Here is a 72089-nt window from a genome sequence, read left to right as displayed (position 1 = left end):
GCTTGTCGAGGATAATGAAAACTATTGGAAGCGTCTATATAGAATGATATCCTCTGTTATTTTTGATAAAGATAATATTAGGGGACTTCTTATTTCACCCCATACTTTTCTAGCGCACTACGCAAAATTTCAAAAAATCCCTTAAAAACAAAAAATATATTTCCGATTCGCACCCATAAACATAAACTTTATTCTTTTTTGAGAGTTGACGTCTAATTGTAAACAGAAAATACACTTCCGGTATAAATCGGAAATGCACTTCCGGATTAATTTGAAAATGCACCATTCGTTTTCAAAACCGAGTTCCTTGTTTACTACTCCTTTTTGTTTTTATTTAAGTAAAACTTTTAATCTCATAAGCCATAAATTCACTGTCTTTATGCCACATATATAAATCAAGTAGACATCTCTTCAATCATTTTATTATATAAGGATCATAATAAAGTAATGGCAAGTCCAAGGCTCTATATAGGATTCAAGTTCTTCATTACAAGATGTACCAGTCAAAAACACTAATATTGTATTTTCTTCGAAGAGTTCAAGTGTAATGAGGACTTGGGGTGGTTAAGGGTAGTCTATGTGCTGAAACAATTTTCACATATTGTTATTCTCACGTTGTCATTTGATAATGGTCGTGGTTTTTTCTCTGATTTTGGAGTTTCTACGTTAGTCTCTTGTGTTGTTATTGTGTTCCTCTTTTTTCTCTATTCTTTGTTTTTTTTCCAACAAGTGGTATAAAGACCCTTGATTTGTTGGGGTATAAATGTTTTAGTATGCTTTGGGGTTGTAGTTTTGTCTGATCTTCCACATCAGAAAACAAATTGTATACTATGTGTTGGTTGAAAAAAATTTGATGTAGAAATAATTTAGATTTAGTTTTCGATTTGTATTTGATGTTGTGCAGGATGATTAAAAAAATTTCTGACACTCATATGTTCTTATGCTTTCTATTTTCTGATTTTTAGTAGGTTGTTACATCAAATGTGTGATGTAAAACTAGTTTAGTTTTTGTTTTCTATTTCATGTCGTGCATGATGATTAGAAAGAGTTTCTGATTCACTCATATGTTATAATGTTTTCTATTTTTGTATTTTTAGTAGGTTGTTACATTCAAAATGTGATGTTGAAATAGTTTAGTTTTTGTTTTCGATTTCATGTTGTGCATGATAATTAATAAAATTTGTGACACTCATATGTTCTTATGTTACCTGTTTTCTAATTTTCAGTAGGTTGTTACATAAAAAATGTGACGTAAAACAAGTTTAGTTTTCGTTTTTGATTTCGATTTCATGCCGTGCATGATGATTAGTAAGGGTTTCCGACTCACTCATATGTTCTTATGCTTGTTATTTTCTTATTTTTAGTAGCTTCCTTACCAGAAAAATGGACAACCATGAAAACCACGTTGATGCCAACCCAGGGATCCTAAACCATGCTGATACAAACCCGGTTGTTCCCCCTGCTAACCCAAACCTTCCTGTTTGCCAACCCAGGGATGGCAACAAAGTTAGTTATTTTTTGTTTCTTAAGCTATAAAAATAATTGACATGAACTATATTATTAACTTTATTTAATATTATTTGAAGTCCTCCTCCTCCAACTGTTGAGGAGCTTGAGGAGAAGCTGCAATCTATACATGAAAAGCTTCGGAAGCTTGACGGAAAGGGAGGAAATACGATTACATCATTCACTGGTAATAGGAAGAGTTGCAGGACTTGTACCACCAGACTAATCTATACTATCTTGGCTTAGGTAATTTTTAAGTTATTGATAGGGTTATATAGTTAAAATAATTGAATGCATTTTAATAAAAATTTATTTTCTCTCTGGCTATCAAGGTGTTATTCTTATTGATTGTCACTTCCCAATGAATTTTTAATTTGGTCGGTCACATCAAGATCCAATTCATATTATTTTTGATGTCCTTTTTTCAAGATTTGGATAGAGATGATTTTAGTGTCCATAACTATGTCGCTCTTGATCCTATGCAACATGGTCCCGACGATGAAATTTTACTTGAATTTTTAGAGAGAGTTATTTGGCATGAAATTGAGTATTTGGATAAGATAAAAGACTTCCTTGAGGAGCTTGAGGGTTGCCTTTATGCTGTTGAAGAAGAAACCGTGAAACAGCTGTTACAGCTGGATGGGTTATTGGGGCTTTGAATATGGAATTTAGTTTCATAAAGTTTTGTTGGATATGTTTTAGAATTGAACATGATTTATTTTGTTCGCAATGCTACTTTGATTGAATTTTTCGTTTTGCTTTCTTGGATATGTCTTATAATTGAACAGGATTCACATAATATGAACTCCTATTGATTGTAAATTTTGTTTGCAGTGGCATGCCAAATTTGGATTTCAGTTCAATATTAATGTTTCATTTTAGGTTTTGTAATGGGTTAAGTATAATAGGTTGGATATAATTGCTTGTCGAGGATAATGAAAACTATTGGAAGCGTCTATATAGAATGATATCCTCTGTTATTTTTGATAAAGATAATATTAGGGGACTTCTTATTTCACCCCATACTTTTCTAGCGCACTACGCAAAATTTCAAAAAATCCCTTAAAAACAAAAAATATATTTCCGATTCGCACCCATAAACATAAACTTTATTCTTTTTTGAGAGTTGACGTCTAATTGTAAACAGAAAATACACTTCCGGTATAAATCGGAAATGCACTTCCGGATTAATTTGAAAATGCACCATTCGTTTTCAAAACCGAGTTCCTTGTTTACTACTCCTTTTTGTTTTTATTTAAGTAAAACTTTTAATCTCATAAGCCATAAATTCACTGTCTTTATGCCACATATATAAATCAAGTAGACATCTCTTCAATCATTTTATTATATAAGGATCATAATAAAGTAATGGCAAGTCCAAGGCTCTATATAGGATTCAAGTTCTTCATTACAAGATGTACCAGTCAAAAACACTAATATTGTATTTTCTTCGAAGAGTTCAAGTGTAATGAGGACTTGGGGTGGTTAAGGGTAGTCTATGTGCTGAAACAATTTTCACATATTGTTATTCTCACGTTGTCATTTGATAATGGTCGTGGTTTTTTCTCTGATTTTGGAGTTTCTACGTTAGTCTCTTGTGTTGTTATTGTGTTCCTCTTTTTTCTCTATTCTTTGTTTTTTTTCCAACAAGTGGTATAAAGACCCTTGATTTGTTGGGGTATAAATGTTTTAGTATGCTTTGGGGTTGTAGTTTTGTCTGATCTTCCACATCAGAAAACAAATTGTATACTATGTGTTGGTTGAAAAAAATTTGATGTAGAAATAATTTAGATTTAGTTTTCGATTTGTATTTGATGTTGTGCAGGATGATTAAAAAAATTTCTGACACTCATATGTTCTTATGCTTTCTATTTTCTGATTTTTAGTAGGTTGTTACATCAAATGTGTGATGTAAAACTAGTTTAGTTTTTGTTTTCTATTTCATGTCGTGCATGATGATTAGAAAGAGTTTCTGATTCACTCATATGTTATAATGTTTTCTATTTTTGTATTTTTAGTAGGTTGTTACATTCAAAATGTGATGTTGAAATAGTTTAGTTTTTGTTTTCGATTTCATGTTGTGCATGATAATTAATAAAATTTGTGACACTCATATGTTCTTATGTTACCTGTTTTCTAATTTTCAGTAGGTTGTTACATAAAAAATGTGACGTAAAACAAGTTTAGTTTTCGTTTTTGATTTCGATTTCATGCCGTGCATGATGATTAGTAAGGGTTTCCGACTCACTCATATGTTCTTATGCTTGTTATTTTCTTATTTTTAGTAGCTTCCTTACCAGAAAAATGGACAACCATGAAAACCACGTTGATGCCAACCAGGGATCCTAAACCATGCTGATACAAACCCGGTTGTTCCCCCTGCTAACCCAAACCTTCCTGTTTGCCAACCCAGGGATGGCAACAAAGTTAGTTATTTTTTGTTTCTTAAGCTATAAAAATAATTGACATGAACTATATTATTAACTTTATTTAATATTATTTGAAGTCCTCCTCCTCCAACTGTTGAGGAGCTTGAGGAGAAGCTGCAATCTATACATGAAAAGCTTCGGAAGCTTGACGGAAAGGGAGGAAATACGATTACATCATTCACTGGTAATAGGAAGAGTTGCAGGACTTGTACCACCAGACTAATCTATACTATCTTGGCTTAGGTAATTTTTAAGTTATTGATAGGGTTATATAGTTAAAATAATTGAATGCATTTTAATAAAAATTTATTTTCTCTCTGGCTATCAAGGTGTTATTCTTATTGATTGTCACTTCCCAATGAATTTTTAATTTGGTCGGTCACATCAAGATCCAATTCATATTATTTTTGATGTCCTTTTTTCAAGATTTGGATAGAGATGATTTTAGTGTCCATAACTATGTCGCTCTTGATCCTATGCAACATGGTCCCGACGATGAAATTTTACTTGAATTTTTAGAGAGAGTTATTTGGCATGAAATTGAGTATTTGGATAAGATAAAAGACTTCCTTGAGGAGCTTGAGGGTTGCCTTTATGCTGTTGAAGAAGAAACCGTGAAACAGCTGTTACAGCTGGATGGGTTATTGGGGCTTTGAATATGGAATTTAGTTTCATAAAGTTTTGTTGGATATGTTTTAGAATTGAACATGATTTATTTTGTTCGCAATGCTACTTTGATTGAATTTTTCGTTTTGCTTTCTTGGATATGTCTTATAATTGAACAGGATTCACATAATATGAACTCCTATTGATTGTAAATTTTGTTTGCAGTGGCATGCCAAATTTGGATTTCAGTTCAATATTAATGTTTCATTTTAGGTTTTGTAATGGGTTAAGTATAATAGGTTGGATATAATTGCTTGTCGAGGATAATGAAAACTATTGGAAGCGTCTATATAGAATGATATCCTCTGTTATTTTTGATAAAGATAATATTAGGGGACTTCTTATTTCACCCCATACTTTTCTAGCGCACTACGCAAAATTTCAAAAAATCCCTTAAAAACAAAAAATATATTTCCGATTCGCACCCATAAACATAAACTTTATTCTTTTTTGAGAGTTGACGTCTAATTGTAAACAGAAAATACACTTCCGGTATAAATCGGAAATGCACTTCCGGATTAATTTGAAAATGCACCATTCGTTTTCAAAACCGAGTTCCTTGTTTACTACTCCTTTTTGTTTTTATTTAAGTAAAACTTTTAATCTCATAAGCCATAAATTCACTGTCTTTATGCCACATATATAAATCAAGTAGACATCTCTTCAATCATTTTATTATATAAGGATCATAATAAAGTAATGGCAAGTCCAAGGCTCTATATAGGATTCAAGTTCTTCATTACAAGATGTACCAGTCAAAAACACTAATATTGTATTTTCTTCGAAGAGTTCAAGTGTAATGAGGACTTGGGGTGGTTAAGGGTAGTCTATGTGCTGAAACAATTTTCACATATTGTTATTCTCACGTTGTCATTTGATAATGGTCGTGGTTTTTTCTCTGATTTTGGAGTTTCTACGTTAGTCTCTTGTGTTGTTATTGTGTTCCTCTTTTTTCTCTATTCTTTGTTTTTTTTCCAACAAGTGGTATAAAGACCCTTGATTTGTTGGGGTATAAATGTTTTAGTATGCTTTGGGGTTGTAGTTTTGTCTGATCTTCCACATCAGAAAACAAATTGTATACTATGTGTTGGTTGAAAAAAATTTGATGTAGAAATAATTTAGATTTAGTTTTCGATTTGTATTTGATGTTGTGCAGGATGATTAAAAAAATTTCTGACACTCATATGTTCTTATGCTTTCTATTTTCTGATTTTTAGTAGGTTGTTACATCAAATGTGTGATGTAAAACTAGTTTAGTTTTTGTTTTCTATTTCATGTCGTGCATGATGATTAGAAAGAGTTTCTGATTCACTCATATGTTATAATGTTTTCTATTTTTGTATTTTTAGTAGGTTGTTACATTCAAAATGTGATGTTGAAATAGTTTAGTTTTTGTTTTCGATTTCATGTTGTGCATGATAATTAATAAAATTTGTGACACTCATATGTTCTTATGTTACCTGTTTTCTAATTTTCAGTAGGTTGTTACATAAAAAATGTGACGTAAAACAAGTTTAGTTTTCGTTTTTGATTTCGATTTCATGCCGTGCATGATGATTAGTAAGGGTTTCCGACTCACTCATATGTTCTTATGCTTGTTATTTTCTTATTTTTAGTAGCTTCCTTACCAGAAAAATGGACAACCATGAAAACCACGTTGATGCCAACCCAGGGATCCTAAACCATGCTGATACAAACCCGGTTGTTCCCCCTGCTAACCCAAACCTTCCTGTTTGCCAACCCAGGGATGGCAACAAAGTTAGTTATTTTTTGTTTCTTAAGCTATAAAAATAATTGACATGAACTATATTATTAACTTTATTTAATATTATTTGAAGTCCTCCTCCTCCAACTGTTGAGGAGCTTGAGGAGAAGCTGCAATCTATACATGAAAAGCTTCGGAAGCTTGACGGAAAGGGAGGAAATACGATTACATCATTCACTGGTAATAGGAAGAGTTGCAGGACTTGTACCACCAGACTAATCTATACTATCTTGGCTTAGGTAATTTTTAAGTTATTGATAGGGTTATATAGTTAAAATAATTGAATGCATTTTAATAAAAATTTATTTTCTCTCTGGCTATCAAGGTGTTATTCTTATTGATTGTCACTTCCCAATGAATTTTTAATTTGGTCGGTCACATCAAGATCCAATTCATATTATTTTTGATGTCCTTTTTTCAAGATTTGGATAGAGATGATTTTAGTGTCCATAACTATGTCGCTCTTGATCCTATGCAACATGGTCCCGACGATGAAATTTTACTTGAATTTTTAGAGAGAGTTATTTGGCATGAAATTGAGTATTTGGATAAGATAAAAGACTTCCTTGAGGAGCTTGAGGGTTGCCTTTATGCTGTTGAAGAAGAAACCGTGAAACAGCTGTTACAGCTGGATGGGTTATTGGGGCTTTGAATATGGAATTTAGTTTCATAAAGTTTTGTTGGATATGTTTTAGAATTGAACATGATTTATTTTGTTCGCAATGCTACTTTGATTGAATTTTTCGTTTTGCTTTCTTGGATATGTCTTATAATTGAACAGGATTCACATAATATGAACTCCTATTGATTGTAAATTTTGTTTGCAGTGGCATGCCAAATTTGGATTTCAGTTCAATATTAATGTTTCATTTTAGGTTTTGTAATGGGTTAAGTATAATAGGTTGGATATAATTGCTTGTCGAGGATAATGAAAACTATTGGAAGCGTCTATATAGAATGATATCCTCTGTTATTTTTGATAAAGATAATATTAGGGGACTTCTTATTTCACCCCATACTTTTCTAGCGCACTACGCAAAATTTCAAAAAATCCCTTAAAAACAAAAAATATATTTCCGATTCGCACCCATAAACATAAACTTTATTCTTTTTTGAGAGTTGACGTCTAATTGTAAACAGAAAATACACTTCCGGTATAAATCGGAAATGCACTTCCGGATTAATTTGAAAATGCACCATTCGTTTTCAAAACCGAGTTCCTTGTTTACTACTCCTTTTTGTTTTTATTTAAGTAAAACTTTTAATCTCATAAGCCATAAATTCACTGTCTTTATGCCACATATATAAATCAAGTAGACATCTCTTCAATCATTTTATTATATAAGGATCATAATAAAGTAATGGCAAGTCCAAGGCTCTATATAGGATTCAAGTTCTTCATTACAAGATGTACCAGTCAAAAACACTAATATTGTATTTTCTTCGAAGAGTTCAAGTGTAATGAGGACTTGGGGTGGTTAAGGGTAGTCTATGTGCTGAAACAATTTTCACATATTGTTATTCTCACGTTGTCATTTGATAATGGTCGTGGTTTTTTCTCTGATTTTGGAGTTTCTACGTTAGTCTCTTGTGTTGTTATTGTGTTCCTCTTTTTTCTCTATTCTTTGTTTTTTTTCCAACAAGTGGTATAAAGACCCTTGATTTGTTGGGGTATAAATGTTTTAGTATGCTTTGGGGTTGTAGTTTTGTCTGATCTTCCACATCAGAAAACAAATTGTATACTATGTGTTGGTTGAAAAAAATTTGATGTAGAAATAATTTAGATTTAGTTTTCGATTTGTATTTGATGTTGTGCAGGATGATTAAAAAAATTTCTGACACTCATATGTTCTTATGCTTTCTATTTTCTGATTTTTAGTAGGTTGTTACATCAAATGTGTGATGTAAAACTAGTTTAGTTTTTGTTTTCTATTTCATGTCGTGCATGATGATTAGAAAGAGTTTCTGATTCACTCATATGTTATAATGTTTTCTATTTTTGTATTTTTAGTAGGTTGTTACATTCAAAATGTGATGTTGAAATAGTTTAGTTTTTGTTTTCGATTTCATGTTGTGCATGATAATTAATAAAATTTGTGACACTCATATGTTCTTATGTTACCTGTTTTCTAATTTTCAGTAGGTTGTTACATAAAAAATGTGACGTAAAACAAGTTTAGTTTTCGTTTTTGATTTCGATTTCATGCCGTGCATGATGATTAGTAAGGGTTTCCGACTCACTCATATGTTCTTATGCTTGTTATTTTCTTATTTTTAGTAGCTTCCTTACCAGAAAAATGGACAACCATGAAAACCACGTTGATGCCAACCCAGGGATCCTAAACCATGCTGATACAAACCCGGTTGTTCCCCCTGCTAACCCAAACCTTCCTGTTTGCCAACCCAGGGATGGCAACAAAGTTAGTTATTTTTTGTTTCTTAAGCTATAAAAATAATTGACATGAACTATATTATTAACTTTATTTAATATTATTTGAAGTCCTCCTCCTCCAACTGTTGAGGAGCTTGAGGAGAAGCTGCAATCTATACATGAAAAGCTTCGGAAGCTTGACGGAAAGGGAGGAAATACGATTACATCATTCACTGGTAATAGGAAGAGTTGCAGGACTTGTACCACCAGACTAATCTATACTATCTTGGCTTAGGTAATTTTTAAGTTATTGATAGGGTTATATAGTTAAAATAATTGAATGCATTTTAATAAAAATTTATTTTCTCTCTGGCTATCAAGGTGTTATTCTTATTGATTGTCACTTCCCAATGAATTTTTAATTTGGTCGGTCACATCAAGATCCAATTCATATTATTTTTGATGTCCTTTTTTCAAGATTTGGATAGAGATGATTTTAGTGTCCATAACTATGTCGCTCTTGATCCTATGCAACATGGTCCCGACGATGAAATTTTACTTGAATTTTTAGAGAGAGTTATTTGGCATGAAATTGAGTATTTGGATAAGATAAAAGACTTCCTTGAGGAGCTTGAGGGTTGCCTTTATGCTGTTGAAGAAGAAACCGTGAAACAGCTGTTACAGCTGGATGGGTTATTGGGGCTTTGAATATGGAATTTAGTTTCATAAAGTTTTGTTGGATATGTTTTAGAATTGAACATGATTTATTTTGTTCGCAATGCTACTTTGATTGAATTTTTCGTTTTGCTTTCTTGGATATGTCTTATAATTGAACAGGATTCACATAATATGAACTCCTATTGATTGTAAATTTTGTTTGCAGTGGCATGCCAAATTTGGATTTCAGTTCAATATTAATGTTTCATTTTAGGTTTTGTAATGGGTTAAGTATAATAGGTTGGATATAATTGCTTGTCGAGGATAATGAAAACTATTGGAAGCGTCTATATAGAATGATATCCTCTGTTATTTTTGATAAAGATAATATTAGGGGACTTCTTATTTCACCCCATACTTTTCTAGCGCACTACGCAAAATTTCAAAAAATCCCTTAAAAACAAAAAATATATTTCCGATTCGCACCCATAAACATAAACTTTATTCTTTTTTGAGAGTTGACGTCTAATTGTAAACAGAAAATACACTTCCGGTATAAATCGGAAATGCACTTCCGGATTAATTTGAAAATGCACCATTCGTTTTCAAAACCGAGTTCCTTGTTTACTACTCCTTTTTGTTTTTATTTAAGTAAAACTTTTAATCTCATAAGCCATAAATTCACTGTCTTTATGCCACATATATAAATCAAGTAGACATCTCTTCAATCATTTTATTATATAAGGATCATAATAAAGTAATGGCAAGTCCAAGGCTCTATATAGGATTCAAGTTCTTCATTACAAGATGTACCAGTCAAAAACACTAATATTGTATTTTCTTCGAAGAGTTCAAGTGTAATGAGGACTTGGGGTGGTTAAGGGTAGTCTATGTGCTGAAACAATTTTCACATATTGTTATTCTCACGTTGTCATTTGATAATGGTCGTGGTTTTTTCTCTGATTTTGGAGTTTCTACGTTAGTCTCTTGTGTTGTTATTGTGTTCCTCTTTTTTCTCTATTCTTTGTTTTTTTTCCAACAAGTGGTATAAAGACCCTTGATTTGTTGGGGTATAAATGTTTTAGTATGCTTTGGGGTTGTAGTTTTGTCTGATCTTCCACATCAGAAAACAAATTGTATACTATGTGTTGGTTGAAAAAAATTTGATGTAGAAATAATTTAGATTTAGTTTTCGATTTGTATTTGATGTTGTGCAGGATGATTAAAAAAATTTCTGACACTCATATGTTCTTATGCTTTCTATTTTCTGATTTTTAGTAGGTTGTTACATCAAATGTGTGATGTAAAACTAGTTTAGTTTTTGTTTTCTATTTCATGTCGTGCATGATGATTAGAAAGAGTTTCTGATTCACTCATATGTTATAATGTTTTCTATTTTTGTATTTTTAGTAGGTTGTTACATTCAAAATGTGATGTTGAAATAGTTTAGTTTTCGTTTTCGATTTCATGTTGTGCATGATAATTAATAAAATTTGTGACACTCATATGTTCTTATGTTACCTGTTTTCTAATTTTCAGTAGGTTGTTACATAAAAAATGTGACGTAAAACAAGTTTAGTTTTCGTTTTTGATTTCGATTTCATGCCGTGCATGATGATTAGTAAGGGTTTCCGACTCACTCATATGTTCTTATGCTTGTTATTTTCTTATTTTTAGTAGCTTCCTTACCAGAAAAATGGACAACCATGAAAACCACGTTGATGCCAACCCAGGGATCCTAAACCATGCTGATACAAACCCGGTTGTTCCCCCTGCTAACCCAAACCTTCCTGTTTGCCAACCCAGGGATGGCAACAAAGTTAGTTATTTTTTGTTTCTTAAGCTATAAAAATAATTGACATGAACTATATTATTAACTTTATTTAATATTATTTGAAGTCCTCCTCCTCCAACTGTTGAGGAGCTTGAGGAGAAGCTGCAATCTATACATGAAAAGCTTCGGAAGCTTGACGGAAAGGGAGGAAATACGATTACATCATTCACTGGTAATAGGAAGAGTTGCAGGACTTGTACCACCAGACTAATCTATACTATCTTGGCTTAGGTAATTTTTAAGTTATTGATAGGGTTATATAGTTAAAATAATTGAATGCATTTTAATAAAAATTTATTTTCTCTCTGGCTATCAAGGTGTTATTCTTATTGATTGTCACTTCCCAATGAATTTTTAATTTGGTCGGTCACATCAAGATCCAATTCATATTATTTTTGATGTCCTTTTTTCAAGATTTGGATAGAGATGATTTTAGTGTCCATAACTATGTCGCTCTTGATCCTATGCAACATGGTCCCGACGATGAAATTTTACTTGAATTTTTAGAGAGAGTTATTTGGCATGAAATTGAGTATTTGGATAAGATAAAAGACTTCCTTGAGGAGCTTGAGGGTTGCCTTTATGCTGTTGAAGAAGAAACCGTGAAACAGCTGTTACAGCTGGATGGGTTATTGGGGCTTTGAATATGGAATTTAGTTTCATAAAGTTTTGTTGGATATGTTTTAGAATTGAACATGATTTATTTTGTTCGCAATGCTACTTTGATTGAATTTTTCGTTTTGCTTTCTTGGATATGTCTTATAATTGAACAGGATTCACATAATATGAACTCCTATTGATTGTAAATTTCCGTTTGCAGTGGCATGCCAAATTTGGATTTCAGTTCAATATTAATGTTTCATTTTAGGTTTTGTAATGGGTTAAGTATAATAGGTTGGATATAATTGCTTGTCGAGGATAATGAAAACTATTGGAAGCGTCTATATAGAATGATATCCTCTGTTATTTTTGATAAAGATAATATTAGGGGACTTCTTATTTCACCCCATACTTTTCTAGCGCACTACGCAAAATTTCAAAAAATCCCTTAAAAACAAAAAATATATTTCCGATTCGCACCCATAAACATAAAATTTATTCTTTTTTGAGAGTTGACGTCTAATTGTAAACAGAAAATACACTTCCGGTATAAATCGGAAATGCACTTCCGGATTAATTTGAAAATGCACCATTCGTTTTCAAAACCGAGTTCCTTGTTTACTACTCCTTTTTGTTTTTATTTAAGTAAAACTTTTAATCTCATAAGCCATAAATTCACTGTCTTTATGCCACATATATAAATCAAGTAGACATCTCTTCAATCATTTTATTATATAAGGATCATAATAAAGTAATGGCAAGTCCAAGGCTCTATATAGGATTCAAGTTCTTCATTACAAGATGTACCAGTCAAAAACACTAATATTGTATTTTCTTTGAAGAGTTCAAGTGTAATGAGGACTTGGGGTGGTTAAGGGTAGTCTATGTGCTGAAACAATTTTCACATATTGTTATTCTCACGTTGTCATTTGATAATGGTCGTGGTTTTTTCTCTGATTTTGGAGTTTCTACGTTAGTCTCTTGTGTAGTTATTGTGTTCCTCTTTTTTCTCTATTCTTTGTTTTTTTCCAACAAGTGGTATAAAGACCCTTGATTTGTTGGGGTATAAATGCTTTAGTTTGTTTTAGGGTTGTAGTTTTGTCCGATCTTCCATATGTTCTTATGCTTTCTATTTTCCTTATTTTTAGTAGGTTGTTACATCAAATGTGTGATGTAAAACTAGTTTAGTTTTCGTTTTCAATTTCATGTCATGCACGATGATTAGAAAGAGTTTCTGATTCACTCATATGTTTTAACGTTTTCTATTTTTTTATTTTCATTAGGTTGTTACATTCAAAATGTGATGTAGAAATAGTTTAGTTTTCATTTTCGATTTCATGTTGTGCATGACAATTAATAAAACTTGTGACACTCATATGTTCTTATGTTACCTGTTTTCTAATATTTAGTAGGTTGTTACATAAAAAATGTGACGGAAAACTAGTTTAATTTTCATTTTTGATTTTGATTTCATGCCGTGCATGATGATTAGAAAGGGTTTCTGACTCACTCATATGTCTTATGCTTGCTGTTTTCTTATTTTTAGTAGCTTCCTTACCAGAAAAATGGACAACCATGAAAACCACGTTGATGCCAACCCGGGATTCCCAATCAATGCTGCTATAAACCCGGCTATTCCCCCTGCTAACCCAAACCTTCCTGTTTGCCAACCTAGGGATGGCAGCAAAGTTAGTTATTTTTTGTTTCTTAAGCTATAAAAATAATTGAGATGAACTATATTATTAACTTTATTTAATATTATTTGCAGTCCTCCTCCTCCAACTGTTGAGGAGCTTGAGGAGAAGCTGCAAGCTATACATGAAAAGCTTCGGAAGCTTGACGGAAAGGGAGGAAATACGATTACATCATTCATTGGTAATTGGAAGAGTTGCAAAACTTGTACCACCAGACTAATCTATACTATCTTGGCTTAGGTAATTTTTAAATTATTGATAGGGTTATATAGTTAAAATAATTGAATGCATTTTAATAAAAATTTATTTTCTCTCTGGATATCAAGGTGTTGTTCTTATTGATTGTCACTTCCCAATTAGTTTTTACTTTGGTCGGTCACATCAAGATACAATTCATATTATTATTGATGTCCTTTTTTCAAGATTTGGATAGAGATGATTTTAGTTTCCATATCTATGTCTCTCTTGATCCTATGCAACATGGTCCCGACGATAAAGTTTTACTTGAACTTGTAGAGAGAGTTATTTGGCATGAAATTGATCCTATGCAAAAGTCTTCTTCAATGCTCTTTGGGACTTGTACAAACAGACAAGTCCATTAATCCCTCTATCATATAGAACCAGTAATCCCCCTGAAAGGGAGATCCAAACATGAACTACCCAAGTTCACACATCAGAGGCATATGCAACAAAAGATAAAAAGGCCTCACATCAGGTAGGATGTCAGAACATCTTGCACACACTCTTCAGTCTTCACTCTTCAGTCTACACTATTCAGTTCCACCAGTAGTACAATCCTATCAGTATGCTAATCAATAAGTCAGAACATGTGTCTTAACATCAATACAAATGAAAACAACCTAACACTTTACTCCCCATTTTTATCCAAAAATTGACAAAAAATAGAGTAAATGTAAACAAATGTAAGCACACAAATAATGCAATCAAGCAACACACATAGATGGAAACACACATATCTGATGGAAACACAAAAACTAGAATCACTTTTAGGTGGTCTTCCACCCCTTTACCCATGTCAAAAATCCTTCTGCACTCCTTGTTGTTGTCTTGCAGAGACCTTCTATTCCATTCCTTATCCATAGAAATTTAATTAGGCTTCTCAAGCCTCCAAAAATAGAGGAAAGATGTAGTAACAATTGCATTCCTCTATGTTTGTAATTGTTGTAAGTCCTCAATAGTACAAGTTCCAACTCCACTGCTAAACAGTAAGATGTTCCTTGTTGTCCATATCCTCCAGACTAACAATCTTCCTTTCAACAAAACCTTTGATTGATTTGATATCAAGATTCTTGTTCAATCCATGTTGAATAAGATATATGATAATATTCAGATCAACATAGTGTAATATCAAGACATTATGTTTGACATTGAGATCCTTCAACACTTGTTTTATCAGTTCAGAGAAACTTCCTCTTGTTTCCCTAAATTCAGCTTCATCATTTAACCAAGAAGCACATGCTGGCTTCTCATTGATCTAGAAAAACTGTCTATTTCTCAAGGCAAAACATCTATCAACATTAGATACTTGTTTATTGAATTCAACGATGTCCCTTTTATTAGGGACTTTTAAAGTCACTTCCTACTGATTCAGTGCTTGTAAATTCATATATTTCATTTCTTACTACTTCATCAATCTGCACATGAGATGTTCCAACATTGTTTGTAACATCCATCTTTTCTTCAGTGACTGAGTCATCAAGGAATACACTTAGGAGTTCCATTACAATTTTATTTTTAGAGTAAAACACTCTATAAGCTCTGCTTCGTGTAGCATACCCCATAAATATTCCTTCATCTCTTATGGACTCTTTGTTAGTCAAGATATAACACTTATCTCCAAAGACATGAAAATGTTTAACTGTATGCTTCTTTCATTTCCATGACTCATAAGGAGTGGTTGAAGTTCCTCCACTCAAGGTCACCCTGTTATGAATATAGCATGCAGTATTCATAGCTTCAGTCCAAAATTCCTGTGGCAGTTGTTTAGCATGAAGTATGATCCCAACTGATTCTTGTATTACTCTAGTCTTTTGCTCAACATTTCCATCTTGCTGAGAAGAGAAATCACGACTCATACCTTATGAAACACAAAATTCATAGAATTTTGCATTCTCAAACTCCTTGTCATGATAACTTTTGAATTTTATAATCTCACCATTTTCATCCTCTTGAATCTTTTGGCATAAGTCTTCAAAGACTTCATGAAGGTATGAATTTTCTTTGAGAAATTTTATCCATGTAAAACAAGAAAAATCATCTATAACCACAAAGACGTACGTTACTCTATCCAATCCTCTTGTCGATATTGGTCCTATTAAGTCCATATGAAGAAGTTCCAACACTTTGGAAGTAGTCTAATGTCGTAACATTGGGTGTGACATTATGGTTTGCTTCTTTAATTCAAATTCATCACAAACTTGCTTTTCTTCTATTTTGAGCCCTAACATTCCTCTAATGACTCCTTTAAGTCTGATTTCCTTCATTCTTTTGAACATAAGGTGTCCAAGTTTCTAGTGTCATAGCTTCACTTCTTCCTCGTTTATTGGTAAACATATGGATGTTATTTGAATTTCCACAAGTAACATTTGTCTTTAGACCTTACACCTTTCATAAGAACAACATCTTTCTCATCTTTGACTAAGCATTCTGATTTGGAGAAATTTACCAACAAACCTTGATCACATAAATGACTAATGCTAATAAGATTATTTGATAGTTCTTTTACAAGAAGAGCATCTACTTACTTTGGAGATCCATCACACATCAACTTTCCTACTCCCTTGATTTTACCTTTAAAGCCACCACAAAATTTGATAGCAATTGTGGGGTGATACCTAATATCTACCAGTAATTTCTTAATGCCTGTCATGTGTCTAGTATAACACCCATCTAAACCCACATATAGTTCGCATGTATTTCACAAAAATAAAATCAAATAAAACCACTAACACGGGTGTCACATCTTCGTACAAATATCAAATAATAAGTGACACAAGGTATAAAATAGTAGATACACAACAATCATCAAAGGTTCTATACATATAAATCATATTACTACTCAATGTACTCGCACTTCTAGATCACTAAATTATTCCCAATATAAATCATGTAGACAATTGACAATCACCAACAACACCATTTATTCACATGTCATCCAATCCTCAATAAATCAATTAGTATGCAATGTCACAAAATATGCAATGCATCAGTATTGACCCACGCGTGTTGAAATTATAGTATTAAGATCTCAGATGTCTTAACAGATGTCGAGACACTGATCTCTGAACAACACATAGTGGTAGAGTATAAACAATTAAAACCAATACTGAAAGATAAATGAACACACAGAATTGTTCACCTAGTTTGGTGTATAATAACACCTATTCTGGGGGCTGCCAAGCCAGGGATAAGTCCACTATGATAGTATCAATTCAAAGTCCTATGTAAACAACCTCCGGTTTACTGCCTTCTCACTTAATCACTACACGTGCTATACTTCTACCTAAGACTCACCTAGGTATGAGACCCTTCTCAATCCCCCTTAATCACAACCGTGATAATTAATTTACAAACTTTAAAACACACACTTCAAAGACACACAATCACTCAATGCTTAAAAGCTTATAAATGATCAACAATAACTACAACTCAAAAGAGACAGTCCTACTCTTCTATCAAGATGATATTAGATAGGCTCACAATTAACAAGACTGCACAAAACCTAATATAAAACACACTCTAAGTTTCACACCATAATTAGATTTGTTGCTTACTATTTAAAACAATCTTCTAGACTGGATTGGGCTTTCAAATCGCAGCAGAGAACTACTGAAAATTCTCCAAAATCTTCTCCATAAAGATATGGCTTCAATCATTAGGTTCCTAAATATCCTCCATATTTAGAAACTAATCATACATCTTGAAAACGAAGAAAATCATTTATCCCTAAATAAAGCACCACATAGGATTGCACAATATTCCAAAATATTTTGCACCTGTAACAAAATAATAGATTTCAAAGATCCAACTGTACAATCAGTCATGATGTCGGATGATCCTGCATAGGACATCTTACTCGACATGTCTCTTCAGTTGAAGTTGATAGAACATCTTGTTTAACATGTTTCCATAAGTTAATTTTACCAAACATAATGCCACCCATAAAAATAGAGAATTAACATATATGGTACCAAAAATTCACTAATGACTCAGTCATCGTTCTCCAAAGATCCCCACCAATAGGATTGATTCTCGCTTGGAACTGGAGCACTTCACCATATTGCATTTATTCCGCACTATGGGATGGAAACCATCATGGGACCAATCATCCTGCAAACATCACTGGACTAAATGTCCTTAGGTATGCCATGAATGCATGATGCAAAAAAAAATAAATGTGACCATTTCTAGTCAAACGTACCACCATTCATATGACCATCCAAATCTTCATCACACAATTCACATTATACATGGCATTATTATCACACAACATAGTTTCATCATAGGAACATACATCATATTATATCAATGCATAATCACATTACTTCATCATAGTGCAATCATTGGAAAAACATATCATATGGTTCATTTTGTTTCACAAAAGTATAGTTCATCGCATTATCTCTCTATTGCTTCGAATGACGCATCAAACGGAGTCCAAAAACTCAAGTTACAGCATTTTAAGAAAATGGTACAGACTGGTCGCCTCAAGCTCACATGGTACCCTAGGAGCGTTCTGCTCGATTCCAGGCCACCTAGAGTTCTCTCGACGAATTGAGCGATTCTAGGAGTTTGCTTTGTTATTCTCCCGGTAGCCTAGAGGCAAATTCCCTGTGACTTTGTTTGCCTGGAGGTCTAGGGGCGATACTTTCCCCTAAACATTTTCCAAGGACTCGGTATTTCTTTCCTCGAGCTTGCCCAGCGGCCTAGGTGCAAAAGTTGTTTCTCCCGGCGCCTGAGGGGTTCGCCCGCCAAAATTGCGCGAACATAGATTCTCTGTTGCGGTTCCTGCACTAAACCAGTCCCAATTTCTTGCGTTTTCAATCCAATACCTGTCCAAAATACACATAAACCACCACGTTTTCACATTACACAAACAACACATCATCATAGGTATCATATGCATGAATTTGTTGTATTATCACATCAATTACCTCATAATTGTCATATAATCATAATCAAACAAAAACTCCAAAAACATAACCTACCATTATCTAAACCTTCTATCAATTATAATAATTATGAGAACTCCCCTTACCTTAGATTCCTAGCGAAAATTGACTTCTCTTCGCGTTCTACAAATTCTCTACGTTCCTCTAGATTCTCGTGCCCTAGCTCTCTTTCACCGTTCCTTCCAAATTCTCACGATCGCACTTAATGAGAAAACACTGACACTCTTTCCCTTGTGCCAAACTTACCCCTTGGACCCTTAATATGATATTTCCATCTTACCCTAACTTAACCTCTTACCTTGCCCTCAAAGCTTCTACACCATATTATTATATGTTATTTATTTAATTAAATAATAATTCTCATTAGAAATTCTAAGTAATTATATTATTCTAGTTAATGCCTTAATCCATACTACCCCAGATACATCACACATAGGCATCACACGTCACATTTATCAAAACATCGTATAAACTCGCAATTAAGTCACAATACTCATAATAACTCATGTATTCACACTAAATCAATTAAATACTTAATTAAATAATTGTTAGTTCTCTGCTTTTAGGATTGGCTTAATTTTTGTAAAAACAAATAATAATATCGATAGTGTAATGTTTAAGAAGAACATGTACAACAAAGAAATCCCACTTAAATGATAGAACATGTTATGTTGAAGTAATTCAACGTCTGGAATAACATGTCACATGGGATGTTACGACATCATGCCTGAACTGAAGTGAAGAGTTTTAATTAAATCTATGCGATTTAATTACTACAGACGAATGCAGAATATTCAGGGGTATTATGCAAATCAAACATAGGCATATATACGTAACAGGTCTGAAGAATCAATAAGAAGATTTGAGGAATCGATTAGAAGAATTAAGTCAAAATATTTGAAGATTATATAGTTCCTAAATATGGAGATATTCACGGAAACTAAAAGATTGAAGACCTTGTATGTAGCAGAAGTTACAACTTATTTGTAACAACAAATTTGCTGTGATTGAAGGCCTAAATCCAGTTGGGTATAGGTTATAAATAGAAGCATTGTAACCTAGAAAAAGTGAAGACAACCGAGTATTTTCAAGATGTAATCATTAGGGTTTGTCGAGGTAAACCTCCCGGATTGTGGGAAGGTTACCAAGTAATCCTCGAAGCCTGTAGGTAAGAGAAGTATTATTCTTGGAGGAAACTTTGAAGTAACTCCAAGTTATTGGTCATAGTCAAGAGCCTTGGCTAGGGATTGCCATGGAAGTGTGTCTTCCAAACTGTTTGTCTGTGTGATCAGAATGCGTTGGGTATTAGGTCGTTGCTATAGCTCCTGGGACTAGAGAACTGTACAACATCACTGCGGTGTTAGGAAGTGGTATAGGGATATTCCATATCTAGAGAGGATCTAGGTAGAAGGGTCATTGGGTAGGGATTAAGTGAGAGGTTGTAAACGGGGATGTTTAGCTCTGTGTTAATACTGCTGATAGTGGACTTCATTCCTGGCTTGGTATGCCTCTAGAGTACGTGTGTTTGTCACCGAAATGGGTCAACAAATACTGGTATCATTTATCTTTTAGTTTGGCATAAATCTGTGTATATACCTTGCTAATTTTCTTGACAGATCAAATATCTCAACATCTCTCAACACATCTGGATCTGTTACACCAGATTCTCAATTGGTATCAGAGCAGGCATCCTGTTTTGTCGCTGGACGAGATCCTAGGAGGATACTTTCTGGTTTGGAAAGGAAGGTATGTAGTGAAAAGATGTTTGAACGTCGATGTATACATGGTCCCTTGAAGTGGAGGATGGACTATGTTGAGCATTGAAAGCTGTGGTATGTTTTGGTGTTGGTTTGATTTATTTTCAAACCTAAGGTTGTACTGCTGGTTCGTGGGGTGTGGTGATAAGGTACAGAACGCTGTGCCTAGAAGATGATGAGGAGCTGTCAAGGTAATTGTACTGCAGGGTATCTATTTCAAACCAGGTTCTCTTAGCATTAGGGTTTGATCTCCTCAGAAACTGCGCGCATGGTAGGGTATGAACAAAGCTAGTTCAGTCAAAGTCGCCAACGATACTTGGGTTCTAGTTCTCAAGTCCACTCATAAAGGCACTTTAGTATGGCTGATAGGTTTCATCTTTAAGTAACATGAAGAAAGATTGAAACCATTCAGGTTGGTCTCAATTAGAGTCTTCATAGCTCTTGACTCCATTCGGGAAGTAACTCTGAATCTGGCTATTTGAGGTATAGTTGGGCCGTCTGAATTGGAGCTGGTCAAAGGATGGTGTAATATTCTCAGCACCAAGTTCAGCTATATAGAAGGAACTGATGTTCTATGGAATGTTATAACATTACTTCAGCAGGTATGCAGCTACCGGTTGAAGAACAGATGTTTTGGGTGCTAAACAAAATGTTGTGAATATTTTTGTTTGGAACCTACTCCTGACCTGGAAGAGGAGACATCTGATTTGTGCAAGTTGATCAGGACACAATCAACAGTATGTCTACCTCTGTGTCAATTTATTTATGATCAAGGTATATGGATGTAAAATAGTCGAGCTCTTGAGAAGAACTCATAAAGGAATTACCACCGGAGCCCTTATGAAGGATGAGCTCATGCCTGGAGGTTTCTTTAGATCAAAGGAATCAGTTTGATGAAACCTGGATTATAACGATGGAACAAATTCTCTTGTCTTGTGCTTACGGTTCCTAGGATATGAGATTTCTATTCTCATGTACTTCCTAGCAATTATGAAGGGGGGGTCCTTAATCTGAAGCTAGAAGAACTTGAAGACTATGTAAGACATAATGTCATATCATCAGTACACTAAGAATATATTTTTCTCGATATGTCTGGTAGAATTGTTCAAGAATAGTGTGGAGGTCGTGTGCTCATGCTTGGTTCATTGATCAAGCCTTTGAAAGGATGGAAATCTTAACCTATTGGCAAAGTTTTTCAAAGGATGCTAAGCATTGGAGACACATTAACCATCTCTATGTGTTTAATGTGTACCTGATCGTCTGAATGTCATCCAATTCATCTAGGATGGACATTTTAGCTAAAGCAATAATAATATTCTCCTTTGGGATCAAAGGATTGGGATCACTTATGTGGTGTCCTCACATAATGAATCAGTGGTGGTACAAGGAATAGTGTGGATCCTTGTGCTGTGAAGAAGTGAACTAAGTCTGAATAATTTACTCATAATGAGTAAAGACTAGTTAATGTCATATGCCTCAGATATCGAGTAGAGGGAATCTCTTCTATAGGTGCAGAAAAATGGCACCCAAGCATCTCATAGTCAGACAGGAGGTATGTACTTTGTGGATATGAGATATGGTCTTTGAAGGATTGATCAACTACCAATGGTTGATTCGTCTAAATCCCCTACAAGAGAGATAGGTTTCTATGAAAGTCATCTCCAGAACCATAGCAACACTATGAAAGTCAGGTTAATGTCAGAACTGATGATTGAACATCACTTCAGTTCTCTACTTCCCCAACTAAGGAAGGTTATTCAATTCAGGATGGGATCAAGAGTCAAGTAACTCACCAGAAAAGGAACGGCTAACGTGACTATGTGAAGAATTCACTCACTTCAAGTGGTGCATAACATTGTCATTTGTCGTCTTCTATGCAGTTTAGACACAGTCTTATCAGCAGATTGTATCTCTAAAGGAAGTATAACACCTCAACTGTTGGTTGTATGAAGATGAAAAGATAACTGATGAACAAGCTTGATAAGGTCAGGGTACAAATCTGAAGGGTGTGCAAGTCTACTTTCTGACTTAATAATGTCAGAAAATGAATGAGAGTTTATTTCTCTCACAAGCTGCAATGAGTTTTCTGGTTGAGCTTCCTAAAGGACTTCGGTGCACAATAAGTCCTTGGAATCATGGTTCAAGAACCAGAGCTAGGTTTTTGAAGCTAATGTCCCGAATGGTGTTGCAACATCATTGCGATAATAGTCTGTGGAAAAGACTTGGGATCGTGATTCTTAATATTCAAACACCATGTTCAGATGTGAGAGTTCAATATATGGTTTAGAATGATAATATTCTTATGTTAGTAATATGCTTAGGCAAGGCATATCTACTATGTTGAAGACTTCATTAGTGTTAGCAAATACTAGTGATTGTAAAGAGCAGAAGGTTGATTTGATCAGCATATCAGGTTAAGGTATTTCTTCTGTTGCTGTCAGAGAGTCTGAATCTTAGTAAAGCTTGTAAGCACACTAAGAAATGATTGGAGGTTGGTTTTCAGACTATGTATGCATGACTTCTTGCCTATTCGAAAGGCCATGATACGAATAAGTTGTGTCCATGTCGTGTGAAATGCTCATGGGAAGCCAGAACTTTAATTTTCCAAGACAAGGGGGACTCAATGGAATAATTGAGGTTGTTAGAACTTCAATGGTCAAGCTTATGGAGTTGTTACTCACTTATAAGGATAATGCAGAAGAACATGCTGATACATGTTGCTACAAGGCGTAGTCAGTCTTGTTCTTATGAGAAGGTATGGGACACTAATTCCAAGTGAGAAGAATATTTTTAGAGAATTCGTCTGAAGACATAATGGTCATATGGGCATATAAAGTATTCTGAGAAACGTCCTTGACTAATATTACTGAAGATATGGTGGAAGTCGAAGATAGTATGTGGTAGGGTGTTAGAACATTGCTCATGACATGCTCACTTGAGTACAATAAAGGATTACTCTAGACTGTGCAGTCAGCCTCGTGTAAAAAAAGAAAGTCTAGAAAGTGTTATTGACCATTCATGTGCATGTGTTGGCACGGAAGTGTCCAGAAGAAATAGTCCAAGCATAATAAAGGCGTTCAAAGCCTTGTTGGACGGTGCACGCAAATTTTAGGTGGTATCATCTCATCAAATACCGCTATCCTTGACCAATATGGGTCACATTCAAGGAATCAGTATTTCACAAGCAAAGGAACAACTATTTATAGGAGTTATCGGTACTCTTTCACACACTGTGAGAGTGTATGTCTGGTGGTTATGTATGGGGTTCTTTCGGATCTAGGTAATTTGCGCTTGGGTCTGGTTTTGTGAAGGCCTCATTTGTCAATTTTTGGCTAAAAAGGGGGAGAAAGGAGTTGCTACTCAGATGTTCAGTCAGGAGGCTGTACTTCCAGACACAACTCAAATGAAGTTTGGATTGGCTTTGTGACTTGTGATCTGAGTTATGAACACAATTGTGACTAGTGTTCTGAGTTACCAAGGGTGGTGGTTGATTGGTATGATGGACTCTTGGTTGTTAATTCAACTACGCGTGAAGGTTCTCTTATGCCACCATTGGTCTTCTGTGAGAAGAATTCGTTCCTGAGTTAAGGGGGAGTATTGGTCATCCTCTTCCTCGTATACATCAAATGATCTCAAGACCTTCTTACTTCTATCAGTGGTGAAAATGGTGTTAAGGTTTGTGCTGCAATGGAACTAATTCAGAAAGTTGAAGAAAGAAATCAATTTGAAGACGGTATTCTCGATCTACTGGACTAAAGATGCTGAATAAGATATCTTGACATCTTAACTGAAGACTGACTTTATTCAACTGCTAAGATATACTATTTCCAGTAGATGTTTTTTTAAGCAGTAATTTGTAATTTATTTGTAACCTAGAAGCATTGTAACCTAGAAAAAGTGAAGACAACCGAGTATTTTCAAGATGTAATCATTAGGGTTTATCAAGGTAAACCTCCCGAGTTGTGGGAAGGTTACCATGTAATCCTCGAAGCCTATAGGTAAGAGAATTATTGTTCTTAGAGGAATCTTTGAAGTAACTCCAAGTTATTAGTCATAGTCAAGAGCTTTGGCTTGGGATTGTCATGGAAGTGTGTCTTCCAAACTGTGTGTCTGTGAGATCAGAATGCGTTGAGTATTAGGTCGTTGTTACAACTCCTGGGACTGGAGAATTGTACAACATCACTGCGGTGTTAGGAAGTGGTATAGGGATATTCCATATCTAAAGAGGATCTAGGTAGAAGGGTCATTGTGTAGGGATTAAGTGATGGGTTGTAAACGGGCATGTTTAGCTCTGAATTAATACTGTTGATAATGAACTTCATTCTTGGCTTGGTATGCCCCCATAGTAGGTGTGTTTATCACCGAACTGGGTCAACAATTATTGGTGTCATTTATCTTTCAGTTTGGCATAAATATGTGTATATACCTTGCTAATATTCTTGACAGATCAAATGTCTCGACATCTCTCAATACATCTGGATCTGTTACACCATAATTTCAGTAATTAATCTAGATTTTCGGGGTGTTACATCATGAGTATCCACTTTTTGCTGATTTGGCCAGCCTTAGAATGAGCTTAATATTGTTGGTGTTTAAGAAATTTATAATATAAAGGCTTAATGTGATTATACTAACCACAATAATGACATCTCCAAGTTAAGGAGTTGAAATTTGAAGCTTCATTTAGTCTGCCAATATGTTGGAACATGTGGTTTGACATGTTGATCATTCTTTTCTATTCAGCAGGAAGAAACTTTTCTATAGGATTTTTCTTTTCTTGAATATTAGAATGATATTTGACTTTTGTAACTTCAGCCTCTTTTATTATTCCAGTTCCATTGTTCATACTTCTTAAATTGTTTGTCAAGTTGTCTAGATTGAAATTTAGGAAACTTACCTCTCTTTGAAAATGAGAAACACTACATGGAAGTTTCTTCTTTTCATTCTCCAAATTTGTGATAATATTTCTCTATTCTTCTTCTGTCTTGAGACTTTGTTCACACATGTCACAGTATCCTTGTAGGACACATCCGGGTTTTTATAGAGGTCATTCTTATCACACGATTCTACTTCATCCGCCAATATTTCAGAAAGAGCCATTACCAGTTTAGAAGAATCATTTGAGGACTCATATTATGACTCATCATCATTAGACCAAGATGCAGTAAAGCCATTTTTTCCTTCTTGAGATAAGTTGGACATTTTGGTCTAATGTGACCAAATTCTTCACACTTATAGCATTGAAAGCCTTTGCTTTGACTAGACTTCTCTTCAGGTGTGAATTTATTTTGATAATCATTATTATTCTTGATGTCAGATGAGATGTTATTAACATGTAGTCTTCCTCTTCTATCCATTCTTTTCAGAATTCTATGGAATTGCTTCCCAAGTAACGTAACACATTGATATTGGACAGTCCTTCCTCAGTATCCAGATCAATTTGACTTATTTCATCTTTAGTATTAGACACAAAAGTTAAGATTTTGTTCTTATTCTCAGACTATTCACTTATAGCCAATTCAAAGTTTGAAGTGAGCCAATAAGTTCATCAACCCTCATGGTGCTGATGTCAAAAGCTTTTTCAATGGCCGACACCTTCATGTCAAATTTCCTAGGTAGAGACCTAAGATTTTTTCTAACAAGTTTTTCTTCTGACATCCTATCTCCCAAGTCACTAAAACCATTTGCAATTTCAAGAATATTCATATGATATTGCAGGATAGTCTCATCATCATTCATCTTGAGATTTTTAAATTTGGAAGTGAGAAGCTGAAGTCTAGACATATTTAATTTGGATGTGCCTTCATAAGTTGTTCTGAGGATTTCCTAAGCATCCTTGGCTACAGTACAAGTGTTGATCAACCTAAAAACATTCTTGTCTACTCCGTGGCATATAGCATTCAGAGCCTTGGAGTTTCCAAGAGTTGATTTATTATCCTCATCAGAACAATCTTCTTCAGATTTTAAGGATACATTCCCTTCTTTTTTATCAACAAGATGCTCTCATCCTTTTAAAACAGCCTTCCAAGCCTTGTTGTCCATGGATTTCAGAAAAGCAACCATTCTGACTTTCCACCACTCATAATTAGAACCATCCAACAAAGGTGGTATGTTGTTGTATCCTCCTTCTTTATCCATAGTACTTGAAAATATTCTCCCTGGAGCTCACCCAATAAACAGAACATGGAGCCTTCTCTAATGCCAATTGAAATTATAAAACTTACAAAATAGATTTCAAGACAGATGTCTTAACAACACACAATATCAAGACAGATGTTATAACATTTGCTGACTGATAACATAATTATCAAAACTGAAAAACTAAATGCATAATGAGAAATAACAAAAGAAATTGTTAACCTAGTTAAGTGCAACAACACCTAATCTGGGGGCTACCAAGCCAGGAAGGAAATCCACTATTATAAGTACTATTTCAAAGTCTAAACAGTTCCAGTTTACAATGTTTCTCCTAATCACTACTCAATGCAACTTCTATCTAGAAATAAACATCAAGATATGAGAAATTAACAACTAACTCACAATCACCGCAGTAATAAAAATAGTCACACACCTTGAGACCAGAGGAACCAAATTAGAAAGATGACATTTTCATTTAAACAATATTTGATCTTGCTTAAAAGATTCGATCAAGAACAATACTCAACTATTTTTCTTAAAAGCTTCAAGAGTAAGAACACACGGTCCACCTCAATGTATCATAAGATACATGAGCGACACACAAGTAGAACACACGAAAAACCTTAAAGGACTCCCAAAAACATCAATCCTTGTTTTTCACACACGATTTCTATTTGTGAATACTTTAAAAACTAGGTTTACCAAGTCCTTATTTATAGACTATTGCATTATGGGCTTGTACTCTGAAATAAATATAATCTTTTCCTTTCTAAAACAACTGCAAGATCTTTAAACAAAATAGGAACAAATCAAATCAAATAAAATATTAGTTTTCTTAAAAAAACTCAAAGATCCTTTTTCTAAAATCCAAAACAAATATGCATTTGTCCTAAAAACTCCTTGATTGGCTGCGCCTGTAATGAGTATCTCAATATTACAGATTCTCATTTTTTTTCAATCAGATCTTAAGGATTAAAAATCCAGTCTGAACTATCAGGATATGTTTTGGTGTTGGATGTCACAACATCTGGCATAATACCTATCAAAACACATAACAGTTGAACCTGTTATGACAGTTGGTGAAGATGTTTCAACATCTTGCTCAACATCAGTTAAGAACCATATTTTAGCAAAATTAATGCCAAACACAAAACCATGGAACTAACATAATCTATTAGACCAAAGACCCAATCAATTAGATTAGACAAGTTTTTCCTTCTAGCTATTTCCATAACTCTAAAGTCATCTAGCACAACTCTAAGATATTTTTGAAGATGTTTTCTCTTGATAAAATCATTTGAAAAAGGTTTTAGTGTGTGTGTGTGTGTGTGTGTGTGTGTGCTTATAGCCATATACTTTTATGAAAAAGCCATTATGTTTACATTAGTTCACTCACTTACTAAATTAGGATATTCACTCATTTTCTACAAGACCTTTGTTAGATACTACCTCTTGTGTTGACACTACTTTTGGTCACTTGAGGCTTTAGATCATTTTCATTTTGCTTTCCTTCTTCCGATAGTTTAGTTTATCAAACAATAACACTTAGGTTTGCATCTTTAACCGTTTAAGCATTGAACTTGACTTATCATTTATTTTCCTTAGTTTTCATCTTCAAAAGCTTATGTTAACGCATCTCTCAGGGGAGGTGGTTAAAGAAATATACCCACCCCTAGAGAGTATACTTCTTCCCCTTTCAAAAGCTTATTGTCCTTAGTTCCATATCCTCCCCCTTTTTGATGATGATAACGCATCTCTCAGGGGAGGTGGTTAAAAAAATATACCCACCCCTAGAGAGTATACTTCTTCCCCTTTGTCAAAATTTAAAAGGCGGGTAAAGATGCATTACGATAAGTAAATGTTCAAAACAAGGACGTTTTAGACATTTAAAACATAAAAAACATCGCACTAGTATTATTACTGAAATTCAAGGTGAAAAAAAGTACACTAAAGTACATAAAGGGAAATTTTGCAGGAATTTAAACAAATAAGTGAGTTCATAAAATTATCATAGATGCCTTTTATTCTTTTGAGATTATCTTCTTCATCTCTTTTACTTCTTTTTCTATGACATATTTATCAAACTTGTTTTATGCCAATGTCATATGTTTCATCTTCTTCATCATTATCCCAATCATCTCTCACTTCTTCATATTTGATTTTCATCTTCATATTTCTGAGGCTGGTATAATCGATTTTGTTGTTGGATGAGATTGATCTTTCCATTTGAATATAACTGATGAAGTATCTTAGAATTATTGTAATCATTGCCCTAAATGGGAGATCTATTGAGGGTTTTACTCTACAGAGAGACATGTGCTAAAATATTCCATCTACCCAATTGGTTGATATGTTTTGAGTAAGGAGCCAAAGAGGTACAATATTGTTCTTGATAACAAAGTTGAAATTTATATTTCTTGGAAGTAAGATTCTTGTTAGAAGATAGTGGAGTATTCGGACTTTTGGTTTTAGTAATGTTGTTTTGAATGAACACTTCTTTTATCCATGGGATTGGTTACAAGAGAGTTTAGAGCTACGTTTCGTTTGAAGTTTTTGAGTTCTAATGGTTTTTCAGGTGTGTAGGGTGTTCCAAGGAAGGGTATTTCAAACATTCTTCCAAATTATTCTCTATGAATTGTTATCTTCACCTTCTTTTCTAAGGATATTAGGGGTTTTACTAGAATGTCCAAGTGGGTGTAAAATTTTTGTACTAGGTTTGAAAAGATTCTATTATGTTCTTTTGTGAAGAATACTCTTAATAAAACTTGACAGATGTGAAAGTATGTTTTGCATTATCTCATGAAGGTTTCATCCAAAAACTATGGCTCTATGTTCTTTTTATCTAGGATTATCTTCTTTTCTTCTTCATGTCCATTTATCATCGCAACTATGATGTCATCTCTTTTTGTGGTGGTATTTTGGGTTTTTGAGTAGGGGATATCATGGTGACACTTATGGAAAAGAAATGACTCACAAGAATAAATTCATAGAGAATATGTGATGCAAGAGAGAAGTAGGAATGAGATGCAAGAAGGGTGAGAATGAGGTACCTATTTATAGTGTGCCTTCTGGAGGATTTGAGCACATTGAATAAGTAACTTTATGTGCATATTGTGTTGTCCAAAAACCAGATCCAAATTCTGCTTCTTTAAGTCTTCTAATGGATTAAATTTTTCCTCTAATTCAATAGATTTTTCAATCTTTCTGATTTTGACGAGATCTTCATAAATGTTGAGATTTGATTTACTTGGTGTGCAAGGTGTTCTTAGATTTGATATGAAAATACATCTGTTAAGCTTTTTTAGTCGGTTAGCAATATGTGCTAATCGATTAGGACCTCATATTTCAACCTTCTTGGGCCTTGTTCTAGATCTTTATGTACCCATTTGTCGTTATTTGCACCTTTTGCTATGGAACACTAAAAATGCTAATTTTTATGGGGGATTAAAAATATTTTAATTTAAAAGATAAAATAAATAAAATAATTATTTTAAGGGGTTAATCAAATTTTCCTGATCATTTCAACCTTAAAATGATTTTACCTCCTTTATCATAAATTCTGGATAAATATTTCCCTAAAAGGAATACACCATATGGTGTATCCTTCTCCATACATCGTTGGATGTGAGAGTTGGTAACTCCATAAAATAGATAAGTCCATTAAAGACTTATTCATTCAACTGATCATTTCAGATCACCAATTTTGAGATATTCTTAAATATATTGCTTTGATCACAACGGTTGACATTATCCATCATCGTTCATCTTCGGAATCAAAGATATCTATCATGTATACTCCTAGAGTATACTGATGTTTTGTTCATCTTCTGCAAATAATCATTTAGACTTTAAGTTGCAATGCATTCCTGCAAAACACTTAAGGTTTCACCTTTGATGCCCATATCATCTTCTTAAGCCTGGGTGTATTAGTCATAGAAGATCTAAGGTGATTAATTACCTTTAGATCTTTTCAATTTAAAGCAAAAAGATTTCAAGTGTCCAGTTTTCTCTTTTATGAGATCTTCATTTTCTAATTTCAAAATTGTATCTTCCTTATTGGGTGCTCTTGAGCATATTATATCTTCTTTCTTAGAAGACGATTCTTTCATGTTTATCCCTGAGGTTGATGTTTCTCATCCTTTTCATTGTTCTTATGTTGAAGAAACTTCTTCATCTCCTTTTTCATTCTTTGAACAAAAGGATCTTTCGTCTGATGTTGGTCGTTTAATGAATAAGTATGTGCTTTCGAAGGATTGGACCAGAGTTTTATGATATCAGAAAGATGAGGATGATGATTCTTCGGTTTGAATTTGTCCATCTTTAATTAATTGAGTCAGCCCATTCATCTTCTCTACGATTTTTTTCTTTCTTGATTTTTTATGAAACTCATGAAGGTTCTCATTTATAGATGTAAGAGTTGGATCAACTTTCCAATTCTTAATTCTTAGATATTTATTAGTACAATAGTTTCCAACAAAGATTCATATATTTCTAAAAATAGAAGAGCATCCAAGACTAGTATCTACGTCTTCTTTGCTTTGTGTGTTCAACTTCTCTAGTTTGATACTCGGAGAAACTCCATATATTTTTTCTATAGTATCCCACATTTGCTTGGCGGTTTTACAATGACGAACAGAGAAAAAGTACTACCATCTAAAGACATTATTATGAAATTATTGGTTTTGAGATTTATATCTATCTTTTCTCTTTTCTTCTTGAGTCCAAAAAGAATAGAGTTTATCCACTACTTCATCATATATTTGTTAAGAGGAGTAAACTGGACCATTTACAATTGCTTCCCACAATTTATGATATAAGCTTTAAAAAAAAATAAAAGTTTGAATCTAGCTTGTCAAATAAAAAAGTTGTTATTTTCAAAAGGCGGTGGTGTATTTAAAAAAGATCTTGTGTAAGGAGTCATCTTTCTCCTGAGACGGTTAGTCTTTGAACATGATTTATGCTCTAATGCCACTTGTTAGACTTGAGACGTTACACATAAGAGGGATGAATTGGGTGGTTTGGAAAAACTTAGTTTTGAAAGCTTTTGACAAGTTAATCAGATTTTAAGAAACATTTTTAAAAAGACTAAGCAACGAAAAAGTAAATAGAGGAAAGTAAATAGTTAAGGGAAGAAGAACACAAAGAATTATAGAGGTTCAGTCAAATCAAAAGGATCTACTTCTCTCCACAAGACTTTGTCTTGAAAGTTTTCAATAATACTTTAGAGCTTTTAGTAGGAAAGACTTACAAACTCCCTTATACAAGGAAACGATGGTTGACCTTCAACCAAATATTACAAAACGATAAATATGGGCATTTTGCGTCTTTTCCCTGGTATAATGCTGAGAGTGAAGTGACCAATCTTCCTTCCCAATTGTAGACTGAAGTGGTTAGTCTCCTTTCCAAGAACACGAACCTTGAAGCAGTTAGTCTTCAAGTTCTAAAATATCTGAGCTCAATTCCTCTAGTTTTAATAGGACAAACCAAACAACCTACAGAATTTTGATCGGACTAATCTCTAATATATGAAGACTTTAATACCAGGCTAACCAAGAACCAATGAAGATTTTAACAACGACTAATCTTCAACCTAGGACTGATCACATAATCTCCAACCTAAGCTTTTATCGGGTTTAACTTCAAACCACAAACAATATTTAATTGGAAAATATTCAACCAAGATGTATACAAAAGATTCGCTTAGTGAATTTTACAATTCTTCCCTTTCCAATTTTACACAAGCAACTTCATTTTCAAAGGAACTTCTCTCGCAAAAGCATTTGACTATAAATCTAGTGAGAGAAAGTTAAAATAAAACTTGAGAGAGAGAGAGAGAGATAGATGAAAGTGTCAAAATAAGATTCTGGATGGTTAATGGTTTGAAATGAGAAAAGAAGGTGTGCCCAAAATGAAATTTACTATTATCTAATCGATTACTATGTATTTTTGATGTTTTTTCTTGATAAAAACATTTGAAAAAAGTTTTAGTATATGTGCACTTATAGTCATATACTTTTACGAAAAAGCCCCTGTGATTACATAATCAACATTTAAATAGAATTTTAATGTAGACAATTATTTTAACCTATGCGGGCACACATTTATTTAATGTAAAAAAATGATATGAGAATCATTAATCGGATGGTATTTGTTAGGACAGAAAAATGAAAAGATAATATACTACGCAATACGAAAAGTATGTTACTCCCCAGCTTATTAGATTGTCAAAATCCAAATTTCTCCTTTTTAGTGTACCATCTCGGTCAAACTGTGGCCATAAAAGTCAATATCATCCCATTCCCAAGGTATGAACAAAGTCCTAAACTTGTTTATGTTTTGCTTTCTTGTTTGTAATTGTAATAAGTCAACCACTCTTTAATTGTAACCAGATGAATATCAAGTATCTGCTGGTTGTTATATGTCTCTGGCTTTGTTCCATATCTTTGTCTCTTACAATTTCTGATGATGGGTTGATGAGAGTTTCTCTAAAAAGGAGAAATTTGGATTTTGACACTCTTAATTCTGCCATAGTTTTAAAGAGTGTTGATAAAAACTGTTCCCAAAAAGATGTTGTTGTGTATCTTAAGAATTACTTTGATGTACAATATTTTGGGGAAATTGGTATTGGTTCACCTCCACAGTACTTCAATGTTGTTTTTGACACTGGTAGCTCCAATCTTTGGGTTCCATCTTCCAAATGCATATTCTCAGTAAGTTACTCACTCACTGATTTGATTATTATACAATTGAACTGACTACCTATGAATCAGGGACACTGGAAACACAATACCGACACTGACACGTCGATACTAGTAATTACAAGTGTCCGGTGTTGGTTTCTGACATCAACACTGAAACTGACACATTTTTTTAGTTATGTGTCTGTCAGATATACCCTATAAGTTATGTGTTTATTTGACTAATGCAGATTGCTTGCTATTTTCATTCCAAATATAGTTCAAAGATATCTACCACTTATAAGGAAATTGGTAACTTTGGATTAAGATTGCATTTAACCTAAAAAATATAGGCTTTCTTTTTAAAGTGTCTCTTTTGTTTGATAATATGCAGGAATACGTTGTAAAATTCCTTATGATCAAGGATACATTTATGGATTCTTCAGCCAAGACAATGTAAAAGTTGGGGATATTATTATCAAAGATCAAGTAAGGGTTCTGATGGAGTTGTATTGTAGATGCTTCTTTGGTTGCATTGATGATTGGTTGGTTTCATCCTACAGGGATTTTCTGAGATTACACGGGAAGGAAATTTCGCACTTTTAGCTCTTCCGTTTGATGGTATACTTGGACTTGGATTCCAGGATATTTCAGTTGGAGGAGTCACACCAGTGTGGTAATACTATGCACATAATAACTATTTTAGTTTGTTTCATTACTTATTGAAGTTTCAAACCGACACTTCATATTGAAGGTGTGTCAGATGCCCAACACGTGGGAGTGTGAGACACTGACACATATGATTACATTCAATTATATCACTTCCTTAAATATTGTTAGTGTCAACATATCAGTGTCAATGTCGTGTCTGATGTCTGTGTATCAGTATATGCTTTTGATTCCCCCAAAAGTATAATTGATTAGTTTTTTTGGTGATACAGGTATAATATGATAGAACAAGGACAAGTACTGGAAAAAGTTTTCTCTTTTTGGCTAAATAAAGATCCATTGGGAGAAATTGGGGGTGAGATTGTGTTTGGAGGTATGGACAAGAGGCATTTTAAAGGTGAACACACTTACTTTCCAATTTCTCAAAAGGGTTATTGGCAGGTATTATTATGATATAGAAATTCATCAATAGGTTTTATTATCAACCATGCCACTCTTAATTTTTAGTGTTTGCACCTGCAGATTGAAGTGGGAGATATTCTACTTGCAAATGATACAACAGGTTAAAGACATGTCTGATGCCCAACACGTATTGGTTCTAGACACTAACGTGACACCAACCAAAACATTTGATTGCATTTAATTTAATCACTTTTGTTATCTAAAGTTATTACTGATGTCATATCGGTGTCTGCGTATGTGCTAGTGCTGAATATCATGTGTTAATACTAGCTTCATATTAGATTCAAATTTTCACGACCATAGACTGATTAAAAATCGTGTAAATATTTACAGGTTTTTGTGATGGTGGATGTGCTGCAATAGTGGACTCAGGAACATCTTTAATTGCTGGTCCAACTGTATTACTATTATCTCAAATTTTACTTCTATATTAATATATTGTTTTGTTACCTTTTCAACGAACCACTGTCCCAGACACGGACACAACACTCACACGTTGACAATTATAATAATTTGTTGAAATAGTGGAATAATTGAACATAACCACATTTGTTTGTGTCGTGCCGCTGTCAAACATTGAGCACCCCTTCAATTCTAGTTCCTTTCTTTGCAGGGTGTTGTGACTCAAATCAACCATGCCATTGGAACAGAAGGATATGTTAGTTTTGAGTGTAAAAGCATTGTCCATAACTACGGAGATTTGATATGGGAATCCTTGATTTCAGGAGTTTGTTCTCTTTCTCTCTATGTACTTATATTCTCAACACTAACCTTTTACTTATCTCGGTATGTCACATGTCTGCAGTTAAATCCTGAAATCTTATGCGCGAACATTGGACTTTGTTCATATAACGGATTTCAAAGATCGAAGTACAAATTTTTCATTTCTCATTATCCTGGTCTTGATTGTTTTTGAGACATCTTTTGTTCGTGTTTATCTAAACATAAGTCCGATTTTACCTCCAGCGATGTTATTGAAACAGTGGTGCACAATGAAACTCGGGATGGATCGCAAACAACGAAGAGCCCCTTTTGTAGTTTTTGCAATATGATTGTCCTTTGGATTCAAGTTCAGATTCAGCAAAGCGACGCAAAGGAAAAAGTATTAAAGCACGTGGACGAGGTAATTTTTAGCGAAATTAAAGGATATGCACTTTCGTGTAAGATAAAACTGCAAAATATGATGTTGAAAACTGAAGAGTTGTTTGTTTATGTGAAAGCTATGCGAGAGGCTCCCGAATCCGGTCGGACAATCATTTATAAACTGCAGTAGTGTCTCAGATATGCCAAACATTACATTCTCAATTGGAAGCAAATTGTTTCATCTGTCTCCACAACAGGTTTGAGTTTCAATCCATATTTGATTATAACTTCTAAGGAGAAATGCTAACAAATTCTTAGTGTGATTTTCAGTATATTCTTAAAGTTGATGATGATAAAGATAGTTCTCCTGTGTGCTATAGTGGATTTGTTGCTCTAGATGTGCTTTCTCCACAGGGTCCCCTCTGGTAATGCATACTTATCATGATATTCACAATGTCTTTCTTAATGCTTAATGTTGCATGCTATGAAGCACGGACACCGGAAACACGGCACCAACACTGATACGTCGACATCAGTAATAATTTGAAAAATTGAATAGTTAAACGTAATCGTAAGTATATGGACACATTTTTTTTCAAAGGTGTCGGTGCTACAAAGAGATTACATATTGTATGACAATAGAAAGTTTTATATATATGTGCAGGGTTCTTGGAGACATTTTCTTAAAGGCATATCACACAGTGTTTGATTATGGTAATCTCCGCATAGGATTTGCAGAATCTGTATAGTCATTGTTGTTCACATGATTCACAGCAGTACATACGTATATATGAGTTTTGTAATATTGTATAGTAATGTGTAGACCATGTTAATAGGTTTCGGAAAATGTATAAGAAATATGATGAGAGCTTATTCATAAAATTGTTGGGCCAGAGATGTACATGATTTGCTACATGATATGTTCAACTATGGCCTCAAGAGACATGTAACCAAGGTAGCCAAAGGACGAGTCTTCAAGGGAATGTGTTATTTTGTTTTAATATTATTTTTACTTAGTTGTTGTTGTTGTGGTCTCACCTAGATACCAAATTCTATACAAACTTGTGTATTATTGTACCGAATAACATCATTGCTTTAGGATGCAAAAATGTGATGGTGTTAATAGAGTAAGATTGATTCTATTAGAATCTCTTCAAATTTTGGTGCTTTGTCATTTTTATAATTGGTGTAAAATTAAGTATGGGAAGGTTGAAATATTTTGATGTTTAGATTAATTATGTAGTGATCTAATCTAGAGACAGTGGTGAGCGAGGGGCACACTTTGGTCTTTTGACCTTTTCGAATTTCCTTTGTGCTAGTTCGAGTGTTTCTCTTTTGGTTCGAGCGCCTCTTGTTCAGATGTGTCGCTTGAGTATATATTTTTATGGTCATAATGTGTGATCATCTGTAGAGCGTGTATATTGGATCAACATATGTTACATATAGGAAGTCATGAGACTGAACCACATCATACATACTTCAGAGAATAAACCACCCACGCATACGAGTGGTTACTAAATTATTGGGAGACTTAACTCTTTCGATTCAAGGCTCTTGGAGGCTATAGATACATCAGAATGATGATACTGAAAGGGGGGAGGGGATCCCCAAGAAACACCAATACAATAACTTTTTACCTCACGCGAGTTAGCTCTCGATGCTTAAAGCCTCTGGCAACCCTTATCTTCCAAGGGTTGTCATGCATATTATACTTTTATCCAGTATAATTGACATCCATTGTGGGGCACTGGTAAAACTGTCCTGGATCACGATCACTGCATTCAACCAGAATATTGTCTTTATACTCACCCCACATCATGGTGAACAAGAAGACAACTAATTCGATCAACGAAGACTCTGACATCAAGGAAAGTGTCATAGCGAAAATGTGAGTCGTTATGGACAACCTTCGTCGCTAGAACAAACTTTGGAAGATAACATTCATCATATCCAACAACTCTAACAAGGGATGAATATTGTGGATGAACTAGAATCATTGGATTCCCAACCTCTGTCAAAAAAAATATGGGAGGAGCTCATTCCATAGTACTTTAAGAGGCCATCATTGGCTAGGTTAGATGGACGCATCGACCCATATGAGCATGTGACCTCCATCAACACTCCGTCGCCGAAAGATCAACGATAATGTTGGCCAATATAGTGACACGAGCAGAGTGTTACATAAAGGACAAGGAGAGTAATGCAGAGAAGTAGGGAAGTGACACAAATGATTTCACTCTCGGCGCATACATATTACGAAGGAGCCAATACACATCGCCCATGAGAGCCAATTCACTCTTGTAAATTCTCGTCCACGGCAAATATGGCGTGAAGTCCTACACATGCACAATATCCCCCAACCTGTGGCTCCCAAGACTAAAGTCATCAGACCTAATTCCCATTGTTGGTAGTTTTCCGGGCGAACCAATAAAGGTGAAGAGTTATATAACACTAAATACTACATTTGAAATAAGAGAAAATGCTAGAGAGATCAAGGTAAGATATTTGGTCATTGCTACACCCTCATCGTATACTATGATTATTGGGAAACCTACACTTTACCATTTGGTAGTTGTCCTATCCGCCTTATACATGTGCATGAAGTACCTTCTCTTAGATGGTCGGGTTGGTGTTATCTAAGGAAATCAAAATATTGCTAGAAAATGTTATGTGGAAAGCTTAAAGTTGAAGAGGGTCAAAACAACATGCGTAAGCACCGTGAGCACGAAGAAAGGGATAGAGACACTGGAGAAAATTTATGCTGAGGAGATCCTCCCTAATTGTAGTGAAGAGATCGCCAATTATGTAGGAAAGGAGAGTTGAATGATGGGGCAAAAGGGCCTCGTTTACTTTAGTATATTTAATGTTTACATGTTTTAGGCGAGTTACAATCTCGTCTATGTTTGTAACGATATTAATGTTTCCATGGGGAGCTCTTTTCCGAAATTGTTATATCAACACACTATTTTTATTAGGCCTTTCCTTTATTTATATCGTTGTTGGGTTGTTGCTAGTTTACTTGCAGGATCTCAAAAAGCAAAGGAGTAAGGTCAAGATCACCTCTTAAGACTATTAGACATGTTGGATCCTGCGTTGGAATTATTGCTATCTCTTAAGGCTATTAATCATGTTAGATCCCTACGTGAGAGCACTTATCGCCTCTTAAGGCTATTAAAGATGTTGGATCCTTACGTGGGAGTTTTGGCCGCGTATTGATGTTATTAAACATGTTGAATACTTACGTGGGATTGTCTAAAATTGAGGAGGGTCAAGATTGAAAAGACATATAATTAGTATACATTTAAAAAGTTGACGGGGTGCAACTGCACACCCTGATAACCATGTGGTTCCGCCCCTGATTAGATCTAGGCTGGTTAGGATCGTAATGTCAGTTTCGGTACAAGTTGTCTAATTATTCGTTGCTCATTTATATACAATTTTGCAGACTCAATCTTTGAATCTTTATTTGGACAATTGATAAGCCTTAAACATCGATGTCTCGCTCATTTTCTACATGAGATCATTCAATATGGATCAATTTCTTTACCTTTTTATCTAGGATCAATTATGTATGATTATTTATAAGTCTTTAAAAGCTATGTCTGAGTAGAGATGTTCTTATCATTAAAAGGGATGTGTTTGGCTTAGGCCAACCTTTTTGCCTTTGCCCAATAATCCCCATCATGTCTGAATTTTAACCTGGTCTCATCACCCCATGTCCAAGTTCATACACGGTCCAAGATAAGACTGAAATGTACACAATCCCTCTAAAATAAAAGGACGGAGTATTTTAAAAAGGAAAGTAGAATGTACATAGTCTCTCAAGTATGAGACTCAGAATGTACACAATCCCTCTACTATGATTTAATCATAACAATATACACAAACTACACAATATGTAAAAGAGAAGAATCATACAATACAACCATATTAAATTATACACAAACCACATCTAAATATATGAAAGAGAAAAATGATACAATCTGAAAATATACACAAACTACCGCATATTAATTCCAAACAGAACCAATGCACAAATCAATAACACAGCATCGATATAAATATAAGAGAAACATTAATTCAGACTCAAACATATATAAATACATAATATGGCAGCTCTTTGATGAATAAAACTAACATAACATAAGAGTAGACAGATCCTTAAAATATAATAATGAATAAAACATGAATTTAGTCATTAAACTTATCACTCTATATCTTATAAAATCTGAAAAAAAATATGTGTAATCATTCAAAAGCCCATTGATTTTCGCGGCGAACTTCTTCCTCTTCCTCTTCTGTGAAGTCATTCACAATATTAAACATTTTGCGAACCTCCTCAACAGTCTTACCAACCATCATGTCCGCGGTAGCTTGGGTTGTAAGTTCTAAAAGACTCTTGATGTCCAAATAGTTTGCAGCCAATATGAGTTCAAAGAGTGTGACTTGATCGATCAACCTTTACGAACTCGGCATCCCAAGCCTTGAGACCATCATCATGATCAGAAGGTTTTTCTTCAGAATTCGCAGCCTCGACAATATGCTTCTTGCAGTACTCAATGACTTTTGCCAAAATCTGGCTGGTTACATTTGGAAGAGGAATTCCAGTGTCATCGGCGCAATTATCCTCAATCATATGCTTGATCGTTTGTGATTCCAACGCCACTGCTTCGTCGACTTCGAAAATATCACCATCACGACTCTTGAGATTGATCTTCTTTGTTGATGCCATGATTGAACTTTGATTGTTGAATACTATTCAGAAACCCTAACCCTTGTAAGGATATTAAGTAGTGAACAGCTTGACAGTATTTATATTGCAACTAGGGTTGAACTTGGACTCCAGCGTATCCAACAAGTTTAATTTATTGTTTTTTTTTTTTTCCTTTCTTTGTTTAAAGATTTGATTTGAATTTGAATCAAACAGATTCATTACTTTTTAATTCAAAATATATAAAAGATTTGTTATCCATATAAAAGCGTATAGAATGGATATTGGTTTTTTTTTTTACTTTTTTTCTGTTACATAGTACTCCTTATTTAAAAATATATAAACAAATTTAGTTTTTTTTATAAACTATAAGTAAAAAAATATATCAATAGTTGTAAATCAGTGATAGTGTAAAAAATCTTTACAGTGTATTTTTATTAAATTCTTAAAAACATATATCTCTCTCAAATAAAATTAAATACAAATTCCCTCATTTGTTTCAAAACTAATTATATTGTTTTTAGATTTTGTGATGAAATTTATTATAAGTAAAACTCAATAATACATACATTAACTTAATTAATATATTGTTATTTTTTAATAAGTATAATTATTCTTAACATATATATTGCAATGTAAAAAGTAGAGAGTGGTAGGGACTAAAATGGGTTAATTCATAAGTGTCGGTCCGCCAATCCTAAAAGTTATAGAGTTTGAGTCAAAAAATTAGAACTCATATTATTTTAGGGTTTTTTTTTCAATTCGACCTTAAGTGTTCCCTATTCATTAGAATAAGTCCGTATGAGCCACGGATAACCCATTATATATATATATATATATATATATATATATATATATATATATATATATATATATATATATATATATATATATATATATATATATATATATATATATATATGCCAACCATAAAACTAATAGTGATGTTAGTTTTGTCTATAATGACCAAAATTATTTGAAGCTTAAACTTAATGTTCCAACTGCATAATCTTTCATTCCATGCGAGCTCTAAACATATAAATATTGAGTTCCATTTTATTTGAGAGAAAACTCAGAAAGGCATCATTCATCTTCTATTGGTTCCCTTATCATCTAAAGTTGGGAATATTTTCACGATGTGTCTTTATGTGAACTCATTTAAATCCTATGTTACCAAGTTAGGAGTTTGCAACATTCACAATTCAAACTAAGGTGGAATATTAATTTTATTAATATACTAAAGCAAATTAGTTTGGTTACAAGAAGTTGGGTAGTTAGTGTAATCACTTGCAATTAATTTTCTGCGCAATCAATTGTAACTGATTTTCTATTTAATCTTTAGTGTATATTTTGTTTAGCTTTTGAATGAGGAAAACTCGATTCTAGAGGTGTAAAATTGATTTTGGAATAATTTTGAAGTATTTGTTTTTTTAAAGTATAATTGATTTTTCTTTTAGAATATATTCTTCTTGAAATTAGAATTTATATCTTTTGAGTTAAAATGTGATTTTTACATTGAAAAATCAATTTAGCATAAAACTATCCAAATATAAATAACTTTACATTCAACTCACTTTTAACCAAAATCACTTGCATAGAATCAATTCACTCAAAATAATTTTTCTTACCACAAAACCAAACACTTACTTAGTCTGTTATAAAATTAAACCAAATAGCAATAGTATGTCATATTAACTCAAGTAAATTAAAATTAACGAGAAACAGTGTGTTATAGGTAGGGTAGTAAATTCCAGCGTGAATGTTGAGAGCGACCTCTATTGTGTTCATTGTTCCATCCTCTTCCACGGTAGCCGCGACCATTAACTCCTATAGCATGATTGTTATAACCTCTATCGCGGTTAGTGCGGTTGGAAGGAGAAAGGGCTGATGGATCAGTGTGTGAGGAAATGAAGGCAGCGTTGTCAGTGGTGCTGAGTGCTGATTTTCTTTTTTGCTTGGTATATTTCTTCTAAGATGATCATGGAACATGCTTTGTAAAAGGATGGAAGAGACTCATTGTTACGAATTTGCGATCCCACAGTAGCATATGCATCGGTTAGGCCTGAGATGAGTTGAAGAACCTGACGTTCATTGGAAACAGGAGCCCTGACATTAGATATAGTTGGTCGGAGTGGGATTTGAGATGTTGACAGTGTTGAAAGTATATTGGAGTACTTTTAGTTTATCGTTTCCACAGGGTTTGCTGGCGATATCACCGCCGTTCTATAGTTTATATTGTCTTGAGTTAAATTTACTTTGGGTTTTATTTGGTAAAAGATCATTCACAAGTTTAGTAGCAAGGATAAAAATTAAGAAAGTTCTACGGTTATAAAGAAGTATCAAGACTTGATTTCATCGACCTAAATTGTATGTATTCCTACGAACACGCATATGAATTCGTTATCAATCAATAATTTCACGTATCATTCGTCTATACCGTTTGTTTCCGCAACGATATAGCAAGTTTCAATTCTATGTCTTACCCTGGTTTCGAGTCATGGATCGTAAGTCCGTTGATCTTATCCTCGTCATTCTCCTATTCTATAGGTCATAGGTCGGTTGATCTTACCCTGGTTTTGAGTCATGGATCGTAGGTCCGTTGATCTTATCCCCGTCTCTTTCAATTCTATGAGTCGTAGGTCCGTTGATCTTACCCTGGTTTCGATTCATGGATCGTAGTTCCGTTGATCTTATCCTCGTCTTTTCAATTCTATGGGTCATAGGTCCGTTGATCTTACCCTGGTTTCGAGTCATGGATCGTAGGTCCGTTGATCTTATCCTTGTCATTTTCAATTCTATGGGTCGTAGGTTTGTTGATCTTACCCTGGTTTTGAGTCATGGATCGTAGGTCCGTTGATCTTATCCTCGTCTTTTTCAATTCTATGGGTCGTAGGTCCGTTGATCTTACCCTGGTTTCGATTCATGGATCTTAGGTCCGTTGATCTTATCCTCGTATCTTTCAATACTATGGGTCGTAGGTCCGTTGATCTTATCCTGGTTTCTAGTCATGGATTGTAGGCACGTTGATCTTATCCTCGTCTTTTTCAATTCTATGGGTCGTAGGTCCGTTGATCTTACCCTGGTTTCGAGTCATGGATCGTAGGTCCGTTGATCTTATCCTCGTCTTTTTAGATTTTATGGGTCGTAGGTCCGTTGATCTTACCCTGGTTTTGAGTCATGGATCGTAGGTCCGTTGATCTTATCCTCGTCTTTTTCAATTTTATGGATCGTAGGTCCGTTGATCTTATCCTCGTCTCTTTCAATTCTATGGGTTGTAGGTCCGTTGATCTTACCCTGATTTCGAGTCATGGATCGTAGGTCCGTTGATCTTATCCTCGTCTTTTTCATTTCTATGGGTCGTAGGTCCTTTGATCTTACCCTGGTTTTGAGTTATGGATCATAGGTCCGTTGATCTTATCCCCGTCTTTTTTAATTCTATGGGTCGTAGGTCTGTTGATCTTACCCTGGTTTCGAGTCATGGATCGTAGGTCCGTTGATCTTATCCTCGTCTTTTTCAATTCTATGGGTCGTAGGTCCGTTGATCTTACCCTGGTTTCGAGTCATGGATTGTGGGTCCGTTAATCTTATCCTCGTCTTTTTCAATTTTATGGGTCGTAGGTACGTTGATCTTACCCTGGTTTTGAGTCATGGATCGTAGGTCCGTTGATCTTATCTCTCCATCAAACCCGCATTTTTCAATCACTGTTTCATGTAACATTCACTTCCTTTGGGAACATTGTATTGGCACCGCTACCACGCTTCAAGTTATCACCATTCAACCATCGCTCATCATAAACCCGTTCCACTAAAAAAAACAAAGTTCTCTTTCCCCAACAGTAAGTTCCGGCGTCTATGGCTTCTGATTCTTCTTTCACAATGGGATGAGGTGTCACGATATTACTGGCCCATGTTCCCACCTCTTTGCATGTTTTGTTCACTTCAATCATTGGTTGAGTCAGGTGTGATGTTGTGCTTGGCCCATGTAGGGTTTTGTCTTGTAGCCACTTAACTTGGCATTGACTTATTGATATCTATGCATGTGTCACGTTTTATTTTTTGTAAATAGAAACAATGTTTAACTACATATGCTGACTAATAAAAATGAATATTAGAATAAGAGAATAAAAATGGATAGGTGATATAGTTAGCTGGGCCATGCTATGGAGGGTATTGGGCCTAACGAATTTCTTTTTACACTCCCTGATCCTAGCCTATTGCGCTAATAAACTAGATTTCAGTTCATGTTTCATTTGCTAATTCACCCCCCTGTTTGTAGCAGTTTTTTTTATTTGTTTTAAAAATTGTTTTTTCCTTTTAATTTTTGTTTGATTAATGCAATTCCCATGAAATAAAAAATGATAAAAAATAGTTTCTTAACCAATTAGGTTTTTAGAATACTTGGATTTTAGTTTAGGATTTTAATTGATTTGTTTTGTTGTTTTTTCCTTTAATTGTTGATTGGTCCATGTTAATAAAAAAATACATAGTTTTAACTTTAATTCTTGAAAATAGTCTTAAACATGAATAAAAATAGTATTGTACTTGTGAATATTTTTCTCGTAGGTTTAGAATTTAATTCTCTTATTTTTGTGAATATTTTTCATACTTTGTGAAATATCTAAAATACCCCTTGTCATACCCCAAAATTTCCCCACCACATTTTATACTCAAGTTCATTTGAATATCACAGACTCAAAGACACATTCTCCTAAACAATGGCTCTATGAACTAGGGTTTTGAATTCTCTAAAGAAAATCAATGAATCAAAGTCTCCAATGGATTTCAGAGGACTCATGATGTTTCAAACTATCTCCATGACAAAATTCAGGCTTCAATTCCAAGGATTGCCCAATCAATTGCTCAAAAAGTCAACAGTCGACCAGTTTGACCTTAAAGTCAACTATGGTCAAAGTACAGTCAAAATTCCTGATTTTTGGTAAACATCCTTATTTTTAAGTATCATTCATCATTTGATCAAGGACTGATCATGATTCATCAAGGAAAGTTCAGAAATCAACAAAACCTAAAGTTTCTAAATTAGGGTTTTTTGACCTAAAGTCAACTGAAATTTGACCAGCCATAACTTCTACATGGAACATCAGAAATTTCCCATCCAAAGCACATTTTGGAGGAAATTGAATTGCCTACAACTTTGTCTCTCACATGCCAAGTCTAAAAATGCTTCATTTGAGAGATATGGACCAAAAGATTATAGGTCCTTTTTGAAAGTCAACCAAAAGCAGTTTTTTGTCAAAGACCATATAATCAAGATAAAATCCTCAAATGAAGGGGACATCTTGAGGTTTCCAAAAAGTCCTAGAACTCTTCCATATCTTAAAAATTGAGGGAGATATGCCTTGTCAAAGTTAGACAATTTTAAGAAGAAAAATGTGAAATTAAAGGCTCCAAAATGAATCTTTTTGCAAAAGGACCCAATCTTTCTTGGCCCAATCTTCACTCTCAAGTTATCCAAAGCCCCAAGATTCAATTTCCACGAAATTGTTGATTTATTTGATTTATTATGAATTTTTATTCATTTAAAAAAGGATTAAAATTAAGTAAATCAATAGAAAATCAAAGATATGGTTTAAGGGATCAATTTGAATCAAATCCAATCATAATTTACCCCCATATTCAATATAATTTACTGCATACATGGATTGGATGTGATTGAGACCAATTTAGAAAGATTTTGAACCATATTGCAAATCAAAATTTCCACAATTCCAATCAAAGATTTAACAAGATTTCTGAAGGATAGAAAAACACTTAGAAAGGGGGGGTTTGAATAAGTGTAGCTTTTAAAACTGATAAGATAAAAACAATTTGCACAATGATTTTTATCCTGGTTCGTTGTTAACTAAACTACTCCAGTCCACCCCCTTGGAGTGATTTACCTCACCTGAGGATTTAATCCACTAATCACACAAGATTACAATGGTTTTCCACTTAGACAACTTCTAAGTCTTCTAGAGTATACTGATCACAACCTGATCACTCTAGGAACAAACTGCTTAGATACCCTCTAAGACTTTCTAGAGTATTCTGATCAACAACCTGATCACTCTAGTTCTTACAAATAAATGTAAACAATTTCTTTTAAGAGTTACAATGCTTCTTATAAAGCTATTATCACAACTGTGATTTTCTCTTAAGTTTAAGCTTAATCTCACTAAATATATTACAACAGCAATGTAGTGAGGTTGAAGATGAAGTTTGAGAGCTTTTTGAATTTGACAGCGTTTCTGTATATTTGCGCAAGTGTTGTTTTCAGCTTCTCATCAGAACTTCTATTTATAGGCGTTTGAGAAGATGACCGTTGGGAGCATTTAATGCTTTGCGTGATCCGTACATCATTGCATTTAATGTTTCACTCTTTTGTCAACTACCTCGAGCCTTGCTTTCGCTGTGTCTACTGACGTTGCCTTTAATAGCTACTAACGTTCCTTTTGTCAGTCGGCGTAGCCTGCCATCTTGTACTTGCTTCTGATCTGATGTTTGTGTAAACAACGTTTGAATATCATCAGAGTCAAATAGCTTGGTGCAGAGGATCTTCTTGTCTTCTGACGTTGAAGTGCTTCTGAGTGTGATACCATGAGAACTTCAGTGCTTCTGCTTCTGATCTCAAGTCCTTCTGATGCTTCCATAGACCATGTTCTGATTCTGCTTGACCATCTTTTGATGTCTTGCCAGACCATGTTCTGATGTTGCATGCTGAACCTTCTGAGTCAGTGCTTCTTGCGCTGATTTTGTGCATACTCTTTATGTGATTCCTGAAATGGAAATTGCATAGGATTAGAGTACCACATTATCTCATACAAAATTCATATACATTGTTATCATCAAAACTAAGAATATTGATCAGAACAAATCTTGTTCTAACAATCTCCCCCTTTTTTATGATGACAAAAACATATATATATATATATATATATATATATATATATATATGATATGAATTTGCAATCAGAATATCAGACGGCTAAAGACAATTACACAGTTATAGCATAATCATTTAAACATAGTGTGTGAATATGTCTCCCCCTGAGATTAACAATCTCCCCCTGAGATAAATAATCTCCCCCTGAAATAAATACTGGAAGAAATTTATAAATAAAGGACTTCCCTGAGTATTTTCCATTTCAGTTGAGACGATCACATATGCTTAGATCTTCAGAACATTCATAGCTTCTGTTTCTTGCTTCCATAGGACAGCCTCAGAGCTTGAATTTCTGCTTGGATCATTGCATGCTAGATTGTATCAGAACATTGTTGAATGTACCAGAGCATCATCAGAGCATCTCTACATCCTGAAATGTTACAAAACAACCTACACGACAAAAGTCAGAGCATGAATGAATCAGAACATAAAATATGTATCAGAACATATAATATGTATCAGAGCATAAACAATAATGTTTCAGAGCATATTTAGAACAAAAACATGCATCAGAACATTTAAGGGATAAGAATGAGTTAGAGCATATTCTATCATCAGAATATCATAACATTCTTCCTTCTTGCTTCTGATCTTGAAGCTTCATAGCACTCAGCTTGCTTCAATTTCCATGAGCTTGTTTCCATACAGAATTGCTTTTCCCATGTCTTTGCTTCTCATGTTGAGCTTTTAATATTGTCTTCAATCCTGCAAAACGCTTAAAGACACAGAACTTGCAAATTCTTGTTAGAAATGTGGAGACTTTCTCCCAGCAACTGATAACATAAATCAGATCATTTATCACATTTTCTCCCCCCTTTTTTGTCATAACATCAAAAACACAAAAATTTCAGATGAAAAACAAAACAATATGAGAGAAAAGAAGATAATTTTCATTGATAGCAAAAGAGAATTATCAGAAGGTACAAGGAAGATGCATAGAAGACAGATGCAAGAAACAAAGAAACAACTAAGACACAAAGGACTAAGACGACCCTAGCTTAGACATAATCTTGGCCAGCATGTCATGAATCCCAGCTGTAATACGGTGAACTGACTTTTTATCGAAATGTCGCGGTTAAGCATGAGTCGCCACCGACTTTTATTTTATCCAATTTTAGGAAAGGCTAAAAGAACAGGAAAAGACCTTTTAAAAAGATTTTGAGTTCGGGGGGTAAGTTATACAAAGGGAAGGTGTAAGGCACCCTTTGTATCCATGGTTATCCATGGGCTCTTAATTGCTTAGCTCACTTTGTTTGAAATGTTTGAATTGTTTAAAGAGATTTTCGAAGAAGAACTTTAGCTTGTAAATAAGCGTAGTCTTTTTGAATTTGAAAAAGAGGTGTAAAAAGTGATTTGAATTAGAGCAAGCAATTAATAGCAACTACCCTAAGTTAGAAAAGTTATTCTTTTAGCTTTTTGAGGCGAAAGGGTCTATCCGTACCATAAGAGGGTAGGAAGCCTTTCAATTGGATGTGAAGGGTCATCGAGCGTAATCGTTCGCCGTAAGACTGTCCCATGCCATAAAGAGGGCAGGTAGTCTAAGGGAAGGATAGAATAGTCATTTTAACCTTTAGGCAACAGGTGAGGATACCTTAGCAATGGGGACAAATCATCATTTACCGAGGCAACATCGAGGGAAAAAAGTTATGATGAATGAACTGAGGGCAACATTTGCTTTAGGTATCCTCGGAATCGAGGGACTTGACTATTTTTACAATTAGAGGCAACAGGTAACAAGGCAACATAAGAGGTTACCCTAAAGGTGAGTGTGTGCACCAATCACGTGATTGTATTCAGATAATATTTATCTTATAATTATAGTTATTCTAATTCTGTTAAAGGCTTGCACTCCCTAAGATTACTAACCATGCAGTTTAAAATTGCAGAAATTAAAGGCAGGAAAATAAAAATCCTACGCTATTACAATAAACACCTGCGGGGATGGGGAATAAAAAGGCAGAAGAAAACCCTTATAGGGTAACAGAAAAATAAAAGGCAATAATTAATTTCCACATCTTCTTTGCCTTGATCTTCTTCGAATCTTTGATTGACTCGGATCATCTGAGGATTTAGACAGAAAATGAATAAAAGTGAGTGTATGAGAGATTCATTGACTATTGAAGTACACCATAGGCCACGCGTGGGCATGAGCATCGGATCTGGAAGCAACTGGTAACATATATTTGGTAAAAATATTAAAGGAGGCCAACGTGGGGTTCGAACCCCCGTCTCCAGTGTGACCATCGTGTGCACTTTGCCATTCCTACCACTTTCTCATGTTGAATAATAAGCGCAACGCATTGAATATATTAAATAAACAAAAGATTCAAAAAACTAAAAGAATACAACGCGCGCCATTCTTTCTTCTTCCTCGTTGAGTCTTTATAAAACTTACAGACACCTTTAGCAACGATTTTACGTTGTAGCTGTAGGTCTCTATCCCTTCTCCCTGCAAATTATCATCAAATAATGCAAACAAATAACCCAGATCAAGTATAAACACGCTCATGAGTTCAATGGGCTCATCAATTTGGCCTAATTTTGCCTGAAAACGAAAAACCCTTTATTCAGGATCTTCACGACCTAACTATGGCGAATTCACATATCGGATCCTAAAACAAAATTAAACTATCCAGTAAGCTTCCCTACATCATGGTAAACGTGAATATGTAATTTAATCATGCTAAATGTACGTGAATCATTGACATCTTGTTAAGAATAAAACTATCAAACCGTGGGCGTGCGAAGGGGTGCTCCTGGACGCGTAAGACCTTGGAAACTGTATGGATGGATTCAGAGAACACCCAGGTACCTCGCTCGATCCTTCAAATGCCTTGAATTGGTCTAAATCTTGGACTGCATCACTCACCTTCTTCACGGTTTTTTTATTCTTGAGTAGGGTTCTGGATGCCTCAAATTTTCGTCCAAAAAACCCTTTCCCATGATCTGTAGCACCTAGGTCCTTATAGTAAGAAGTTTAGGTCAACAAAATTGGCCTGAATTTTGATGAATCTAAGATTGGCATTTGATTGGAAAATCTTCTTTAGAACTTTCTAAAATTTGGCCTAATTTGCATCAATATTGTCCCAATCACCTCTCCACGAGATTTACTTGCCAATACTGATTTAATGTTTATTGGAATGGATCAATATGATTCCTCAAATCAAATCTTTGATTTTTCTTTCAATTATATCACTTTAAATCACTTTTTAAATTAAATAAAATTATATAAAATCAACTAAAAATCTTTAAATTTGTGGCAAGTGGCTTGAAAATTTGGATAGCTTGTGAACCAAGATTGGGCCAAAAAAGGTTGGGTCCCTTTGCAAGAAAATTCATTTTGAGGCCCTTTATTTCACATTTTCCTCCTCAAAATCGCTCAACTTTGACAAGGCATATCTCCCTCAATTTTTGATGTATGGAGGAGTTCTAGGACTTTTTAGGAACCTTAGAGAGTCCTTTAACCAGTGTCTTTGGTCTCCTATCAAAAAGATTTTCCATGCTTCTTATATGTCCTTTTGAAAAAAGTGACTTTTTGTTGACTTTTGAAAAGGACCTATAATGTTTTGGTCCATATCTCTCAAATGAAGCATTTTTAGACTTGGCATGTGAGAGACAAAGTTGTAGAGAATAAAATTTCCTTCAAAATAAGCTTTGGATGGAAAATTTCTGATGTTCGATGTGAGAGTTATGGCTGGTCAAAGTTCAGTTGAATTTCTCCTATGAAAACCCTAATTTAGAAACTTTTGGAATTGTTGATTTCTGATCTTTTCTTGATGAACCATGATCAATTCTTGATCAAATGGTGAATGATACTTCAATATGAGGATCTTGACAAAAAGTCAGGAGTTTTGACTTTACTTTGACCACAGTTGACTTTTAGGTTAGCCTAGTCGATTGTTGATTTTCTGAACAGTTGAGTGACCAATCCTTCAAGCTGAGCCTTGATACTTGTAGTAGAGGTAATGTGAGATATCTTGGGCCATATGGGGTGCCTTGGAGCCATTGATTCATTGATTTTCCCTTAAACAAACCAAACCCTAGTTTCTGAGCCTTGTATAGGAGAATGTGTCTTGGAGTGTTATGTATTAATTTGAATTTGTATAAGAGAAATAGTATGGGAAAATTTTGGGGTATGACAGCTGCCCCTGTTCAATTTTCTTATATCTGAAGATGTAGAGTGGTTTGTGCGCCAGTCGGAGTCTGAAGGTAGAAGAGGATTGAACACTAGAATACCCAGAAATTTGCCCTTGCTGAAGTAGGGACCTTTTTCGGAGATGGGCTTGAAGATGCCATCCAGGTGTATGATGGGGATGCGCTTAAATATGCCATCCAATATATCGTGCATTAGATTATGTTTGAAGTGTTTGAGAAGTAGTTGTTTTGAGTGTTGATCGTGTCAATACCGTTCGTAGTAACCGAATTAGATCTTGGAGAGATGATCGTGTCTACACCGTTCGTGATGATAGAACTAGATATCTTGTCGTGTCAGCACCGTTCGTAGTAGCTGAATTAGATCTTAGGAAATGGTTGATTGTTTAAGGAACCGTCTGAGGTATCGACTTAAATTTAAAGGTAGATTGTTTTAGGAACCGTCCGAGGTATCGACTTTAAATCTGAAGGTAGATCAATTAAGGAACCGTCTGAGGTATCGACTTAGATCCGAAAGTAGATCATTAAGGAACCGTCCAAGGTATCGACTTAGATCCGAAGGTAGATTGTTTAAGGAACCGTCCAAGGTATCAACTTAAATCTGAGGTAGATCATTAAGGAACCGTCCAAGGTATCGACTTAAATCTGAGGTAGATCATTAAGGAACCGTCCAAGGTATCGACTTAGATCCGGAGGTAGATCATTAAGGAACCGTCCAAGGTATTGACTTAAATCTGAGGTAGATCATTAAGGAACCGTCCAAGGTATCGACTTAAATCTGATGTAGATCATTAAGGAACCGTCCAAGGTATCGACTTAAATCTGAGGTAGATCATTAAGGAACCGTCCAAGGTATCGACTTAGATCCGGAGGTAGATCGTTAAGGAACCGTTCAAGGTATCGACTTAGATCCAAAGGTAGAAGTTGTTTATTTGACTGCAGCAGTAACCTGAAAAAAGCAAAGTTAATTTTTTATGCTATGTCATGATGCATGTAACGCGTTTATGTGACGGGATTCTCAAAATAAATGAGAACCTTGCATGTTATATACGCATTTGTCGCGATGCATTATGTACTATGTATTAACATGTATGCAATTGTATGAATATGTTTATGATTTATGACGTATGACTATGATTTATGCTATTTGACACATCTTGATTGAGAAGGTGGATCTCCGTGTCATTGTAATTTTGATGTTTGATCCTATCTTGAGGATGCTCAGCTGGGGATTTATGATTTCTGCTTGGGGACAATCAGTAACTTGATGTACCCTGATTGGGGATTAGAGATATTAATACACCATGTTGGAGAAGAGAAAAGTGTTGGAGAACCGGTAGCGTTGAAGGTGTAAACTCTGTTGGGGAGTCATGTCTTTGTTGGGACGAGTATGTTTGAAGATATCTTCTTGAGAATTGCTCTGTGGGGATGTGATCTTGTGAAATCGGTGCTGTGGGAAGGCATGGATGCCTTGAACAATGCCCCCAATATTGTAGTAACTACCATTCCTGGATTTGATTAGGACACACCGCTGAGTATTGATCAAGATGTCAAACTGGTCTTGCATAGATTTGCCCCCGCTAGTAGAGACTTTGACAAGATTCGCCTCGCGAGGACTTTATGAGACGTGCACTATGGGCGACATGCCCCTAGTAATCATAGGCCAAAGACAATATCCCATGTTGGTTAGGAAGTAGCTTCAGATCTATTTGGATGCATGCCCCTGGTTGTTTTTGCTTTTGAGAGATTCTCGGAATCTTGACTTGATTGCCCCAGATTGACTGGATAGACTGCGTCATGCCCCTTGTATACGTAGGAGACATTGCTTCTTGGAGTAATATTGTCTGTCGGGATAACTTTCAGTCATTAGTTGTACCCTGTGCAAATTCTTTCTGTTGCTAACATTTGAAATTATGTAGCAGAATTTGTTTAATAATGACTTCATGAGATGCAATGCATACGTTTGTCTTGAGTTTTTGAAAAAACATTAAAACAAAAGATGTAAAAGCGTGATATTTGTAAAAACATGCTATTTGTAACAATGTGATGTTTGTAAAAACCGGATATCAACTTAACATTTGTAGTAAACCTTAAGGAGTCGGGATACCTTTTTGGTGACAGTATGCTTTCGAACTAACCATGCTTCAATTAGGACTTTCAAGGGTTGTAACGTTGCTTGTTTCACGATTTAAGAAACAAAGGATAAAGGCTCAAAATTTGATTGTACCCACCCCTCTTCGTGATGATCTTCAGTCCTAAACTCAGTTAATTTCAACTTATGCATTTGGATTTGCACCTTTGATAATGATGATGGTTCACAAACAAAGAGAACTTTTTGAGATGGTAGTCACTTCTTCCTTTTGGTAGTCACAACATTTATTAACTTCTCTGTTTTCATCTTTTTGATATCCCTAACTTTTTCCTGAACTGTTTCTTTTTGAGGTTACAGTCAGCGGGATGCCTTGATTTTTGCCTAAGTCATCTTTTTGATTTTTGACTTAGCAGGCTTTTCTTTGTATATATATTTTTTATTTTTTTTCTTTTTGAAAGATATTGACTGCCTTGCTTAATGATCGATGAACCATCATTGGCTTTTGATTGACATCTCCAACATTTCTTTAATGTGTGCGGATGAACGCTTGTGATTGAAACCTTTGTTGAAAGGTGTACTGAATGATTCTCTTAAAATAGACTGCACAGCCAAATTAACTGAGAACTACCCTGCCCCAGGTTATGGTCAAGGGTTTTAATTAGTATAAGAAAGAAACTTCTACTTCTTAGGCTCAAAGGGGTTGACGAGGGATTAACATCCTTATATCTCCACTGTTTAGGAATTGAAACAATGCCTGTACATCATCAGTATAGTCTGTTCAAAAGCATACTGTATGAGGTTACGGTATCGTTTTCGTCATCCTCCCTCAAAAGGTATACAACTTTAGCAGGAGTTGAGTATCATAAAACATATGCAAAGTAAAGATGCAGTTTAGATGAGTGATAGCGAAATAATTTATTCAAGACAAACATATGCAATGTGTAATACGGTGAACTGACTTTTTATCGAAAATGTGCGGATAGCAAGAGTCGCCACCGACTTTTATTTTATCCAATTGGAAAGGCAAAAAGAACAGGAAAGACCTTTGAAAAGAGATTGAGTTCGGGGGTAGGTTATACAAAGGGAAGGTGTAAGGCACCCTTTGCATCCATGGCTATCCATGGGCTCTTAATTGCTTAGCTCACTTTGTTTGTTTGAAAAGTTTGAAGTGTCGTGTGTGAATAGTAAAAAGATTTCGTTAAGGACTTTAGCTTGTAAATAAGCGTAGCCTTGTTTTGAAATTGTTTTTGAAAGAGAGGTGAAAAATTTTGAATTTGAATTGATTGTGAGCAAGCGATTAAGAACTACCGACCCTAAGTTTGTCTTTCTTGTTCTCTAAGTCTTTCGGGTGAAAGGGTCTATCCATACTATAAGAGGGTAGGAAGTCTTTCAATTGGATGTTCGGGTCATCGAAAAAAGTATCTTTCGCCATAAGACTGTCCCTTGCCATAAAGAGGGCAGGTAGTCTAAGGGAAGGATATAATAGTCAATTAAGGCATCATGCGAGGATACCTTAGCAATGGGGACACATCATCATTTTACCGAGGCAACATCGAGGGACCATATTGATGATGATAATGAACCGAGGGCAACATTTGTTTTGCTTTAGGTATCCTCGGAATCGAGGGACTTTAACTATTAATATGTTTAGAGGCAACAGGCAACAATAAGGCAACAATATAAGGCAACAAGGCAACCAGAGGGATTACCCTAAAGGTGCGTGTGTGGCACAATCAGGTGGTTAATTCAGATATTTATCTTGTAATTAGTTATCTACTTCTGTTAAAGGCTTGCACTCCCTAAGATTACTAACCACAGCAGAAAATAAAGGCAGAATGAAAATCCTACGCTATTACAATAAACACCTGCGGGGATGGGGAATTAAAGGCAAAGAATAAGAAGGAACAATAATTAATCAAAAAAAAAATCTTGAATGTCTTGATCTTCCTTGAACCTTCGATTGACCCTGAAAATATGGAATTCCTTGGCATTGAAAATAAACCTTAATTTAAACTTATAAGGCAAAAATTAAAATAAAAGGTAAAATAATTTAAATAATAAAAAGGAAGGATCAGAACTTAGCTTTTTAATTGCCACGGTACGTAGTCGGAGAATTTTTGATTAAACCCTGAAAAATTAAACACAAAGAAGAGAAGCGTTAGTGCATTCACTGATTTAAACCCTAAAAAGTTTGCAAACCCTAAAGGGTTATTTAAGAAAACTTATTGTGACCTAAAGGTTTACAAAGCTAAAAAATGCGTTAATGGACACCACCTACCAATAAACCTAAGGCTATCAGGATTGATAAATGCCTCGAGGTTAACAAATAATATTTAAAATTAATTGATTGAAAGTATATGTAAAAATAATAATTTTTCTTATAAAAAACAATATAATTATTTTTCAATGTTTATGAGGAAAATCGAGTGTCGATTAATAATTATGTGAAATTATTATAGTAATAAAAACATTTAAATAAAAACCAAAGGAAATAAATAAAGGTTTAAAACAAAAATAAAATAAAAAGAAAAGTAAATGAAGAGACTTAGCTGGGCAGTGATCTGGTGTGGGAATCCTTTGAAGGTCCACCATGAGCATGCAGCTTTTCACACGCTGGATCTGCAGTTGGAACGATCTGATGGTAGATGCGTGAGGTGTATAGTGAGCGCGCACCAGCGAGATGTACTGGATCTGAAATCAAATACTCAATAAAATTATTAGCATTAGGAGGGCTCGAACCCATGTCTCATAAGCTGCATCCTTTCCTCCCTTGCCAAACAAGCTGTACGATTTAGTCAACATATCATTAACTAACAAATATTATATAAAAAAACAAGTTTCGTAAGGGGCTTTAAAAATTGGACAAACGGTCAAACTGGGCCCCGCTGACGTTTGAAAGAACCAATCAGTGTTGGAAAGCAAAGCAGCATCTTTTGACTAGCAAAACAAACGTTGCCACGCGTCTGAGAGAGAATTCAATGAGTGAACCGGCCAATGGGGAGGATTTGAAAGGCCACGCGTGAGTTGACAAAGTCCAGGATACTATTCATCATCCCCTTCCTCCATACCTGCAGAAATACCTGCGGATTCATTTATGGTTTTACCTGCGAATTTTGTTAGGCTTTTTCTGCAAAAATTTAACTCCATAAATTCACGTTAAACCATGATCAAGAGTGCCCAGATTTATCAAGTCGGCCCTTATGAATATGATAGCGTCATTAGTATCGATTGGAACGGCCTGTAAGTGCAATTTCGAAACTTAATAGTTTGCTTGCCCTAACAATGGTGGTCCCTCATTCTTGCGTGAAAACGCCATAAAGACGGTTCTAACTGCCTCTAAACAACATTATAAACTCAGAAGCATAGTTAGTTTGTATTGAAAACCAATAAATCATGTTATACGAAATTCAAGGACATGAATGAATATGATGAGCATGATACCATAGTTATTCATATTATGGGACTTGGTTAATAGCGTGTTCTTACTCTATGTTACCTGAGGAGTGAATTGGGATGATTGTTTGGACTTGAATGTGGCTGCAACACCCTAAACGAAACTTTCTTTTCGTTGAGATTTTTGAAGGTTGAAACCCTAGTCGCTCTCCTCCCTCTCTGATTTTTCGTCCCCTTGTCATTAGGTTTTGCAGTATATATATAGAGGGTTTTTAGGGTTGAAATTTTAGGCAAAATATCGTGTAATTGGTGAGGGAAATCTTGGAGAATTTTTATTTAATATTGCACCAAATATTACTATTTTGAGCCTTCTATTATTTTGTGCATATTTCTCTTTTAATCTCAGCCAATGAATAAAATTTATTCGAATCTTGATCAAGGAAAAGGATTGATTCCATAACTATGTGATTATCTTATGATTTATTTGATTTTATTTGATTTTAAATTATTAAAATCAAATGCAAATGAAATAATATCATAATAATAAAACTATTTGATCCATGGACTCTCTTTGGGCTTATGATTTCGTGGACAACTCAAAATTATAGGCCCATTAGTTCACCAACACAACATTATGCAATTAGGATCTTATGTGTTTCTGGAAAATTGATCAACTTCTGAGCATCATATCTCCTTCATTTTTTGTTGTATGGAAGTGTACTTTAACTTTTTAGAAAGCTTAGAGTGTCCTCTAAATGATGCTTTTGGTTTCATCTCAATTAGATATTCCATTATCAAGTTATGAGCTTTGACCCAAAAGGTGTTTTTGTTGACTTTTTAGGAGGACCTGTAATGTATTGGTCCATATCTCTCTAATGAAGCATTTTTGGACCTGGCATGTGAGAGACAAAGTTGTAGAGAATTCAATTTCCTTCAAAATGAGCTTTGGATGGGCAATTTTTGATGTTCCATGTGAAAGTTATGGCTGGTCAAAGTTCAGTTGACTTTTAGTTAAAAAACCCTAATTTAGAAACTTTTGGAATTGTTGATTTCTGATCTTTCCTTGATGAACCATGATCAATTCTTGATCAGATGGTGAATGATACTTCAATATGAGGATGTTGATAAAAAATCAGGAGTTTTGACTGTACTTTGACCACAGTTGACTTCTAGGTCAAATCAGTCGACTGTTGACTTTCTGAGCAACTAAGTGATCAACTCTTTGAATTGAGCCCTGAATTTTGTCATGGAGATAGTGTGGAGTGTCATAGGCCATGTGGGATGCCTTAGAGCCATTGATTCATTGATTTTCCTTCAGAACAATAAAACCCCAGTTCTCTAAGCCTTGTTTAGGAGAGAGTGTCTTTGAGCTTTATGCTTTGATTTGAATTTGAATAGGAGAGATAGTATGGGAAAATTTTGGGGTATGACAGCTGCCCCTGTTCAATTATCTTAAACCTGAAGATGTAGAGTGGTTTGTATGCCAGTCGGTATCTGAAGGTGGAAGATGATTGAACACTAGAATACCAAGAAATTTGCCCTAGCTGAAGTATGGACTTTTGTCGGAGATGGGCTTGAAGATGCCATCAGATGTTTGAAGAATTGTTGTTCTAAAGCAAATGCTTTTCCGACGGGATCATATGCATTGATTGAAGGAGAGATTCATTAAAATGAAGTAATGTCTTACAGAAGACTACCTGAAGAGGTTCTTGAATAGGGTAGATTCCTGACTGATGCAAAGGAGTTTAGGCTTTTGCCAATGCTCGGGAAGAATTGTCTTGTAGAAGATTAACGGAGAGGCTCCTTGAAAGGGCAAGAGATGGTAAGATTATCTCTGAGAGGTTTGAGATATGTCTTTGAACAAAACTAGCCTAAACGGGTAAGGAATGTCTTAGAGAAGACCACCTAGAGAAGATATGATACGTCTCAAACGAGACTACCTAGAAAGGCTCCTAGAAAGGGTAATAAATGTCTTAGAGAAGACTACCTAGAAAGGCTCCTGGAAAGGATATGAAACATCTTAGACAAGATTACCTAGAAAGGTTCCTAGACAGGATATGATACGTCTCAAACGAGACTACCTAGAAAGGGTAATAAACGTCTTAGAGAAAACTACCTAGAAAGGCTCCTGGAAAGGATATGAAATATCTTAGAAAAGATTACCTAGAAATGTTCCTAGACAGGATATGATACGTCTCAAACGAGACTACCTAGAAAGGCTCCTAAAAAGGGTAATAAACGTCTTAGAGAAGACTACCTAGAAAGGCTCCTGGAAAGGATATGAAATATCTTAGAAAAGACTACCTAGAAAGGTTCCTAGAAAGGTTACCTAGAAAGGCTCCTAGAAAGGACAAGAAGTTCTTTGATTGTTTCTGAATTATCTTTGAAGAAAGACCTGGAATGAATTATCAGATTTGTATCTGTCTTGAATGAATGTTGAGATCGAATCGTGATATGATTGTATTTGCTCCGCACTTGGATAATAATATTCTTTTGATTATGAAATGACCTGAAAAGGAAAGATTAGTTTTAGGCAATGTCATGATACATGTATTGAGTTTCTCGAAATAAACGAGAGTACTGTATGTTATGCATGTATTTATGAACGATGCAGGGATGGACTATATAGTCGGAGCATATTGATAATTTTTGTATAGCAGCTGTGAGTTGAGAAAATAAATCTCTGTATGCTGTTGGAGATAATGACAAGAGAACTCCTGTCTTTTATTCGATGATATCCAGCTGGGGATTTTTGATCTTCGCTTGGGGATGAGATTGACTTGAGTGATCTGATCCTGATGTATCCTGGGGACAAGAGAAATAAGCATAATATTCGACCCGATTTCTGAGCGGCAACTTTGAGTTTGAATAAACCATGCTAGAGAAGAAGATTGTGTCGGAGAACCGGCAGTGTCGGAGGTATAAACTCCGTTGGGGAACTAAGTTTCTGTTGGGAAGAGATTGCTTGAAGATGACTTCTTAAACTGCTATGTGGGGATATATTATGAAAACTGCTCTGTGGGGAAAGTTCCCAGGGATTTTCAATTTTCCATTGCCCCTTGTCTTTGAGTACTTGCTGTTGAAAAACACTTGCGAGAGTATACATGCCCCTGGAATCAATAGCTTGGTATGCTCGATACTTGAATTTAGAATTAGAACTTCAAAGAAGAGACAAATACTGACATCATCTGATGCTAGTGGCTAAATAGCATTTGTTGAGATTTGTGACTGATGTGACATGCCCCAAGTGATGCACTAACTTCTCTGGTTTCTTCAGTGCCTCTGAGAGTTTCTATGAATTGTTATGCCCCTTATGTAAACAAGCTTTTAGCTGATCGAGTCATGCATACGAGACGTCTCTGCAAATTTATTTGTCTGGAGGACTTTTAGTCATTAATTATGCCCCATGCAGATTCTTCCTGATGCCAAACATTTGAAATTACATAGACAAAATTGTTTTATAATGACACTCATTAAAATGCAATGCATATGTCTGTCTTGGAGTTTTAAAAACAATTTTAGTAAAACAAAATATGTAAGAAAGTGATATTTGTAAAAACATGATATCAACTCAGGATTTTTGGTAAACTTTAAGGAGTCAGGATACCCTTTTTGTGACAGTACGCTTTCGAACTAACCAAGCTTCAGTTAGGACTTTCAAGGGTTGTAACGTGGCTTGGTTCACGGTTTAAGAAACAAAAGATAAAGGCTCAAATTTTATTTGTACCCTTCCCAATCTTCGTGATGTTCTTCGATCTTATGCTCAGTTAACCTTGCATTTAAGTTTTAGCAGGTCTTGAAGTCGTAATGTTGACATTTGATGATGGTTGAAGCACCGAAAGTTTATCTGAAAAGGCAGTCATCCTTTTTGTAATTTTTTCTTTTGTCGAGGATTTGCAGTAACCTCTTTTTTGACTTTATTATCCCTAACTTTTGCCTGAACTGTTCATTTTGAGATTACAGCCAGCGGGATGTTCCGATTTTTGATAAGTCTCCTTCATAGGTTTTAACTTAATAGTTTTCTTTTTCTTTTATGGATATTGACTTCCTGACTTGAGAATTACAGGAATCCATCACATGTGTAAAGCACCTGGTATAATTGAGGTAACTGAGTAACTACCCTGCCCCAGGTTATGATTAAAGGTTTTAATCTGTATGAGAAAGAAAACTTCTACTTCTTAGGCTCAAAGGGGTTGACGAGGGATTAACATCCTTATATCTCCACTGTTTAGGAATTGAAACAATGCCTGTACATCGTCAGCATAGTCTGTTTGAAAGCATACTGTATGAGGTTGCGATATCGTTTTCGTCATCCTCCCTCAAAAGGCTTACCGCTTTAGCGAGAGTTAAATATCATAAAGAAAACTAAGTAAAAACAAAGTTTAATATAGAAATAGGAAGAGAAATAAATCAAGACAAACATATGCAATGCATTAATGATTATGATAAAATAAATAGAGTCTGACATAAGACGAATGTTTAAACAAACAGGAAAGAAACTGCGAATGCGAGTAAATTAATGATCTAAATAGCCATCCTTTAGACTTTGTGTGGCTTCTCTGGTTGCCCAAATTCAATGATCCCTTCTTCAATCAAGTCTTGAATTTTATGTTTCAATGGCCCACAATCTTCTGTATCGTGACCAGGACTATTTGAATGGTAAGCACATCTTGCATGATGCTTGTACCCAGGGACGGGATTAGCAGGAGCTGAGTATGGAGGCAGTAGAGTTATCAGACTCCGATCGAGCAAGTGTTGCAAAGCTTGAGCCAATGGCATGTGTAGTGGGGTAAATGACCTCTTGGGTTTTGATTTCCAAGTACGTTGGCCACCTTGTTGCTTGCGTTGATCTTTTTGTTGTTGTTGTGTTGGAGCCTGACTAGAGACCAGGACTGCCCCAACAGTGTTGGATTCATTCTTCTGATTGTATGGCTTTTTCACAGTACCAGAAGAAGTAGCCACCTGAATTTTTCCGCTTCGGATACCACTTTCAACACGTTCTCCAGTCAGTATGAGATCGGTGAAACCAGACGATGAGCTTCCAAGTAAATGGCTGTAGAAAGGACCAGTCAGTGTATTCATGAACATATCAACCAATTCTCTATCAGTCAAGGAGGGTTTGACTCTTCCAGCTAGATCTCTCCATTTTTGAGCATACTCCTTGAAACTTTCCTCGGGTCCCATAGACATGCTTTGTAGTTGTATGCGAGTTGGTGCGAGGTCAGCATTGTATTGGTATTGCTGGTAGAAAGCAACAACCAAATCTTCCCAAGTACGGATGTTGGTACTTTCCAGTTGATAGTACCATTCGAGTTGAGTTCCAGATAAACTCTCTTGGAAGAAATGGATCCAGAGCCTCTTATCAGCAGTGTGGGGCTGAATCTTCCTTACATAAGACCTCAAGTGTAGTTTAGGACAGGAGGACCCATCATACTTAGCAAAAGCGGGAGTTTTGAATTTTGGAGGAATAACGACCCCAGGAACGAGTCCTAGTTCTTCAAAATCCAGCCCAGGTACCTTCTGAATTTCCACGCTTCTCAGGCGCTCTTCTAGTAGTCTATACTTCTCATCAGCATAATCCTCGTCTTGAGGATACTCATCTTCTTCTTCTTCTTCTTCTTCTTCCTGGACATCAGAACCTACATGGCTTCCCTGATTGTTCTTGACACTAAGATCATCTCCTTCCTCTTCCTCTTCCTCATCTTTAGGAATTCCAGTTTCTGCAGCCTTCTTGGGACGACCCTTGAATCTTCTTCCCAGGTTGATCACTCCTTTGGGCTTCTTGGTCTTTTTCTCCTTCTTAGTCAGAAAGGTTTTCAGCTCGTCTTGCCCCTTGGATAAGTTCAGGATCAGATCTTGAAACTGGGCATTCTGAGCTTGAAGGTCTTTGACGGATTGCTCGAGATTCATGATGCTGAAATAAACAGCGAGGAGGTAAGAAACCTATGGTGGGAACCTGTGATGCAATGTTATGAATGCAGATGCAATATTTTCAAGGATCTCTGGAAATTTAGTTAGCAACGTCAAAAACGATTTGGTCGCTTCTTCGTTTGAAGAACTCTGATTTTTGTCTTTGAATGTCTTTCTTTGAGAATCAAGCTTACCATATCCAGTGGGTCATAGCCTCTGATTCGGGAACTTCTGAATTTGAAGGTACATGGCTAGAGGAAAATAAATCCTCTTGCCCCTTGATAGGTACAACGTCTCTGAATTGGAAGGTATGTGGCCAGAGGAAAATAAATCCTCTTGTCCCTTGATTAGGAATTCGTTCCTTGATAAGAGTACCTGAAATTGTGCGCCCTAAATCCCTAAGATCCTTGAAAGGGTTAGTTAAATCATGTTATGCTCATGATGTCATGATGTCATGAATGTTATGCGAATGCAGTTCATTAGGCACAACGTGAGATAGTAAGGGCGAACAAGTCTTTTAACAAAACCTGCAAGGAAACAAAGGTTAGTAGCAGACACAAACAAGTCACACAAGTCACACAAGTCACACAATTTTGCCTTATGGTTAGGCTTGCACGTGGTCAAAAGGTATGTACCCTCCTCCTGAAGTTTAGTTGGTTCAAACCTGTCCTATATAAAGATCGGGTTCTAGGGAGCTCATATCATTGACCTTTCTCGAAGGCGCTTATCTCAGTTCGGCAATCGAATCACCAACCGAGAAGGTCCTGAAAGTCCAGTCCATATGAGTGTAGCTTCGAGTATCAACCAACTTCAGTCGGAACCAAAGCCAGCCATCTCGCTACTTTCTAATAGGCTAAAGTCAAGTTCGACTAAGGTTCTAAGGGCAAATTAGTGCTTAATGACACCACGCGGCAGCCAAGCATTTCCCCAAGTCAGATCCCAAGGAACACCAGGACAAACCAATGTGTCACACTAACGATGGCCATCAGATCAACCACATCAGTATACGCTGTGCAGTCTCCTTGATCTCATGCCATATACCTAAGGTTCTCAGATCCGGGTTAGGATCTTTCACACAAGTAAATACCCAAAACAGCCTTTGAAATATAAAGCAGACAAATCAAACAATTAAAGTGAATCCTAAACTCTAAGGTAACCCCTCTTTTAATCGAAAGCGTCCCCAGCAGAGTCGCCAGTTCTGTAATACAGTGAACTGACTTTTTATCGAAAATGTGCGGATAGCAAGAGTCGCCACCGACTTTTATTTTATCCAATTGGAAAGGCAAAAAGAACAGGAAAGACCTTTGAAAAGAGATTGAGTTCGGGGGTAGGTTATACAAAGGGAAGGTGTAAGGCACCCTTTGCATCCATGGCTATCCATGGGCTCTTAATTGCTTAGCTCACTTTGTTTGTTTGAAAAGTTTGAAGTGTCGTGTGTGAATAGTAAAAATATTTCGTTAAGGACTTTAGCTTGTAAATAAGCGTAGCCTTGTTTTGAAATTGTTTTTGAAAGAGAGGTGAAAAATTTTGAATTTGAATTGATTGTGAGCAAGCGATTAAGAACTACCGACCCTAAGTTTGTCTTTCTTGTTCTCTAAGTCTTTCGGGTGAAAGGGTCTATCCATACTATAAGAGGGTAGGAAGTCTTTCAATTGGATGTTCGGGTCATCGAAAAAAGTATCTTTCGCCATAAGACTGTCCCTTGCCATAAAGAGGGCAGGTAGTCTAAGGGAAGGATATAATAGTCAATTAAGGCATCATGCGAGGATACCTTAGCAATGGGGACACATCATCATTTTACCGAGGCAACATCGAGGGACCATATTGATGATGATAATGAACCGAGGGCAACATTTGTTTTGCTTTAGGTATCCTCGGAATCGAGGGACTTTGACTATTAATATGTTTAGAGGCAACAGGCAACAATAAGGCAACAATATAAGGCAACAAGGCAACCAGAGGGATTACCCTAAAGGTGCGTGTGTGGCACAATCAGGTGGTTAATTCAGATATTTATCTTGTAATTAGTTATCTACTTCTGTTAAAGGCTTGCACTCCCTAAGATTACTAACCACAGCAGAAAATAAAGGCAGAATGAAAATCCTACGCTATTACAATAAACACCTGCGGGGATGGGGAATTAAAGGCAAAGAATAAGAAGGAACAATAATTAATCAAAAAAAAAAATCTTGAATGTCTTGATCTTCCTTGAACCTTCGATTGACCCTGAAAATATGGAATTCCTTGGCATTGAAAATAAACCTTAATTTAAACTTATAAGGCAAAAATTAAAATAAAAGGTAAAATAATTTAAATAATAAAAAGGAAGGATCAGAACTTAGCTTTTTAATTGCCACGGTACGTAGTCGGAGAATTTTTGATTAAACCCTGAAAAATTAAACACAAAGAAGAGAAGCGTTAGTGCATTCACTGATTTAAACCCTAAAAAGTTTGCAAACCCTAAAGGGTTATTTAAGAAAACTTATTGTGACCTAAAGGTTTACAAAGCTAAAAAATGCGTTAATGGACACCACCTACCAATAAACCTAAGGCTATCAGGATTGATAAATGCCTCGAGGTTAACAAATAATATTTAAAATTAATTGATTGAAAGTATATGTAAAAATAATAATTTTTCTTATAAAAAACAATATAATTATTTTTCAATGTTTATGAGGAAAATCGAGTGTCGATTAATAATTATGTGAAATTATTATAGTAATAAAAACATTTAAATAAAAACCAAAGGAAATAAATAAAGGTTTAAAACAAAAATAAAATAAAAAGAAAAGTAAATGAAGAGACTTAGCTGGGCAGTGATCTGGTGTGGGAATCCTTTGAAGGTCCACCATGAGCATGCAGCTTTTCACACGCTGGATCTGCAGTTGGAACGATCTGATGGTAGATGCGTGAGGTGTATAGTGAGCGCGCACCAGCGAGATGTACTGGATCTGAAATCAAATACTCAATAAAATTATTAGCATTAGGAGGGCTCGAACCCATGTCTCATAAGCTGCATCCTTTCCTCCCTTGCCAAACAAGCTGTACGATTTAGTCAACATATCATTAACTAACAAATATTATATAAAAAAACAAGTTTCGTAAGGGGCTTTAAAAATTGGACAAACGGTCAAACTGGGCCCCGCTGACGTTTGAAAGAACCAATCAGTGTTGGAAAGCAAAGCAGCATCTTTTGACTAGCAAAACAAACGTTGCCACGCGTCTGAGAGAGAATTCAATGAGTGAACCGGCCAATGGGGAGGATTTGAAAGGCCACGCGTGAGTTGACAAAGTCCAGGATACTATTCATCATCCCCTTCCTCCATACCTGCAGAAATACCTGCGGATTCATTTATGGTTTTACCTGCGAATTTTGTTAGGCTTTTTCTGCAAAAATTTAACTCCATAAATTCACGTTAAACCATGATCAAGAGTGCCCAGATTTATCAAGTCGGCCCTTATGAATATGATAGCGTCATTAGTATCGATTGGAACGGCCTGTAAGTGCAATTTCGAAACTTAATAGTTTGCTTGCCCTAACAATGGTGGTCCCTCATTCTTGCGTGAAAACGCCATAAAGACGGTTCTAACTGCCTCTAAACAACATTATAAACTCAGAAGCATAGTTAGTTTGTATTGAAAACCAATAAATCATGTTATACGAAATTCAAGGACATGAATGAATATGATGAGCATGATACCATAGTTATTCATATTATGGGACTTGGTTAATAGCGTGTTCTTACTCTATGTTACCTGAGGAGTGAATTGGGATGATTGTTTGGACTTGAATGTGGCTGCAACACCCTAAACGAAACTTTCTTTTCGTTGAGATTTTTGAAGGTTGAAACCCTAGTCGCTCTCCTCCCTCTCTGATTTTTCGTCCCCTTGTCATTAGGTTTTGCAGTATATATATAGAGGGTTTTTAGGGTTGAAATTTTAGGCAAAATATCGTGTAATTGGTGAGGGAAATCTTGGAGAATTTTTATTTAATATTGCACCAAATATTACTATTTTGAGCCTTCTATTATTTTGTGCATATTTCTCTTTTAATCTCAGCCAATGAATAAAATTTATTCGAATCTTGATCAAGGAAAAGGATTGATTCCATAACTATGTGATTATCTTATGATTTATTTGATTTTATTTGATTTTAAATTATTAAAATCAAATGCAAATGAAATAATATCATAATAATAAAACTATTTGATCCATGGACTCTCTTTGGGCTTATGATTTCGTGGACAACTCAAAATTATAGGCCCATTAGTTCACCAACACAACATTATGCAATTAGGATCTTATGTGTTTCTGGAAAATTGATCAACTTCTGAGCATCATATCTCCTTCATTTTTTGTTGTATGGAAGTGTACTTTAACTTTTTAGAAAGCTTAGAGTGTCCTCTAAATGATGCTTTTGGTTTCATCTCAATTAGATATTCCATTATCAAGTTATGAGCTTTGACCCAAAAGGTGTTTTTGTTGACTTTTTAGGAGGACCTGTAATGTATTGGTCCATATCTCTCTAATGAAGCATTTTTGGACCTGGCATGTGAGAGACAAAGTTGTAGAGAATTCAATTTCCTTCAAAATGAGCTTTGGATGGGCAATTTTTGATGTTCCATGTGAAAGTTATGGCTGGTCAAAGTTCAGTTGACTTTTAGTTAAAAAACCCTAATTTAGAAACTTTTGGAATTGTTGATTTCTGATCTTTCCTTGATGAACCATGATCAATTCTTGATCAGATGGTGAATGATACTTCAATATGAGGATGTTGATAAAAAATCAGGAGTTTTGACTGTACTTTGACCACAGTTGACTTCTAGGTCAAATCAGTCGACTGTTGACTTTCTGAGCAACTAAGTGATCAACTCTTTGAATTGAGCCCTGAATTTTGTCATGGAGATAGTGTGGAGTGTCATAGGCCATGTGGGATGCCTTAGAGCCATTGATTCATTGATTTTCCTTCAGAACAATAAAACCCCAGTTCTCTGAGCCTTGTTTAGGAGAGAGTGTCTTTGAGCTTTATGCTTTGATTTGAATTTGAATAGGAGAGATAGTATGGGAAAATTTTGGGGTATGACAGCTGCCCCTGTTCAATTATCTTAAACCTGAAGATGTAGAGTGGTTTGTATGCCAGTCGGTATCTGAAGGTGGAAGATGATTGAACACTAGAATACCAAGAAATTTGCCCTAGCTGAAGTAGGGACTTTTGTCGGAGATGGGCTTGAAGATGCCATCAGATGTTTGAAGAATTGTTGTTCTAAAGCAAATGCTTTTCCGACGGGATCATATGCATTGATTGAAGGAGAGATTCATTAAAATGAAGTAATGTCTTACAGAAGACTACCTGAAGAGGTTCTTGAATAGGGTAGATTCCTGACTGATGCAAAGGAGTTTAGGCTTTTGCCAATGCTCGGGAAGAATTGTCTTGTAGAAGATTAACGGAGAGGCTCCTTGAAAGGGCAAGAGATGGTAAGATTATCTCTGAGAGGTTTGAGATATGTCTTTGAACAAAACTAGCCTAAACGGGTAAGGAATGTCTTAGAGAAGACCACCTAGAGAAGATATGATACGTCTCAAACGAGACTACCTAGAAAGGCTCCTAGAAAGGGTAATAAATGTCTTAGAGAAGACTACCTAGAAAGGCTCCTGGAAAGGATATGAAACATCTTAGACAAGATTACCTAGAAAGGTTCCTAGACAGGATATGATACGTCTCAAACGAGACTACCTAGAAAGGGTAATAAACGTCTTAGAGAAAACTACCTAGAAAGGCTCCTGGAAAGGATATGAAATATCTTAGAAAAGATTACCTAGAAATGTTCCTAGACAGGATATGATACGTCTCAAACGAGACTACCTAGAAAGGCTCCTAAAAAGGGTAATAAACGTCTTAGAGAAGACTACCTAGAAAGGCTCCTGGAAAGGATATGAAATATCTTAGAAAAGACTACCTAGAAAGGTTCCTAGAAAGGTTACCTAGAAAGGCTCCTAGAAAGGACAAGAAGTTCTTTGATTGTTTCTGAATTATCTTTGAAGAAAGACCTGGAATGAATTATCAGATTTGTATCTGTCTTGAATGAATGTTGAGATCGAATCGTGATATGATTGTATTTGCTCCGCACTTGGATAATAATATTCTTTTGATTATGAAATGACCTGAAAAGGAAAGATTAGTTTTAGGCAATGTCATGATACATGTATTGAGTTTCTCGAAATAAACGAGAGTACTGTATGTTATGCATGTATTTATGAACGATGCAGGGATGGACTATATAGTCGGAGCATATTGATAATTTTTGTATAGCAGCTGTGAGTTGAGAAAATAAATCTCTGTATGCTGTTGGAGATAATGACAAGAGAACTCCTGTCTTTTATTCGATGATATCCAGCTGGGGATTTTTGATCTTCGCTTGGGGATGAGATTGACTTGAGTGATCTGATCCTGATGTATCCTGGGGACAAGAGAAATAAGCATAATATTCGACCCGATTTCTGAGCGGCAACTTTGAGTTTGAATAAACCATGCTAGAGAAGAAGATTGTGTCGGAGAACCGGCAGTGTCGGAGGTATAAACTCCGTTGGGGAACTAAGTTTCTGTTGGGAAGAGATTGCTTGAAGATGACTTCTTAAACTGCTATGTGGGGATATATTATGAAAACTGCTCTGTGGGGAAAGTTCCCAGGGATTTTCAATTTTCCATTGCCCCTTGTCTTTGAGTACTTGCTGTTGAAAAACACTTGCGAGAGTATACATGCCCCTGGAATCAATAGCTTGGTATGCTCGATACTTGAATTTAGAATTAGAACTTCAAAGAAGAGACAAATACTGACATCATCTGATGCTAGTGGCTAAATAGCATTTGTTGAGATTTGTGACTGATGTGACATGCCCCAAGTGATGCACTAACTTCTCTGGTTTCTTCAGTGCCTCTGAGAGTTTCTATGAATTGTTATGCCCCTTATGTAAACAAGCTTTTAGCTGATCGAGTCATGCATACGAGACGTCTCTGCAAATTTATTTGTCTGGAGGACTTTTAGTCATTAATTATGCCCCATGCAGATTCTTCCTGATGCCAAACATTTGAAATTACATAGACAAAATTGTTTTATAATGACACTCATTAAAATGCAATGCATATGTCTGTCTTGGAGTTTTAAAAACAATTTTAGTAAAACAAAATATGTAAGAAAGTGATATTTGTAAAAACATGATATCAACTCAGGATTTTTGGTAAACTTTAAGGAGTCAGGATACCCTTTTTGTGACAGTACGCTTTCGAACTAACCAAGCTTCAGTTAGGACTTTCAAGGGTTGTAACGTGGCTTGGTTCACGGTTTAAGAAACAAAAGATAAAGGCTCAAATTTTATTTGTACCCTTCCCAATCTTCGTGATGTTCTTCGATCTTATGCTCAGTTAACCTTGCATTTAAGTTTTAGCAGGTCTTGAAGTCGTAATGTTGACATTTGATGATGGTTGAAGCACCGAAAGTTTATCTGAAAAGGCAGTCATCCTTTTTGTAATTTTTTCTTTTGTCGAGGATTTGCAGTAACCTCTTTTTTGACTTTATTATCCCTAACTTTTGCCTGAACTGTTCATTTTGAGATTACAGCCAGCGGGATGTTCCGATTTTTGATAAGTCTCCTTCATAGGTTTTAACTTAATAGTTTTCTTTTTCTTTTATGGATATTGACTTCCTGACTTGAGAATTACAGGAATCCATCACATGTGTAAAGCACCTGGTATAATTGAGGTAACTGAGTAACTACCCTGCCCCAGGTTATGATTAAAGGTTTTAATCTGTATGAGAAAGAAAACTTCTACTTCTTAGGCTCAAAGGGGTTGACGAGGGATTAACATCCTTATATCTCCACTGTTTAGGAATTGAAACAATGCCTGTACATCGTCAGCATAGTCTGTTTGAAAGCATACTGTATGAGGTTGCGATATCGTTTTCGTCATCCTCCCTCAAAAGGCTTACCGCTTTAGCGAGAGTTAAATATCATAAAGAAAACTAAGTAAAAACAAAGTTTAATATAGAAATAGGAAGAGAAATAAATCAAGACAAACATATGCAATGCATTAATGATTATGATAAAATAAATAGAGTCTGACATAAGACGAATGTTTAAACAAACAGGAAAGAAACTGCGAATGCGAGTAAATTAATGATCTAAATAGCCATCCTTTAGACTTTGTGTGGCTTCTCTGGTTGCCCAAATTCAATGATCCCTTCTTCAATCAAGTCTTGAATTTTATGTTTCAATGGCCCACAATCTTCTGTATCGTGACCAGGACTATTTGAATGGTAAGCACATCTTGCATGATGCTTGTACCCAGGGACGGGATTAGCAGGAGCTGAGTATGGAGGCAGTAGAGTTATCAGACTCCGATCGAGCAAGTGTTGCAAAGCTTGAGCCAATGGCATGTGTAGTGGGGTAAATGACCTCTTGGGTTTTGATTTCCAAGTACGTTGGCCACCTTGTTGCTTGCGTTGATCTTTTTGTTGTTGTTGTGTTGGAGCCTGACTAGAGACCAGGACTGCCCCAACAGTGTTGGATTCATTCTTCTGATTGTATGGCTTTTTCACAGTACCAGAAGAAGTAGCCACCTGAATTTTTCCGCTTCGGATACCACTTTCAACACGTTCTCCAGTCAGTATGAGATCGGTGAAACCAGACGATGAGCTTCCAAGTAAATGGCTGTAGAAAGGACCAGTCAGTGTATTCATGAACATATCAACCAATTCTCTATCAGTCAAGGAGGGTTTGACTCTTCCAGCTAGATCTCTCCATTTTTGAGCATACTCCTTGAAACTTTCCTCGGGTCCCATAGACATGCTTTGTAGTTGTATGCGAGTTGGTGCGAGGTCAGCATTGTATTGGTATTGCTGGTAGAAAGCAACAACCAAATCTTCCCAAGTACGGATGTTGGTACTTTCCAGTTGATAGTACCATTCGAGTTGAGTTCCAGATAAACTCTCTTGGAAGAAATGGATCCAGAGCCTCTTATCAGCAGTGTGGGGCTGAATCTTCCTTACATAAGACCTCAAGTGTAGTTTAGGACAGGAGGACCCATCATACTTAGCAAAAGCGGGAGTTTTGAATTTTGGAGGAATAACGACCCCAGGAACGAGTCCTAGTTCTTCAAAATCCAGCCCAGGTACCTTCTGAATTTCCACGCTTCTCAGGCGCTCTTCTAGTAGTCTATACTTCTCATCAGCATAATCCTCGTCTTGAGGATACTCATCTTCTTCTTCTTCTTCTTCTTCTTCCTGGACATCAGAACCTACATGGCTTCCCTGATTGTTCTTGACACTAAGATCATCTCCTTCCTCTTCCTCTTCCTCATCTTTAGGAATTCCAGTTTCTGCAGCCTTCTTGGGAC

At 35.3% G+C, this 72089-nt stretch overlaps 1 protein-coding gene and 1 pseudogene across 5 annotated transcripts; one reads left to right on the top strand and one right to left on the bottom strand.

Moving 5' to 3' along the window:
* Positions 1–32761: 32761 nt before the first annotated feature.
* On the top strand, positions 32762–36642 carry LOC131594684 (cyprosin-like). 5 transcript variants are annotated; one of them, XM_058866873.1, is made up of 15 exons: positions 32762–32914; positions 32999–33319; positions 33538–33598; positions 33681–33775; positions 33850–33962; positions 34228–34396; positions 34478–34517; positions 34751–34815; positions 35031–35144; positions 35223–35287; positions 35384–35540; positions 35638–35757; positions 35831–35925; positions 36165–36214; positions 36337–36642. In XM_058866873.1, exons 2-15 carry the CDS (start codon positions 32999–33001, stop codon positions 36378–36380), a joined length of 1509 nt encoding a protein of 502 aa, XP_058722856.1. In that variant the 5' UTR covers positions 32762–32914; the 3' UTR covers positions 36381–36642. The 5 variants fall into 5 exon arrangements, 4 of the variants coding, with proteins under 4 accessions (XP_058722856.1, XP_058722854.1, XP_058722855.1 ...); XM_058866871.1 differs by having other exon boundaries at positions 35031–35287; XR_009281451.1 differs by having other exon boundaries at positions 35031–35287; positions 35831–36071; positions 36165–36642.
* A 3106-nt stretch (positions 36643–39748) lies between these two features.
* On the bottom strand, positions 39749–40235 carry LOC131599032 (SKP1-like protein 1A; annotated as a pseudogene).
* Positions 40236–72089: the final 31854 nt, after the last annotated feature.

This window comes from Vicia villosa, linkage group LG4 (genome assembly GCF_029867415.1).
Source record: "Vicia villosa cultivar HV-30 ecotype Madison, WI linkage group LG4, Vvil1.0, whole genome shotgun sequence".
Taxonomy (NCBI): domain Eukaryota; kingdom Viridiplantae; phylum Streptophyta; class Magnoliopsida; order Fabales; family Fabaceae; genus Vicia; species Vicia villosa.
The sequence above is the reverse complement of the archived record's forward strand: the minus strand, read 5'-3'. Positions and strand labels throughout refer to the sequence as shown.

Coding starts and splice junctions, on each gene's coding strand:
- LOC131594684 (XM_058866871.1), top strand. CDS start 32,999: ATGAATATCAAGTATCTGCTGGTTGTTATATGTCTCTGGCTTTGTTCC. Junction 35,288..35,383: donor AACGGATTTCAAAGATCGAA/GTACAAATTTTT, acceptor TTTTACCTCCAG/CGATGTTATTGAAACAGTGG. Junction 35,758..35,830: donor TTCATCTGTCTCCACAACAG/GTTTGAGTTTCA, acceptor TGTGATTTTCAG/TATATTCTTAAAGTTGATGA.